At 47.0% G+C, this 72,089-nt stretch overlaps 1 protein-coding gene across 1 annotated transcript; it reads left to right on the forward strand.

The window, feature by feature from the left end:
• Positions 1–20,106: 20,106 nt before the first annotated feature.
• LOC144799021 (uncharacterized) lies at positions 20,107–26,349 on the forward strand. The gene is made up of 5 exons (XM_078670176.1): positions 20,107–21,207; positions 23,842–23,941; positions 24,046–24,144; positions 24,286–24,426; positions 24,596–26,349. The coding sequence occupies exons 1-5, from the start codon at positions 21,154–21,156 to the stop codon at positions 26,347–26,349; spliced, it is 2,148 nt and encodes a 715-aa protein (XP_078526302.1). The 5' UTR covers positions 20,107–21,153.
• Positions 26,350–72,089: the final 45,740 nt, after the last annotated feature.

Consider the following 72,089-nt stretch of genomic DNA (forward strand, 5'->3'; position numbering starts at 1 on the left):
CCTTCGCCCGGCCACCGCATGGTAGTGCCCCGGCCGCGCTGAGAGTGACGAATTACGCGTGTTGCACCAGGGCACCGGAGACGGAGGGAGAAGACCTACACAATCAGTCGTCGATACCTTCTACCACTCACCTAAGGCCGGCAAGGAGCATAGGCACTGTATCAGGACCCCCTGGAGAATCCCATCGCTATTTACAACCGCTGCGTTGCGACTGCCCGGTCATAGCAATGGGAAAGGGGGACAAAACGCAAAGCAAACTCCCATTTGCACAGAGACTCTTGCAACTGCAAAGCCCCTCAGCGGAGCACAGAGAACCCACACAACAAGCGGAGGATCAGACACCTGACTCCGACATCAAAAGTATTCTACAATCCATGGAATTAAGCTTACAAACTAGCATAGCTAGCTAGCTGGGCGTCAAAATGGACGCTATGACCTACAGAATGGATCGTATGGCTGAACGTCTGGATAAGCATGCTGAGAAACATGACATGGCTGAGAGGAGAATTACGGAGGACTTGGAAGCGCGCTCGCGACGCAGTAACCTCCGTATTACGGGGCTTCCGGAATCCACGCCCACGCCCACCGGGACAGGGACATGGCCCTCAGACTCGCCAGGTCAAAGTCCTCCCTACAATACGAGGGGTCAGCAATTTTGATATCCCCGGATTTCACCGCGAAAGTACAAGAAGCACGCAAACACTTCATCCCCCACAAGAAGCGACTCAGAGAATTGGGCCTGGACTACGCGATGCTGTACCCTGCTAAACTACGTGTCAATAGACAGGGCCACTCGCATATATTCACGGACCCTAAAGAACTACTGCAGGCTACGAAGTGTTGGTCAAGGGACCAGAGGACTGATAACTCAGAAAAGCTGGCTGATGAAGAAAATAGCCATCTAGATGACCAGGAATGACCGTAAGACTAGATCTATGCAAGGTCTTGACCGCAGAGCACTGAGGGCACAGGGAGTGCCTTCGAACGTTGCTTGGGGGGAACTGCTGCGTATCCTGATCCTCTCTCCAAAGGGAGGAACCCCGTCAGATAAGTACTGGAGAGAATGAAGGAATGCTGTGACTCGGGGGATAAGTCTGTGTACTTGCTGACCAGTGGCGGTGCTTTGACCTGACACGTATTGGACTGAGTTGCAGGGGTGTGTAGGGGGGGTGCACGGGGGAGAAGGGAATCTGAGGGAATTGTAGAATGAGCTGAGTTGTAGTCAGACGGCTCTGTTTCCACTTACGATAGTGCACGGCGGGAGGAGGGATGGCAGCCTGACATTGACCTTTGAGAGCATGGGAGGTAAAGGGCTGTTAGGCGACCTTGGTCCCCGAGCGCAATGCACTTCTGAAGTTCTAGTAGCTATGTTTGGGGAACTAGTAAGGGGGTGGGGAGGGTTGGATGGGACTCTGTATGGCCAAGTTGGGGGGGTCTGCTGTGGGAGGGGGGTGGGGGGGGGTTGGGGTGTGTTTTACTGCAATTTGGTTTACTCTGTTTATCCGTCCTACCTGCATTGGCATTTGTGATAGCTACTGTTATGCACTGCTCTATTTCACTACTACGATGGCTGGGTCAAACAATGTGAATGCTGGCGCGGGAGTCTGCCTCGCTTAGAGCATTGACGTGGAATGTCCGAAGGCTGAATAATCACCGGAAACTCAGGAAAGTCCTGAATTACTTGCAACGCCATAGCATAGACCTCGCGCTTATTCAGAAAACACACCTTCCACTCACAAGCAAAATGTTTCTAAGTAGGGGACTAGTGGGCTTCCACACTGCTGCCGGATTCACGACTCATTCCAGAGGGGTCTTAACCTGGGTCAATCCAAAGTCCAAACTGACGTTGACGTTACTAAGAGCAGACCCTGACGGCCGATTTCTAATCTCTAGATGTGTGGGGAAGGGACACGATTTGATAGTGGTTAATGTTTATGGCCCCAACTACGATTCCCCGGAATTCTACGGTGTGCTTGCTCAGCACTGTCAAGCATATTCCACTGCTCAACTGTTATGGGGGGGAGACTTGAACCTAGTGCTGGACCCTGGGCTGGACAGGTCTTCAGGCCCTCCTCGCAGACTAACGGCAGCTGCAACGAAATTACATTCGGAACTCATCGCACTTGACCTGGTTGATGTGTGGAGAAGTAGATACATTGATAGAGGGGGTTACACACATTATTCGGCATTCCACGACATACATACCAGAATTGACTACTAGTTGGTGTCATCCTCACTTATGAGACTCATAAAATCCTTTGCTGTGCTGGCGCGTACGCTTTCCGATCACTCGCCGCTTCTATTGGTTCTTGAGACGCCTGTGAAGAGGATTCCACCTTTCACGTGGCGTTTCCCTCCGTACTCCCTACTAGATGAGCACTTTTGGGGTGAGATGGTGGAAGAGATGGAGAAATTCTTCGAAACCAACGTAGGTTCGGTAGACAGCTTCCAAACTGTGTGGGAAGCATTCAATGTCTACATTCGGGGCATTGCGATGGCAAAACACTCAAGTGTGCTCAAAGCTATACGCCAAAGATTGTTATTCTTGGAAACGTGGTTAACTGAGTTAGAGAAGACCCAGTTGGAGGGCTCAAGCATAGCTGTGACAGAAGACATCAAAAACCTCATTGCGGAGTACAACGAGGAAGCTGACCGAGAGGTTCAGCACATGGGTAAATACGCTACGGCCCGGACCTACGGTGAAGAAGAGCGCCCGGGCTCCCTTTTGGCCAGGATAATGCGTAACACGAAACGCCCACAGGTAATATCAGAGTTAGAGGCATCAGATGGTCTTCTCCTCATAGAGGAATCAGAGATTGTAGGCGAGTTCAGAAACTTTTATTCAGACCTCTACACCTCCCGAACTGCGAACAATGAGGAGGCCATAGACGAATACCTGGGTCATATACAGTTGCCCTTCTTAACAAATTCCGATTGGGAATTCTTGATGCAGCCAATCCACAAGGATGAGATTTCGGATGCGCTTGCAAGTATGCGCTCTGACACTGCAACGGGGGCGGACGGCCTCACAGTGGGCTTCTATAAGTCGTTTAAATATATACTGCTTTCCTCATCTGTCCACGCTATTTGACGACATCTGTGTGGAGGGCAGCATGCCACGTTCTATGAGAGAGGCTCTAATAGTAACTATTCTTAAACCGGGCAAACCTGCACATGTTAGTGGCTCTTACAGGCCACTTTCTCTCCTTAATGTCGACGCCAAGCTTTATGCAAAGGTCTTGGCGACACGCTTGGCATTATTAGCCCCGGAACTGGTGGCCCCGGAACAAGCCGGATTCATTCCCTCCAGGAACCTCACTTACAATATTAGAACCATATTGGGTACTATGCAGCATGTCAGACAGGACTCCAAGGCAATTGCTGTCTTCCTGGATATGGAAAAAGCTTTCGATTCCGTAGAGTGGCCATTTATGCTCCGTGTACTGCGGCGAATGGGACTAGGCGAACCTTTCTTACAAATGGTGGGTGCATTACACTATCACCCCACTGCCAGGGTCCGAGTAGGTGATCGGGTATCGGACTCCTTTGCGATTGGCAGAGGCACGAGTCAGGGCTGCCCTCTATCGCCATTGCTGTATGCTCTGGTAGCAGAGCCACTGGCATGTGCTCTATGGGAATATCATAGCACGGAAGGAGTGAATTTTCCTACGTATAAAATTGTCATATCAACTTATGCAGATGACACTTTGCTCTATGTGCGGGACCCGGAAACGAATCTCTCGTCCGTTCTGCGGGAGGTGGTTCGGTTCGGTGCCCTTTCCGGCCTCCGGATAAACTGGACAAAATCGATGGCCTTTCCTTTAACCCCCAAGACCAAGCGTTTCGACAAGGAGTATTCGTTGCAATGGACTACAGAACCGATAAGGTATTTAGGGATTATGGTCCATACTGACCGAGAGCTTCTAATACACGAGAACTACGGTGTGGCATTTAGTAAGCTGGAAGATGACGTGGAGAAATGGATTAGCCTGCCGTTGTCCTTAATGGGACGTATAGCGATCATGAAAAAGGTCGTCTTGCCAAGGTTCTTATTCCTCTTTAACAACATCCCGATTGTACTTTCGAAAATCTTTTTTTAACAACCTGACGCAGCTATTAGTTAGACTCGCGTGGGGGGGGCAAGCAGCCGAGAAAGAAATGGACGACTCTAATGCTTCCACACGAGCTGGGGGGACTGAACGCACCAAATATGGAATGGTACTACAGAGTGGCACAGGCGGCTCACATGCACACCTGGATCCATGGCAAGGAGACCATTCCACATGTGCGACTGGAGCGGCTCTTTGCAGACCCGCTCCTGGCCACAGTGTTTCGCCCGCCGGACCGCAGAATAGGCGTACTGGACTCGATCATGTCCACCAACCACGCCTGGAATGAGTTGCGGCGGAAACAAGGCTGCGCCTTACTGTACTCCCCCCTAATACCCATAGAATGGATCTTGTGGTTGCCCCTATAACGGAAAAAGGAGTGACCCAAGCATTGCGTAAACTGGGTATTGTCTCGGCGGGTGACCTGTTTCTAAATGGTACAGTTAAAACATGGGAGCAGGCTGCGCCGACTCCCACAGAGGCCCCTCTAATTCTTCGCTTCCAATATCACAGAATTCGAAGTGCATTACTGGAACGCTTGGGCCCGGATATGGCGGAACCGCCGGTAGTGCCTGAGCTTACCCATGTAATTAAATCTCCCTCCCCCCACAAATTAGTCACAACTTTATATCGACTGCACGGAGAACTCGACGAGTTACAGCAATCAAAAGCAAGGACAGCCTGGCAGAACGATCTACACATCACAATAGATGATGGCATGTGGACATACTGCTGTAGCAACACCAGGAAAATATCATTGAACGGCAGGCATAGACTGATCCATTTCAAATTCCTTCAACGAGTGTATTACACGCCGGAGAGACTACATGGTCTCTGGCAGTCTGCGGAATGCGAACGATGCCACGCTCCGGTCGCGGACTTCATACACCTCTCGTGGCAGTGTCCGAGTGTCCGGAGATTCTGGATGGGAATCTTTACCGAAATGAGCAAGATCCTAGGCACTGAGCTGACGCCAGACCCCACCCTAGCCCTCCTGGGCCTCTCTTGGGGCCTCCCTGCCGCGATGCGGCGGCTCACCGATATGGGCATGCTGATGGCTAGACGAGTCGTAGCTCTTTGCTGGATGAGGGGCCCCCTACCGACTACACAAAGATGGGAGCGGTACATGAATTATTGCTGCACGCAGTCCGAACACTACAGTGAACAGCTCCCTCCCACAGGTCGTCCAAAGAACTTCTGGAGCCTGTACCGAGACTATCTCTGGGTAAAGGAGACTGAGGAAACAGTGCACGAGGATGTCCCTGAGGGACAGAGCGCTCAAACGGCGTTCCCTCTGTCGATGGATCGCCCGGATGCTCTGTGACTGACTGAGGGAGATACGGGCGGGAGGCAGGGCGCTGAACCCGGACGGCGTGGATCGAGCGCAGCCGCAGCACAGCTGATTAACCCGATATCTTATTTGTGCGATGACCCTTACACTAGTAGTACAGTCATATGCCCACGAGCTTGGGTACACACCACGCTACAACTTTTTCCAAGGCGAGTAGGTTTGAATAGCGGAGCACAGTTAGGTATGTTAGCTTTGGTAGAGTAGAGGGGGAGGGAGGGCTCGGGTACAGAGGTTGGGGGTTGTTGGGGGAGGTGTTAGAAACGATTTATAGGGAACATGAATCAGGACACGGTGAAGAGCTGCCCTAGAGACAGTAGAGGCGGGGACCAGATTACACTGCCACCCCTGAGGACCACGCATAGTACACCCTAGGAATTCCATATATGTTTTATCTGTGCAAACAGGATGGTACTTCAAGCGCCGCCGGACCCCCGGGTTGTCGGCCATAGGCTGTGTATAAGTGATTATAAGAGAAATCTTACTGCTGATCCTGCTGCCGGCCTCCGGGTTGTGGCTAATAGCTGTGTACGAACACTTTCCACAATAAAGTTTTTTTTTTCAAAAAAAAAAAAAGAAAGAAAGGAGAGGGGCAGTGCACCGCACAAGCCACTACTGAAGGAACACCCCCAGCTCCACCGTAAGTGAGCGCTGGTGCATAGCTCTACTACTCGCAGGCATGCAGCGGTGCAGCGCACTCATGCTGAGTGGTCCCTGAAATGCAGCACATACGGGCTGTGGGCACATGAGCACTTACTCCTTTTGAAAGTTGCCCAGCTGTGAGGAACATGGGGAATGGTGCCATTAACGTGCTGCTGCGGCACCCATCACTAGAGCTGGAGCAGATGATGGCACAGGGGATCATTGCTTGAAGCCGCGGGAGCATGACATTTAGACCCCCCCTATCGCACTTTAATGGACATTGCAGGGTGGTAAATTACACCTTTGGCACCCGATACTGGGAACGAACAGGCCTGTGTCTGCATAAAGAGCCCAGCACAGAGCCGCATGGAGACTCCCGGCAATTGGCAAGCATAACTCCTGAACTGCCACCTTGTAGATACTGTAGCCCAGGAGCTTCCCTGTGCTGCTCGCAGCGCCCGATTGTGATTGAGTGCAAACTTGGGGGTTGCCTGGCGGTGGCCTGTGCTGCCGCACCCTGTGCACCTGAACTAAATGCCTGTCTATGCTGCGGACTAATAACAGTTGCTGATCTACTATGCCACCCACTGCCCTGCTATGAACCTGGACGCTCAGAGACCTATGGATGCACCAGAACTGACATCTGGGGTTCACATGCCCCACCCCCGCTGACTCGCGCCCAAACTGACAAGATGGCTGAGGAGGGGGCGACCGACCTATTGTCCAGCAAACTAGATGCTGTACTGGCGGCAGTGGAGAAGATAGGCAAAACCCTGAATCAAACCAGCACTTCTTTGGAGAGCAAAATAGACAAGTTGGCCATAAACCTACATCTACTCCAAGCTGACTACCGTAAACTTCCTGACAGAACGTTCACGGTGGAGACCACCGTAGCGGAAATTTCCCCACAAGTGACAACAGCGGACAGGAATATTCAAGACCTGCTACAACACATGGAATTTCTGGAAGGTAGGGCTGAAGACGCCTAAGGCCGATCGTGACGCAGTAATATTCATGTGGTGGGCCTCCCGGAAGGGACAGAGGGTAGAGATCCCGTAGCATACATTGAATCCTGGCTCCGCACGCTGTTGCCTGAGGAAATACTCTCCCCCCACTTTGTTGTTGAGAGAGCGCATAGAGTGCTGGCCAGACCCCCACCCCAGGCTCCATTTCAAGACCACTTTTAATTTGTCTGCTAAATTACAGAGACAGAGATGCCATACTGTGGGAAACCAGAAAACTACAAAATGTGCAGGTCGATAATCACAAAGTCATGTTCTTTCCGGACTTCACATTACTAGTGCAGAAGAATCGCCACTCATACGTAGCAGTGAAGAGGTAACTTAGACAACAAGACCTGAAATAATCCCTGATGTTTCCAGCTCGAGAGTAGTTGTAGGCTGTAAAGTTCATTTCTTTAACACTCCGGAAGAGGCGGGGGAATGGGTTACACTTATGATCCAGTGGGGCCCTGGCTGCTGACATGAGAGACAGCCCGGCCGGCGCCTCCTCTGGTCGTCGACGTCGAGAAAAGAAGCGCACGAAGCTTCAAGCCACTCAAACAATTGGACCAGACCCAGCACAGGCATTACACGATCAATGCAGGGTTCTTCAGGCGGTTCCAGACATCAGTGGGACACTGGAAGAAGAAGCCTTAAATTCCAGTCTACAGGAACAATCCAGCGACTACGAACTTTCGGACGATTTTCCGAACTCACAGAATTCAAGTGAATTGCCACGGGTCACTCCCCAGACTTCAGATGACATTGCCTGAATATATGACCTGGACTCCCTAACTGGCACAAGCGGGAAACGACACTATATACACAAGTATAATATGATTATGTAAATGTTGCATCATTATACGGCTTGGTAGAATGTATAGATGTGCTGAAATGCTATCAGGGTCCTGGAAATGGGTGGGAGAGGGAGCCAAGGACACAATTGCTTTAAGTGTTTTCACAAGGGGTATCTTCCCCCTCCCCTCCCAGGGTACAGTATAAGTGACTCCTATGGCAAGGCCCTGGACCGCAAACACTCGACTGGCAACTGGGGAGCCGCCAAGCTATTGTCTCTCTTGGTTGACACCTGCTTCTTGCTGCGTATAGCAGCCCCCCTAGACATTGTTTGAATGTTATTCTCATCTTTTGTTTGGACGATTACCTGTTGCACACTCGGCCTACTGGCATTTTCAATTTCGATCTATATTTGTTATGTCGTCTTTTACATGCTGAAACGTATGCTCCTATCGGGTTTAGGAACTAAAACAACCAGAGAGGACCAGGCGATATGGGAGGGTTCAATTATATCGGCCTCTAGCATCGCTTTAATCTCCTGTCCTACAGCCTCTCTTCGGGCAGCGGGAATACGATAAGGCCATTGTTTGTTGTGTTGTGAGGTGGTGGTGACGATGTCATGCTCAACCAGGGATGTCCTTCCGGGTATACCGGACAGGACGGATGGATACGATGCACACAGGGTTTCAATTGGTTTTTTGTTCCTTTGTGGTTTGGGACCGCCAGTTGGGCTGAGGTTGGTCTGTTGTTCTCTGGAGCATCAGAGATACCTCCAGAGGTTTATTCATGGTAACATGGCATACACAGGCACTTGTACTCGGAGGCACCAGGATCAGTCCCTCCCAATCCTTTAATAGATTGACATGGTATATTTGACTTGTTTTATTCCGATGTGGGACGGCTACCCAGTAGGTAAACTGGGGTAACCTTGCTTATAACAGAGAAGGGGCCCTGCCAGGTGGCTAACAGCTTCTTTTTTGTGGTGGGAAGTAAGATTAAAACCTGGTCCCCTACTGCAAATTCCCTTAACTTGGCGTTTCAGTCATAGTATCGTTTCTGTTGGTTTGGGCATTTTTCCATATTTGTGTGTACTTTGTCCCATAATGAAGATAAAGCGTCCCTAAGAGATGCATTATTTTGCAGTAAGGGCTTTGCTTCACCCTCCTCTTCAGTCCATTGCTCCACAGCCATGTCCAGGAGTGTACGGGGTCTCCGTCCAAACAATAACTCAAACGGTGAGAACCCCGTAGACTTCTGTTCATGGGTTCGGATAGCAAAAAGGACTAGGGGCAATTGCCGGTCCCAATCCCTCCCGGCCCATCAATGCTTTTCCTCAGCATTGTTTCATTGTCCTTATAGGCATCTTGATGGTTGGGAGGGAGTTTTCTCCCTACCTGTCAACACTTTCTAAATGGATGTACATTTTGTTTGTTACCATCAGACTGCCCCACTCCAAAGTACCTGCTAGTTCATTTATTTAAAATATATGTGTCCCAGGGAGGGTGACTCTTCAGAGTAAGCATCATTCTGTTCCTGTTCTTCGCCATCATGGTTCTCCTGCAGCCCCTTTCCTTCCCAAGCCGAAGATTAACTCTCCTGGCGCACCACACCTTCTTTTGTAAAGTTTGAATCATAAGTTGGGTGATTGATCCTGCCTTCACCACTCTCATATACTGTTACTGTTAGAGGCCAATCATCTGAATTGTGCCACAGAACATGCCCTAAAGTTTAATTCCTCTGCCCCAGAAGCCACAACAAATGCACCACAAAACAATTCCTGAAAGAAATATATGAAGTCTCATCGGCTGCCACCAGCCTAAAACCTTGCTCTGCTGTGAGGGTGATCTTGTCTTATTTGGGTGTTGACCAACACTCGGAATATGTACCTCAGCGTGCAGAGGATTCCAATTATATGCCCTAGTTAAACTCTTTTTTGGGTGCCTAGTTCTGAGTTTGAGGTTTTTATACAGCTTGCCTCCTCTCCATTCTGGGTGTTACTGCACGCCACCAGTAGCCATAAAAAAGGGCAAAGACAAACAAGTGTTCAATAAACAAATTTCAAAGCAATCCTGTAGTAGACAAAAGTTGTGTACAAATCCACCACAATGATTATTAATGATTTTTTTAGGTAGATCGGGACATCTTGACAAGAAGGGGAAGAGAAAGAGTAAGCGAGAAAGTTCGAAAGGAAGATGTAAGCCAAAGAATATGATTTGCAGCTTTTTTTAAATCGTTTTTTCCTCCTTGGTTTGACTCATAGAGTTCCTTCGCTAGGGAGGAGCTCCAGGGACATGAACTGTCTGTTGCTAAATGTATTGTTAGCTAATAGTGGGTTTGAAGAGCACTATTGCCTAACATATCTTGGCTTCTTCGTCACTCTCATGTCCTTCCTTCTGATTCATTAGATTACATGGCCTTTACATCATCTTCCTGTGTTCACTTCTGCCCTAGAGCATGGCCATATTACTTGTCTCCTTCCTCTGCTTACTTTTCAGGTGCTACTTTTCTCTTTTTGTTTAAACACTTAACGAGAGTGCCTGTGTTTTCCAGCTTTCTCCCTTGTGTATTTCTCACATCCGTCGCTCTCATGTTGTTCTTTCTCTACCTCTATGCCTCCCCTCCCTCTGTTGCTTTCTCGCCTGTATGCTTCGCCTCACCAGCTTCATGTTGTGATATCCAGTTCGGACAGTAATTCAAGCAAGAGGAAAGGTGGGCATCATACGCACACACATACACTCACCCCTCTACATGAACACTTGCACCCTCATGCATTCACAAGCAAGCACACATACATCCACCATTCACAGGCACACACCCCCCCATTCGCAGCACACACTCACTAATACATACATATACACATGCTTGCATACATCAAACATTAAAAAATATAACACCTACCTTCTACAACGTTTCGGGAGGGAAACCTTGATGGTTCCAGAAGGGTTAGAACTGCCGCTTCCCCTCATTGGCTGACATTAGATACTCAGCTCGTCCTCTCGTTCTCAGCAGACCCCACCACGAAAAATACCAACTTTCATATTTTATAAAGAACGTCTCAACCTGGATGAAGAAAAACTGCCTGAAGCTCAACACGGATAAAAGTGAAGTTCTAGTCTTCAGCAGACACTCCTCCCGCTTGAATGACTCCCAGTGGCCATTGGAACTCGGACCCACCCCTACTCCAAAAGACCATGTCTGTAATCTCGGTATCATCCCGGACAGCAAACTTGCTATGAAACGTCCGGTCAATGCCGTCTCCTTAGCCTGCTTCCACACTCTCCGCATGCTCTGCAAAGTCTTCAAGTGGCTCCCCATCAGCACCAGGAAAGCGGTGACGCAGGACTTCAGAACCAGCCAGCCGGACTAGAGCAATGCACTCTATGCAGGCAATGGCACCAAACTCATGGAAACACTCCAGACGATATAGAACACAGCAGCCATACCGATCCTCAACCCCCTCAGAGGACGCATATCACCCAGCACCTGAAAGACCTCCACTGGCTCTGCATCCAGAATTCATGCTTCTGACCCACGTCTACAAAGCCCTCCATGACCTAGGACCTGCCTCCATGAACAGCTGCCTGAATTTCCATCAACCTCCTAGATACCACGCATTTGCCACTGTGGCACCTGAGGTTGCTCCTTGTCCCACCTTGACACCAAGTCTTGGAACACCCTTTCCCTCTACCTCAATACCTGGCTCTTCGACTGATCCCCGCAGCAATGAGCCTGGATACCATTTTGGGTGATTAGCCACGCTTTATAAGTACGGCTTGATAGACATGACTTTACTCCTACTTTAGAACAAAACTAAAACAAAAAATACAAAAGCACTTTCAAACCTCTTCAATTCACTACTCTGTCTCATCCTATACCAGTCTCAATATATCCTCTACCTACACTCTCTGACTTTTTCCAAATATCATTGTACTACTATGGTCTGCCTAATAACCCTCTCTAGACTCTTCCCGCCTCTATCCGTCAAACCAAACCTCATTTTAATATTTTTATTAACATTTTCTACACTACTCCCTCCTGTAGCTCTCCTTTGACTCCATTGACTCATTCCAAACCTCATTTTTCTGCTTTGATCTCCCTAATAACCCTTTTGAGACTCTTACCTCCTCTGTCCCTCCTTTGACTCATCCCAAACCTCCTTTTACTGCTATGATCTCCCAAAAGCACCTCAATGCCTCCTCTGAGGTAGAAAGTGCTATAAAAATACAATTACAATTACAAAGACGAGGCCACTTGGTTTTGCCAATGCTTGTTTAGGTGTGGACTCTCTTCAAACCCGATTTCGTTTTTCATCTTTAAGCAGGTTAATTCATTATGGGTATGTAATAAACCTTTTTCTCATTAATATGCCTCACTAGAAATTGCATTTTCGCTTTGTACATCAAAGTAGAACTCATACTCTTCACTGACATATGTAGGTAAACAAGCTTTTGTATTTGTTTATTTGAATTTGGCTACTACCTTTTTACCATTTGTTTGGGGTTCTTTATTTTTAGGGGTCTGGAGTTGCCCTTCCTCGTGGTTTTGGGGGTTCTCATTGGTGGTAGGCACAATGGTATGGTGCAACAAGTGCAGTGGGGTCATACCTCTGAAGGTCCCATTGAACACAGATAATTGCTGTATTTTACTACCCTGTGTTACAGCAAACAAATGATGGACAGAATGCTGACAATGCAAACATTCTCCCCCAGTCAAAAGATCTGGGTTAAATCTATTTTTCTTTGCCCACTACGCCACCCCAGTTTGGACCCGGCCATACGCAAATCAGTCTTGACCCTGTGCCTCATGGGAACAGTCCAGCCCGAACTGCCAGGCCAGGTCCTCCATTGACAGGAAACGTGGGTCTGGGTATACCCATCCCACTTAGGGCGAAAAGTGTTACAGCAAACAAATGATGGACAATATGCTGACAATGCAAACATTCTCATCCAGTCAAAAGATCTGGGTTAAAACCATTGTTCTTTTGCCCACTGCGCCACCCCAGTTTAGACCCAGCCATATGGAAACCAGTCTTGACCCTATAACTCATGGGAACAGTGCAGACCGAACTGCCAGGCCAGGTCCTCCCTGGACCGGAAACAAGCATGCTGAGACTGGTTTCAGGGCATGCCACCCTTCTTCAGCCAGGCTAGCTTGAATCCTGTGGCACAGTGAGCAAGGGACCCACGTCTGGGCATACCCATCCCACTTAGGACAAAAAGTGTTACAGCAAACAAACGATGGACGGATTGCTGACAATGCAAACACTCTCCCCCAGTTAGCTGTGATTCCTAGTGGTTAAAAAGAGTTTACGCACTGTGGTCAAAGTTGGCGTCTGTAACGGGGTGTATAGGAGGTCCCTAGCCTACGAGACGTCTTTACCGCCTACAACTCCCAGAATCCCTCGGGACACCTCGACAGGCCTGGAATGGACTAACCCAGTGTTACCTTCACCCCCATCTGTCTCTCTCTCCTCATCTCAGGACATGGACTGGAGCGAGTCGGAGACGGCCGAGGCGGAGTGGCCCTTTAACCCCTTCGACGCTCATGACGAGCTGGGCTCGTCATGCAGTAGCCTCCCAGCACGCTCATGACGAGCCCAGCTCGTCATGAATAATGGGTTTTTGTAAATCCCAGCGCAGCAGCAGAATATGATGAGCTTCCATGGGGTTAAATCCTGGAAACTGACAGAAGGGGAGGAGCCTGCGGACTACGCATTCCCGACAAAAGGTCGGGACCCGGAAGGAGAGGTGTGCTTGTACACCTGGAGGACGGAGGAGCGGAAAGCGTGGAGAGAGGAGTTGGAGAAGAAGACGAGCGAGACTGGAGAAGGAGGACACGAGAAACGAGAGACGTCGGAAGGAACATCACGGGAGAAGGAGGACGGCAGAGAGCGGCACATACCACCAGAGGCCGGGAGAGCAGAGGAGGAGAAACCACAGAGGGAAGCTGAGTCGGCGCCAGCTGAGGACGGCAGAAAGCCAGGGGGCCACGGTTCTTGTGAGCCGCCCAGCCACTCACCCAGGGGAGGTGCGTGGCTCACTCAGGTGCGTGATCGCTTGCGGGGCTGGGCTAGTAGTAAAGGTACAGCAGGTACCAAGCCACAGGAGACCTAAGTCCCGGTACCCTATTCCTGTGCACTACCCTCCAACCACCTAGGGCACTGTAAATAGTTCGAGCACCGGTGACTAATCCCTCACTCCCTATCCCCGTATTCTAGTGAGTATCCAGTGTTCTCACTCAGTCCCTGTTTCTTTTGTTTCTGGTATTTCCCGTCCGGGGGAGGAGCAAGAGCCAGCCGCGACGGACTCCGAGGAAGAGCCAGCCCCACGAACACCTGAAGTACCGGAAGAAGGAGAAGGTCCGTAGACGGAGAAGGAGTCGCAGCAGGTCACCCGGAGGCCCCCCTCAAACCGACAGAGCTGTACTGACCATTTGTTTACTCTAATAAACCCACAAGTAACCAGAACCCGGTTGTTGCCTATTTCTGCCGCGCCCCCACTCAGCCCCTCGCTTACAGCGTCGTTAAGGTGAGTACGTGCAGCAGGGTAACTGAGCCCCAGAAACTTGCCATCTGTCTCATTTTAAGAGGAGGGAAAGTTGACCATTACCAAGCTGATTGTCCACTGCATTTCTGCCATTGCCACAGGTGTAGTTCAAGTGTTGTGTCAAGCATATGCAGGTGTAGGGATTTTTTAAATATCTTTTATTGGTTTTATCTAAGTTTTACAAAAATAGAAATATGCAATCAGCTTAATGCAGTGGTGCAATAATATTAAGCCCATTCACCCACTCATTGCACTAATGTCATTTTACTTCTTACAAAAATAAACTGTGGATGAAACAATACAATAGGGAGCCTCGAGCTGGCCTAGAGCTCATATTTACAATTGCACCCATCTCTTGACTGTCCTGAACATTTCAGAATAGGCCTTGTTAGTGAGACATTATAGTGATGGAACTTATACATCGTGGGCTTGACCATATGTCAATATATATCTTTGTAAAAACGATTTTAATCTTTATTTTTAAGCTAATTTGTCTATTATTGGTCTTGTCCTCGGTGTCGTTTTGTTCTGTCGGGTTCCGAAATATATATTACACCTACATCATCTCTTACATGCTTATTCTCTAAATGATTGAGAATATTCACTGATGTGTTTGATTCCATTGCCAAACAAGATATAGTCCTTCTACACTGTCTATGCTTTGCCGCCGCCATTTCCGTTCGGGCTGAAGTCCATTTTACCAGAACCTTCCTTCAGGTGATACTCTTGGGGGCTCGGGTGGGGTGCCAGTTAGTTGATATTGTCGTTCGCGAGCGACAGTGCTAGATCTATATCAACCCATGTAGTAACCTCTAAGTTTTGGGGCTCTTCATTATCGAGAATAGTCGAGTGCTTGGCCTATGCGTCACTCCTTTTCAGAATAAATCAATTGAACAGTCCCGGACTAAGTGAAAGAATCCCGTCGTCTCCTGGCTGCATCATCTGGAGCAGGTGTCTCATGTTTCCAGGAGCATCAAAATTAGCCGTCATGGTGTCAGGTAGGGACAACTTAAATAGTATTGCTTTCCATTACTTCCCATTACTCCCCTTTCTGGGCCGGCTTCCCATTGAGGTTTCAATTGACGTTCGTTGGTGGGAGTAGTTTCTCTATAATTGCCTAGCGTTAGTGGTATGTACATAGCCTGTGGTTCTGTGACTTTTTTAAAAATTAAATATTAGAAGCAGATTAGAAGAACATATATATATATTATATATATATTATATATATATATATATATATATATATATATATATATATATATATATGCTTTTTTAATCTGCTACTAAAAATTAAACTGAGCTCCTTAGCTCGAATCGTGAAAGCAGCACAAGTACAGCAAGCAGAAGTCTAGTATGGACGATTGGTGGCATCAATTGAAGCACAGGTATACCAAATAGAATCAGAGCATGCATTAGGAACAAAAAAAGACAGAGTGACATGCTGGAAGCTAGCATATTGCTTTCTCTTTTAGAAACAATACTACATTTTAAACAGGTTTCCAATCGTTCCCATTAAAATTCCTGTTTTTGTATATTTTGTCTTTGTGAATTACATAAAATATCGAATAATGTGTGTATTTTTTGTGTAATCAGGTTTCAGTATTTTTATGTGTTGTTTTAAAGTTCAACCAGAGAACGTGCTTAGGCCGGGGTCCCAGACGTTTGAAGTGATTCAAAAGTGGGCCACTGACGTCAAAATGTTACTGCTGCTTTATACAGTTAGGAAACTTGTTTTTGAGAACCGCCTAATGGTAGCTGTGCCTGGGAACTGTATGAGTAATTGGTTTAGATGTTTTTCAACCCCAAGTTTACTGCACGGATCTTAGCTGTGAGGCATGTGTTGTATATTAGTGTTATAGGTCTGGCTTTATAGAGGTACCTTTTCCAACAATATCTGGACACAGTGAATAGTTTTAGATAAGCAGGCTTTATCGTTGGGATTTCTGAACAGGGTTTCGGAGATAGATTTTTGCTAGAGTTATTATTTATGTATTAGTTTTGGTGGCTTCTTTAGCTATAGCATGTGACTACCCATTACAGTGGACAGGCCAGATAATAAGATTCTAGATCATGTACCCCTCAGCCCTCGTTCAGTAATCTGGAATTGTATTTTATAAACGCATCTCTAATCAGTTGTTATCCCATATCGTCTCTATCATCATGGAGTTAAGCTCCCCAAAAATATGATTGCAGATAATGACATATATAGTCATGAAAAAATACAATAGCCGGGTAATGCTATCATGTTTGTTATGAATACTCTGCCCCGCAATGAGAGAGGTAATCATCTAATTAAGAAAATGGAGTTACGCAGTCCATTTCAAGCCCGTCCAACATTGCCCTCGATAATGGCTTTATCCAAGTGGTAGATCTGCACCCTTCGGTGTGGCTTTACCATGCCACGGGCACACTGTATAGCTTCAGGTATTTAAAAACATTACATTAGCCATTAGTCCTGCGACGAGAGCCTAAAGCAGTATGTTATCTGCAAATAGATAGTTGATGTGAGATTTACTATTCAGTTTCAAGCAATTTGCTAGCAGCAACATGGCCATTACAAATAACAACAAACATTTGCAATGCAATAGGTCTCGCATTAGGAGAGTTTGAGCTATTGGTATTGTAAATGACAAATATTTTATTTAAGTGTTGGTTTTGAAAATAGCGAAATTAATAGCTTTGTCATTTACAAGGCCAATAGTTTTAACTTTTGCAAATGTGACACCTATAGCATTTGTAATGCAACATGTGTTGTAATTACGTGACTTAGATGTATTGAGATTACAAATAACAATGGCTTTTAATTTTTTTAAATAATTAATACTTAAATAAAAGTTATTGTAATTTATACTGGCAATAGCTTTAACTTTTGTAAATAACTTTTGTGAAGATTATGTTCAGTGTATTTTATTGTGACGAAAATCCAAGAACAGAAGTGAAATATTAACATCTTTTTGTGACATTTGTAATAAAGCTTGAAACATTGAGAGAACATATTTGAAACAGTTAATAATAATAATAATAACAATTCTGAGTTTTTGAAGCGCCTGGTTACACCTGCCGGCGTGTCCCCGCGCTATCAAGGACTAAGCAGCAGCTAGGAGAGGTGACGCAAGACATGCGCCGGTAAGTTAGGACTTTGGAAACAGGAGAGTTTTCAGCTCTTTCCGGAACAACACCTCAGAGGGCTCCGCACGGAGCTTCTGTGGGAGGGAATTCCATCTTCGTGCGGCTAAGTAGCGAAAGGAGCGTCCTCCCGTTCTTGCCCAGTTAATTCTAGGGACCGAGAACGGGCCTGCGCCCATGGAACGCAGGAGCCAGGTAGGCTTGTATGGAAGAAGCAAATTGCGCAAAAAACCGGGCCCCTTTCCATGGGCAATCCTGTGACTAATACAAAGTGCTTTGAATTCTATGCGTTCCCTGACAGGGAGCCAATGCAGTGTCTCCAAGGCTCTTTTTGAGGAGGCTCTCCTGGGAAGCTGTAGCACCAGTCGCGCGGCTGCGTTCTGGATATGCTGTAGTCTTAAGGTGCAGCTCGTGTTAGCCCCCAGGTAGAGGACATTCCCATAGTCCAGCCTAGATGTAACCAAGGCATGAACCAGGGCTCCTCTGGCAGACGCTGGGAGAAGGTCAAGTGTCTTTCTTAGACTGCGGAGGATTCCAAAACATGTCCCTGCGACACGCCGAGTATGGTAATCATAGGACATTCTGGAATCCAACCACATGCCCAAGTTCTTCACTTGATCCTTGGGGACAGGTAATGGACCCAAAGCCTGAGGCCACCAGGCAGAGGTCCACACTGAAGGGGTCTTGCCGACAATGAGCACCTCGGTTTTGTCCCCGTTCAACCTGAGACAGTTTTTGGCCATCCAACCTGCCAGATCTTGAAGGCAGGATGCAAATCTACTGGCTGCATGCTCAGCTGGCTGCGACAAAGCCACAACTAGCTGAGTATCATCGGCATAGGTTACCACCTCTATCCCATACTGCTCAGTGATAGTAGCCACCGGCGCTACATACAAATTAAACAGGGTAGGGCTGAGGCTGGAACCCTGGGGGACCCCCTGCTTAAGGTCCAGAACCTCTGACCTATAAGCACCCTGTTCCACATAGAAGCTGCGGTCATGGAGGAAAGATTCCAACCATGACCAGGCTTTCCCAGTCACTCCACTTTTCCTCAGACACTGTAGCAGAGTATGATGAGCTACAGTGTCGAACGCTGCGCTGAGATCAAGAAGAATCAGCGCTGCTGTCTGACCCTAATCTACATGTTTCCTCAGTGCCTCTGTGGAAAAGAGAAGGGCAGATTCGGTGGAGTGATAGGCACGGAAGCCAGCCTGGGAGGGATGGTAGAGCCTGTGCGCCTCGATGTGAGCCGTCAGTTGTTGATTAGCCAGCTTTTCTGCTATTTTAGAGAAGTAGGGGAGGAGAGAGATCGGACGTAGATTATTTAGTTGAGTTATACTGATTTGTGGCTTTTTCTTAAGTGGAAGTACAACAGCCTGCTTCCATGTGTTTGGCACCTTGCCAGATTCGAATGACAGAGCTAAGAGATGCTTAACATAAGGTGCTAGTACCTCCATGCTGCCACTCAGAATCTTGGCAGGGGCTGGATCCCTGGGGGAGCCAGTTTTGACCCCACTCGCTACTGCTATTAGCATAGCCTCATCCGGGACCGAGAAAATACTGATTCTGTCTTCCTCCAAGATAGCACCTTCCATTGGCGGGTCACCGCTGAGGCCAGTCCTGGCCTCATTAGGAAAGGTGGTATAGATATCTTGTACTTTCTTGTGGAAACAAGCAGCAATTTGGTTGCATAGTTGTACAGAAGAATCAGCTTGTTCGCTTCTTGAAGCCAGCAATGATATCTCCTTATAAACTACAAAGAGTTCCTTGGTCGAGCACTCAGCCTTATCAATACGATCAGTGTAGTAAATTGAGCGGGTTTTCCTGATCAAGGCGTGGTAGCGCCTGAGGCTATCTTTATACGCCTTACCCGCCTCCGGAAGATAGCCCTTTCTCCAGGCTCTTTCCATGCGTTTACATGCCGTTTTAGCTTCTTTCAACTCAGCATTAAACCAGGCAGCTGATTTAGCTCGGCGCAATGGACCATTCGTCGACCAGGGGGCAGTCAGATCTATGGCTGTCTCAATGCGTTTATCAAGTGCCGCGCAAGCTACCTCAATAGTAACACCTAGCCCGTCCGGGGCACCCCCCTGTTTTAGGCTGGCATGAAAATTGTCCAAAGAAAATTTAGCCCACTTCCTCTGTTTCTTTTTAGTATCACTACCATTCTTCGGGTTGCTGCCCTCCGTGAATTTGAAGCAAAAAGGAACTAAGTAATGGTCTGTCCAGACCATCGGGACAGGGCGCCCGAGTAGTAAGCCGGGATACCACTCATCAAAAAATCCTGGTCGCAATTTTGACATGTCTGGTCGCAAAAGGCTGGTCGCAATTTTGACAGCTTTTGACATGTCTGGTCTTAAACTTCTGGTCTCAATTTTGACAGTTTAAGACCAGGACTGTTTAAGACCAGGGTTTGATCTGGCCTTAAACAGTCTGGTCTTAAACTTCTGGCCTTAAATTTAACAGCTAGGGTAGCAAAAACATGTGGTAATTGTGTATGTGTTTAAAAGTGCATAGAAAAACTGCCTGGTTGCAGGCTGGAATGTCTGTGCACTTTTAAAACTGGGGGTTTGCAGCCTGCTGCTGTTTGAACAGCTGCTGGGGCAGGCCTGAGTTCCCCAGCCCAGGGCCTGGGGAGAAGAATGTGTCATGTAGGTGTCAAAGCTGTAAAGGGTCCTCACGGTCTTAAACTCCTGGTCTCAATTTTGACAGTTTAAGACCAGGACTGTTTAAGACCAGGGTTTGATATGGCCTTAAACAGTCCTGGCCTTAAACTTATGGCCTTAAATTTAACAGCTAGGGCAGCAAAAACATGTGGTAATTGTGTATGTGTTTAAAAGTGCATAGAAAAAAACTGCATGGTTGTAGGCTGGAAATGTCTGTGCATTTTTAAAACTGGGGGTTTGCAGCCAGCTGATGTTTGAACAGCTGCTGGGGCAGTCCTGAGTTCCCCAGCCCAGGGCCTGGGAAGAAGAATGTGTCATGTAGGTGTCAAAGCTGTAAAGGGTCCTCACGTCTTAAACTCCTGGTCTCAATTTTGACAGTTTAGTTCCAATTTGACGTGGCTGGCAGGAAATTTGACATATGAGTCCCAAGGTAGATTCTGTTCCCGGGCTCCCTAATTCCCAGGAGAAGGGGTCACGTAGGGGTGAAGAGTTTTACACCGGCCCCCATTGTCTAACCCCACTCTTCCCAGGATAGGCCTTGAGTTTGAGTAACAGGTGTCAAAGTAAATAATGTTGTACTGTTTATACTGTACAAGGATAGAAAAAAAAGGTTCCCATCCAAAGGCCACCATGACATTGTTCTAAACACCCCTCAAGTCATAAAGGGGTGTGGGGGGCTTCTAATTAGCATGCTAGGACAGGTATAAAAAGGCCCCTCATGGAACACTGCCAAACACCCATTCAAAAAACCCCCTTTGAGGAGCGACTGGCGTGGATTGTTCTGCTGTACCTGGAGGACTCCTGCATCTACAACCCAGTCAGAAAACCTTTGTGGATTTCTACACCATCAAGCCCTTCAAAACCTTGGGGAGTGACTGGCCTGGATTGTTTTGGAGCCAACCCAAGGAACTTAAGGCAAGAATGGACCGGAGCAACTTTTCCCAGATTGACACCGCCTGTCAACATGTAGAGAAGGTAAATAATGGATGGCGCAATGGTGTATTAGGGTGTACATGTAGTTTGGAAAAAAGTTGCACTTTTAAAAAATAGTACTATGTAGTGTGGATTGTAAACTGTTAATCTTTAAGGCGATGTGCTGTGTTTAATGTGAATAAAGGTTTTGTTGAAGGATGGAGTTTAAAAAGACTTGAATTGTAATGTAAAGGTATTTAAAATGAATAAAGGTTTTGTTGAGTTTAAAAAGCTATGTGTGTAGGTATTTAGTGTTAATGGGGTGGTGACGTAGGGTAGAGTTTGCAGGCTATGTATTTAAGGGGCATAATGTTGTAGGCCTTAGGAGGGTACATGCAGAGTGGAACAGGGTATTTTACAGCTCATAGAAACATTTAACCACACTGTAACGGTACCATAGGGGCTTTAAATAATATACATGGCATATAATAAAAAAATTAATAATGCCTGGTTGCACTCACCAAACCGCTGTAGAGAGTTGGAGGGGTCCATGGAGGGCTCCGGGGTCCTTGCTGCTCCTTGGGGGGTCCTGAGGGCCTTTTATTTAAAAAATAAATAAACCCTGGGGCCAGTTGTCCAGGGGGGCTCCTGGTGGGGCGCCATAGTCCCTTGGGGTGTCCTGGGGGTCTCTGGGTCCCTAGTGCAGCGTTATTTTTAAAAATATGCCCCCAGAGCCCGCTTGCCTCGGGCGCTGCTCTGGGGGTGGGGGTCGCGGTGTCTCTGGGCCTCCGAGGCCGTTCCTTGTGTAAATAAAATGCCCCCAGAGCCCGCTTGCCTCGGGCGCTGCTCTGGGGGTGGGGGTCGCGGTGTCTCTGGGCCTCCGAGGCCGTTCCTTGTGTAAATAAAAGGCCCCCAGAGCCCGCTTGCCTCGGGCGCTGCTCTGGGGGTGGGGGTCGCGGTGTCTCTGGGCCTCCGAGGCCGTTCCTTGTGTAAATAAAAGGCCCCCAGAGCCCGCTTGCCTCGGGCGCTGCTCTGGGGGTGGGGGTCGCGGTGTCTCTGGGCCTCCGCGGCCGTTCCTTGTGTAAATAAAAGGCCCCCAGAGCCCGCTTGCCACGGGCGCTGCTCTGGGGGTGGGGGTCGCGGTGTCTCTGGGCCTCCGCGGCCGTTCCTTGTGTAAATAAAAGGCCCCCAGAGCCCGCTTGCCTCGGGCGCTGCTCTGGGGGTGGGGGTCGCGGTGTCTCTGGGTCTCCGCGGCCGTTCCTGGTGTAAATAAAAGGCCCCCAGAGCCCGCTTGCCTCGGGCGCTGCTCTGGGGGTGGGGGTCGCGGTGTCTCTGGGCCTCCGCGGCCGTTCTTTTTAAAAAATAATCCCCCACGAGCCCGCTTGCTGCTGGCGCTGCTCGAGGGTGAGGGGTGTAGGGCTCCGGTGTCCTTGGGGGCTGTGAGGGGTATATACCAGCCCCGGGCTCCACGTGGATCCAGCAGCAGGCAGCATGGCGGCGTGAGCTTCTCCGGGGCTGCTGTGTAAGGACCGCCCCCAACAGTGATGAGTTGGTGACATCACTGAAGGGGCGGCCCTAACCCTGCAGCCCCGGTGTGGTTTTTTATTGAGAATTAGCTAGCGCTGGACTTTACCCCGAATGTGTCAAAGCGCTTTACAGATGAACCTGCGGCAAAAACATAAGGACTAAGGATTACATGCGCTACATAAAAAGATACAAACAGGAAAACACACCACGGAGCTGCAGGGCAGGGTCCGCCCCTCCACTGATATCACCAGTGATGAGTTGGTGATATCACTGGAGGGGGAGGACCCTGCCCTGCAGCTCCGAGGTGTTTTTTTTTTTTTTTTTTTTTGTGTTTTATTAGCTAGTGCGAACTGTACACGAAGGCTGGCAGTGCGCTTTATATATGACCCATCTGTAAGACATTAGCACTAAGAATTGCATGAGTTACATAAAAAAAAAAAGATACAAGTAGAAAAAAATGTAGCGCAGACTTTATCCCAAGTTGTCAGAGCGCTTTACACAAGAACCTGTTTGCAAAACATAGGGACTCAGGATTACAGGCATTACATAAAAGATACAAACAGAAAAAATACTGCTTGTTAGCGCAGACTTTACCCGAAGGTGTCAGAGCGCTTTACATAAGACACAGTTGCAAAACATAAGGGGAGTGACATGTGTGCCGGTTACAAAAGCAAACGTTAAGTTACATGAGTAATAAATAAAGTGACAAGTGTGCAGGTTACAAGAGAAAACAAAGTACAGTTAGAGCTATAATACTGTGATATAAGGCAGACACTCAAGCACAAGAATAAGCATTATGTAGTCAATTGTGGCAATGGCGCAACTATTTAAAGCACTCAAAATGTGAGAGTAATTAAACAATGTGTTACAAGAGAAAAGTGGCATGTACATGTTACAAAAGAGTAACCGGTATATAGGGTAGTGGTTAAATGTCAGAAGTGCCATGTGTACCTAAAGTGGTTTACCCCATAAGCAAAGGATATGGCGCAGGTTGTTTTTTAACATATGTTTTAGCGCAGCACTTGCAACGCTTTTTTAAAAATGTGTGTTGGTGCACCCCGCTTATCAGGTTTTAAATGTATACAAGAATTGTTTGAAGTTGTGATACTTTTGTTTAAGAAAGGCGTTTACTAAAACCGCTGCTTTTTTTTTTTTTTATGTTTAATACAGGTGCAAGACCTTGCAAATGCAACCGTCACCAATGTGCCCCCTGCGCTGGCCCCAGCTGTAATAAATAGCAACGCTGGGCACTTGTCAGCCCCGCAGCCAGGTATATATATATTTAAAGCTATGTAGTTCTACGTAGTTTTGTACACCAGTCTCTCAGAAGTTCTCTTTTTTCTAATGGGCTCTCATGTGTGTATGCTTTTACAGCTTATGACCCTGACCTACAACAAGCTTTTGACGATTTTATGGAGTACATCGAGGCTCAAGACGCTCTGAACACTGTGCAAAACACTTCAGTTCCTACAGGTAAATAAAAAGACAGCTGTTATTTAAACTGTCTAAGACGCTGGGTAGTTGGTGGGGTAGGCCAGAGTCCTGACCCTGAGGATGTATAGAGGTAATCATCAGAAAAGATGTCTAATGTTGGGTATTATTTTTTTTTTACAGGTGTCCCTACGCTATGCCAGGACGTCGTCAAGGTCCAAGAGGCGGCGCATGGTTCAAAAGAAATCCCCTTGAAGAGGAAAGCTTCAACTTCTAAAGTGGGACCACTGTCAAAGAAAGGAGCTGCAAAAAGACCTCTTTCAGGTGTGTTTTTTACAAAAGGGTGTGAGAAGTACTAGAGGTGTTACAGCTGCTTGTAGCAAAGCCTATATCAAAAAAGGTGGTTGTGTAGGACGTAGTCCGCTGGTGCTTGTATGTGTTGTTTTTTTTTATGCTTTCTCTAATATATATATATTTTCTGTTTATATTTTAGAAGCGGCTCAGAAACATGCGGCTGAAGAGAGGTCGGTGGCGCCCTTAATGGACATAACAACATCCGTCCAGAACAACGGAAGCGGCGCGAAAGGCGTGAGTAGGCGTGTACGCCAGGAAAAACTCTCTACCTACTACACACCAAGCAACACGCTGAACAACCAGCTACAACAATCTATTCTGCACAGGGGTGGGGTCAACACTGGCGGCCTGCCTACAAACCAGGCCTCCCTTAAGAAGAAACATAGGGACTCAGAGAACCTCCCCAACCCTTTAAAACGTGTGAAGGCCTGTAAGGTATTCACAGATCCCCAAACAGAACAGTTAAACATGAAGAAGAAGACACCGGAGGTGCTCCAAGAGGGTCAGGCAAAGCTCTTAAGTCCTGAGAAGAAAAGCCCTAGCACCCCTGAGCCCCAAGCTAGCCCCTTAGATTTATCTATAAAAAAGGATGCTAAGCCCTTGAATGAGACCTATACAACCTTGAGCCCCAAGGAGGTGTTAGCTGCACCTGTGGGTGTAGAAGAGGCGTCGCCACCACAACCCCCTAAAACATCGCGCCTCTCAAGGAAACATCTGAAGCTGAAACCGGGGGTCCCTAAGCTACAGTTAGCAGAGTCCCTCAGCAGCCCTAAGGCAACGGCGGATCCACCAAGCGTCCTGAAACCCCAGACAGTGCCAAATAGAATAACTGTACATGTAGAGGTGCACGCCCCTGAACAGCCCCCAAAACCGGTTGTAAGTGTTCAGGCACAGCCTAGGGTCTCAACAGGTGATACTGCGCAACCCCTAGAAGGTCCTTCTACCACGATTAGCAACTCTCTTGAGGCATTGAGGGGGTTGGTAGACAACATAGGTAGAACCCCAGAAGCGGTGTACCAGGGGTCTTTGAGCACAGAGGGTTTACAGAACACAGGTAACCAGGCACCACACCCTACCACCGACATTTCAACTAGGCCCCAGGATTACAACGACACCTCCTCACAATCCTCATACCCTTTGTCCCCGAGTACCCCGCCAGGAGCATACGACCCTACCAGCCCCACGGCCATCCACATGTACACCCCCGTGTCCAGCCCCTCTGCCAACCCCGTGTACAGTCCTGTGTCCAGCCCAGCTGCCAAGCCCGTGTACAGTCCCGTGTCCAGTCCCGTGGCCAGCACCTATGCCAACCCTGTGTACAGTCCCGTGTCCAGTCCCGCGGACAGCACCTCTGCCAACCCTGTGTACAGTACCGTGTCCAAACCCGAGGCCAGCCCAGCTGCCAATCCCGTGTACAGTACCGTGTCCAGTCCCGTGGCCAGCACCTCTGCCAATCCTGTGTACAGTACCGTGTCCAAACCCGAGGCCAGCACCTCTGCCAGCCGCGTGTACAGGTCCGTGTCCATCCCATGGGACATGCCCGTGTACAGACCCGTGTCCAACCCCGTCTTTGAGGGTTGCAGTATAGATGGGACTGGGGGGGTGCCTCCATTTATAAGACCTCGCAAGGTGTGCCCCCCTAAGCAGGAACAAGATGGGTCTGTAAACACAGAAGATGTATTGAAGACACACGTAAGAGAGATACAGATGGCGGTTCGAAAATTAAAACGGCAGGCGAACCGTGCACTCATAAGAATGGATATGGGGTATTCCAATCTCATCAACAAGAGGGAGGCCCAACATCTGGTCGTGGCCAGGGTTGGGGTTTGTAAAAAAGACATCATACAGATGTGTCAGGCGGCTGTGGCCGACATACAAGGTACACATTCATGACTATGTAAGTACCAACCCCTAAAGACCCCCACAACCACTGGTGCTCATAAGAGACCCCCAAAATATAGCCGTACGGTCCAGAGGTTAGTGACAAAGTCTGCACGCTTCTTAAAACTGCTCAAGCAACGCCCAGTTGGTACCCCACAAACCTTCAAACAAGACCCCAATGTTTCCATAGAACCCTTCAAACAAGACACCCCTGTTTCCCTAGACCCTTTCAACCACGGTACCACAGCTTCAAGATCAACGCCTGAAGCATATAAGCCAGCACTTCACCGCCGACAATACATAGGGGCAGGGTCTAACATACCTAGGGTCGGCCATTTAAAGGGGGTAGGGGGGATGGCAAAACTCCAAACAACGCAACATTCAGAAGGACCCAGGGGTGGAACTGTAGCGGGGGCCTCCATGAACAAGACATCCAACGACAGCGACCTACCTGTTCAGATAGGCTGGGGCTTGGTATCTAGAAAAGCCTGGGCCCGTAAAAAAAAACAAAAGTGGCTTAATAGTACAAAGCAACGCAGGGTTTTAATAAATAAGCTCAAGAAGGCTAGAATATGCGCTACCCGCAGGTTTACAAGGACTCCTGAGACAGGGACCACCCTGACCTCCCAAAGTGACACATCAGAGAACACCTCCACAAATCACACTCCTACTGATGAGGGCCCAGAGCCCTTGTTTTTAGAGAGTGTTAGGAGTTACACTCGCAATGTAGAGAGGTTTAGGGCCGTAGAACACTATGAGGAGTTTAGATTTGTTAACCTACATCAAATAACATCAACCACTCACGGTGTTCTGGCTATACATCAGGCTGTGCAGGAGCTCATAGTAAGGTTGTTACACGATGTGGGGCCTAATGACTTTTTCCAACTCCGCTTCCAGGGGCAGGGTTTTGACACACCGTTGTTCACCAGGCGGAAGACCCGAGATGTTTTTGATGCTGTGCAATTTTTAGAAAACCTCTCAAGGCTTTTACAGAGTAAGGCTGAACTAGTCGCCTATGGCACGTTTAGAGTCATAGCCCTCATTGTACGGGGGCGTGAGGGGGGTGTTTCCAGACCCTTAAAGAGCGTACTATACAGTAAAATAATTGGCAAGAAACAGAGGTGGCTGCTCAACTTTAGCAACGCCACTGCCAATACATGTCTGGCGGCCAGCATCGTGGGTCTGTTGATGACTCGCAAGACCCCTGACGCTGTCATCATGTCTAGAGCTGCTGAAGCCCATGAGGTTCTTGAAATACCTCCTGACCGAATGGTCGGCTTTGGTGATATAGGTCTTTTTGAGAACTATTTCGCCGTGACGGTGAAAGTTCTCTATCACAGCGGTTCCTGGAAGTACTTTACAACCGGGGAACCTGTGAGAAACAAGACCGTATATGTCCTCCACATGGAAAATCATTTTTACGGTATCTTGAACCTTAAAGGTTTTCTGGGGGCCAAATATGTGTGCGCCCACTGCGATCATATATACAACAATAAAACATACCACCAGTGTGAAATGTGTTGTAAGATGTGTCAGAGGGACGGCTGCATAGAAGACGCTACCCTAAAGGTGAGGTGCGGCATCTGTAGGTTGTTTTGTCGCTCGCAAAACTGTTTGAGCATACACGAGCAATCTTACAGCTGCGTCCCTAAAAAGGACTGTAGCGAGTGTGGGCGGTATGTGGCAGTGAATCACAAGTGCAAAGGTATGATATGTCCCCGTTGCCATGTATCTTACAAAGCCGGTACCAACCATCAGTGTTATATGGTTAAAGGTCCATCTCAGACCAAGACCGAAGACTATATAGTGTTTGATATAGAGTGCACACAAGAGACGGGGGTACACCAGCCTAACTACATTTACGCGCACCATCTAACTTCCGACGACAGTTGGGAGTTTGAGGGACGAACGTGCGTTGGTGATTTCCTGAGCACTTTCATTCAAGCCAAATTCCAAGGATATACCATGCTCGCCCACAACTCGAAAGCCTATGACTCCTTCTTTATTCTACGAGACATGATTCGTGAAAAGATACAGGTGGAACTCATAACCCAGGGGTCTAAACTGATGCTGATGACGGTATGTCCTTTAAAAATACGCTTCATAGACACCCTGAATTTCCTACCCATGAAATTGAGCAAGCTGCCAAAGGCCTTTGGGTTCCCAGGGTGTAAAGGGTATTTTCCACACTTTTTCAACACCTGGGCTAACCAGAATTATGTGGGACCCATGCCGCCTCCTGACAGCTACGGGGTTGAATACATGATGCCTGATGAGAAAGTGAGCTTTCTAGAGTGGTACTCTGAAAACCGTGAAAAGGAGTTTCACTTTCAAACAGAGTTGAAAGCTTATTGTCAGGCTGATGTAATGATCCTCCGGCAAGCTTGTAACCTCTTCAGAGATGTTGTGGTGTCTATGACTAAAGAAGTCAAGGCCTTGAAACCTAAGACATTGACTAAGAAAGTCAAGGCCTCGACATCCAAAACCCCTGAAATACAGCATGCGGTCGAATACATAGACCCATTTCAAAACGTCACTCTGGCATCCATGTGTATGTCCATCTACAAACACATGTTTTTGAGGCCAGAAACTATCGCTCTAGTACCGCCAGACCTCTATAACGGTAAACAGAAACGTTATTCAACCCCCTCTATCCAGTGGCTCATGTACGTCTCTGAGAAGGAAGACATCCAGATTCAACATGCATTACAGGCTGGTGAATTCCGCCAGGGCCCCTATTACCTGGACGGGTACTCTGTAATTAAGGGTGTGCCGACAGCCTTTGAATTCAACGGCTGTTTTTACCACGGCTGCCCCAAGTGTTACAAGCCCCACGAATATAACAAAATGCTGGGTGCCAAATTTGAACACTTATACAGACGTACTCTGACAAAGGCCCAGTATGTTGAAAACAGTGGCTTTGCTATGAGAGTTCTTTGGGAGCACGAGTGGTTAGACATGTTAAAAACCGACACAGACCTCTGCTCTTTTCTTAAGACTCATGATTTACCCACACCTTTGGAGCCCCGAGATGCCTTATTTGGGGGGCGTACAAATGCCATACAACTGTACAAGGCCGTTGGTGAGGGTGAGAAAATACACTACTATGATTTCACCAGTCTGTACCCTTTTGTGAACAAGATGAAGTTGTACCCGGTGGGTCATCCCACCATCATCTATAGAGATTTTAAGCCCCTAGACGAATACTTTGGGCTTATCAAATGTGAAATATATCCTCCTAAGCAGCTTTACTTCCCGGTGTTACCATGCAGAGTCGATGGCAAGCTAATGTTCCCCCTCTGCCGAACCTGTGCGATGCTTAAAGAGGTTGACGGCTGCACACACACCGAGGAACAAAGGATGCTCACAGGGACCTGGTGTAGCATCGAGGTACAAGCTGCCTTAGAGAAAGGGTACAGGCTAGGTAGAGTACACGAAGTGTGGCACTTTAAGAACACTACAACACAACTCTTTGCCCCCTACATTAATTTGTTTCTCAGAGACAAGCAGGAGGCCTCAGGGTATCCTGACTGGTGTACTAGTCAGGATGCAAAACAGAAATACATCGATGACTACTACGCTCACGAGGGTATCCGTTTACGATCCCATCTGATAGAGGTCAATCCTGCACGCCGACAGTTAGCCAAACTCTGTCTCAACTCCTTATGGGGAAAATTTGCACAGCGCACAAACCTTTCAAATACTACCTTAATATCAGATCCTGATGAACTGTTCAAGTACCTGTTTGCCCCATGCTACGAGGTGTCCAGCTGCGAGTTTATCGATGACGATACCGCGGCTTTGTGTTGGAAATATGCCCAAGAGTACCCCACATCGAGTAACAACATAAACATTTTCATAGCCTGCTTCACGACAGCCCACGCTCGTCTAGAGCTTTACGGGGTTATGGATAAGCTCCAGGATCGCTGCTTGTATCACGATACAGATTCTGTGATTTTTCTGAGCAAGCCGGGGGATGAAGACCCTCCTCTAGGAGATTATCTGGGTAACCTAACCAGTGAGCTAGATAAGGACGAGTATATAAAAGAATATACTTCCTCAGGGCCTAAAACATACAGCTACCGTACCAACAAGAACAAGGTGTGTATGAAGGTCAAAGGGATAACATTAAATGTCAGCAACACCCTAAAAATCAATTTTGATAGCTTGAAGAATCTGGTGCACGAATACGTTACAGCAGACGATTCTGAGAATGCTAAAACCATAGTCGTGAACCAACCCTGCATAGTCAGATCCAAAAAGAAGTGGGAAATCACAACCGAGCCTCTACATAAAACATTGCGAGTTGTTTTTGATAAAAGGGTCCTGACCACCGACTATAAAACACTGCCTTATGGTTATTAGGCCCATTAGAGAGACAGCCGCCACAGCATGGACACCAGGTTACAGCATCCATTCTCCTGCGTGCTAGCAGGACCCTCAAACTGTGGTAAAAGCTACTTTATAAAAAAGCTCTTAGAAAATGCCAGCTATGCTTTATCACAAACCCCTAACAACATTGTGTGGCTTTATTCATGCTGGCAGCCTCTTTATACAGACTTGGGCAGTCGGTTCCCACATATCAAATTTATAGAGGGTATACCGAATAACCTCAGCGATGATGAACTACTACCACCAACCCTTGTAAATATGATAATTGTTGATGATCTGATGCGTGAAGGTGGTGATCATCCAGAGTTAGAGAGAGCTTTTACTCAATATTCACATCATCGCAATCTAAGCATCTGCTACATTGTGCAGAACTTGTTTTACAAAGGCAAGAACAGTAGGTCTATAGCTCTCAACGCTTCATACCTTGTTTTATTTAAAAACCCTCGGGACAAACAACAAATAGCTGTCATAGCTAAACAGATGTACCCCGGAAACACACACTTCTTCATGGAGGCCTTTAACGACGCTACATCAAAACCCCACGGGTACCTGTTGGTAGACTTAAAAAACGAAACTCTAGAAGACTATAGACTAAGGGCTGATATTTTTCCCCCAGAGCTACCTGTAGTTTACACACCAAAGCCCAAGACCAGGCCCTATAAAAAGCAGCGGTGAAGTCTTTTAGAACCATTTACAGGCCATCCCTTATAACGCTCAGTGGTGACCATGTCTACACACCTACGCCGCAATTTAGCTCTCCTGAAAATGCTTGTTACAGCCAGCCCCCAACACCGAAAGGCCATCCTGGGCACCGCTTCTGACGATTTAGTGGCCGCCATTTCAGAAATAGCCCTAAACACCCTAAAAGGCAACGTCCCTATATCAAAGCGTCAGTTACAGGTTCTGAAGAAGAAGAAGGGGCTCATCAAGAAGCTCAGTAATAAAAGGGGCTCACTCATAACAAAGAAGAAACTGGTGAAACAGTCTGGAGGTTTTATAGGTAACTTGCTGGGCATAGCTATACCTGTAATTACAAGCCTCCTCTCGGGTCAGTGATGGATCATGCCACAAAAATGTATCTGGTTCCTAGGCAGCAAATGGAGCAGCTGGGGTCCACCACGGACAATGCCTGGGATATCCGTAGAAATGAGACTCTACGCCTGGATACTGAAATTAAGGACATTTTGAGCAGGACTGATCTAAACCCCTACGACAAGGCTAACCTTTACAACAGCACTCTAAAAAAATTCTTAAATTACTACACCCAGTGGAATACTGAGAAGAACAAGTTGACTCTATATACCCCAGACTCTGAACAACCAGCTGCTCAGGCCCCCGACCCTCAGCCCCTACAACCGCCTCCCGATGGGGCGACAGCTTCAGATACCTTTGCTGGAGACCTCCTAAAAAATATAGGTCAAAGGCACAGAGGGGCTGCGCAGATGCTGATGAGTAAACTAGCCGCTTCTAAAGACCTAGCCTCTTGGAATGAACGCGGCGAGTTTCTCTACAAGGGCCAACCTGTTGCAGGGTCGCATATGTACGATCTAGTCAAAGGTCTGACACACCCCAAAATCCTAACGCCTCAAAATGCACCGAGAGGCTGGGAGCAGTTTCTGAGGGCCGCTGCTGAACTCAATATACCCTCCACGCTTGTTGGTAATAATGAACACCGGCGCCTGCTAGACAATTTGAAGAGTCCCCTACTGCCATCGCCTACAGGTTCTGAAGGCCCTAGACTATCTCCTACTTGGTCTACCCCTACCCAGCCGACGACATCTCGAAAAAAAAAAAAGACATTGACCCAGCCATCCATCGCTTGGATTTTTGATTAATTGTGTGTGATTTTTTATTCCTAGGTTTCTGCAGTAAAGTTTTGTCAACTAAATATTTGTAATAAACACCTTGTTATAACTTTACAAACCGTCTCAGTCGTCTTTCAAAAAATCATTTCATGTTGCATGTATATTGAAATAACGAGTCTGAATGCATGTTTTAAAAAAAAATATAATGTCTTTTATTTTAAACGTTCAACTTTAGACATACAACTGTTATAAACCCTTACAGTTTTGACAAGGTACATATTCTGTTTTCACAGGTCTGACCGACACCCAGGTGTTTTCTTTTACATATTTCGCAACTATACGGTCATTGTTAACAAGATCCCCCGGATATAGATTTAAGAAATTTCTAAACGAAAGACCCTGTGACATTTTACTGATAAAATAAATACAATGTTCCCCGCATGTGATGGCCATGGAATCCTGCACCCTTAGTTTGTTATACTCCACCACAGCTGCAGCTTTTTTCACAAACTTGAATATAGGAGTTGTATAGAGTCTGTGCTCAGGGAACTCTGCGGTACTGTCAAACACTATAACCTTATCAACATCTATAAACATGGCCGCCCAATGTGTCCCAGCCTGGTCATGCGGGTCTGTGTTAAAGACTAGGGTGCAGGGCCTTTCTGCCCCTATTTCGCCTGGTAACCCATCGCTAGGGAAAACACCCAAAAAGTATTTCCTAGCGTATTTATGTCTGCTTAAGAAGTCACGTATCTGCACCGTATCCATTTCACCAATGTTTTTAAAGATAGTCAAACAAAATCTGCCGTGCGTGGTTGATCTGAATGATGCTGTCGAATACAGAGAATACGACCATGTTCACATTAGTCTGTAGTGGAGCTGCGAATCGTATTTCAGCTTTTAGATTCCCATTTTTGACCAGGTTGTAGTGATCGCCATCTTCCATGTCCGGTGTCAGGTCGAATGCGAACAGCGTGTATCCACGGCCATAGCCTTCTCTTGACACGGCTACACCGCAGTCCCTTTGATGCTTTCCTGTTATCGAAACCAGTCCTTGATATTCCCTGATGTAATGCCTTGCTTCAAAACTGGGGGTGTAGGGTTTTGCAGGAATCACATTGCCCTCGTGGACCAGCGCTGCGTAGTTGATGTTGTAGTGTTTAAAATTGAAGGGGTTTGAGCCATAGGTGCCACTAAAAGCTGTATTGTCCACAAACCCTATGATGATGAGTTTTGGTAGCTGTCCCAGAAATAAATTCTGCTGTTGTGTTAAGCGGGTACCTGCAGGGATGCTGAATACCTTCAGAGCTACTCTTTCCACAGCGTACTTGGCGTTGGATATTTGCAAAGCTTCGGCGTGCGCTAACCTGACGCTCGGGGACACTTTCACTCTCTTTACAAACAGACTCGCAGACAGTATGTTCAGCTTGTACTGTTCAGCATCCCCGTTGATGAGGCAGAATGAGTCCTTGTTGCGATTGAGCTTGATCTTAAGATCAATTCCGTTGATGAGCAGTTTATCTTGGAAGAAGAGGTCCGAATGTATGCGCCCCAGGAGGTCAAAGGTACGGCTGGCTGCAGCATGCCCCGCTCTTTTTATAAAGCCCTTATTATCACCATCCAGAGCTGTGATTTCAAACTGACCGTGTGTATCCCTGTGAAAGAGACCCGCTGAAAGTTGTGTGTCAAGGGCTTCGCTACTGTAATTTAGAATGCTTTCTATGTAGGCTCTGTAGGCGTACATGTTATCGTTCTGGGTGATGAGTCGGTCGCCCAGGGTGATGTCCACTTGATTAAACATGGTAGCTAGAGGGTAAGCGATCGGTGCCACTTTAGCGTCGTCGGCAATGTCGGACCCATCCGCTTTTACGATTTTACACATAAGATGCAGCAGAGTGTTGTTGAGATCCAAATACATATCCGTGGCCCCTGACACATAAAACTCTATAGGTGCCAGAGGTGTCAATGCTGCTAAAGGTGACACCTCCATGAAGAAGCTGTTTTCGATGCTTGTCTGCGTAGGTTTTAGACTAAACAAGTCTAACTCTGATTTGGCGCACTCTCCAGATCCACAATGTACGAAGGCCATGGCTGTGTTTACAAGTCTTTAAAAAATATTTACTTTAGAGCCGGTTCGTTTCTTCGCAGCTCTCTTCCGTCTTGGAGCTCTTCTTTTCTGAGGACGTTTTGAAGAGGTCCTCCTTTTTTTATAGGGGGCTGGGGGACCCCTGCGTCTGGAAACACGCCGTTTCCTTTTGACACTAGCGCGTGGCTTATACATCAAACCAGCTCCTTCTTGAGGTTGCTTGTTCATGCGCTCTGCAACCGCCGATGTAACAGACCCCACCACCTCCTGGGCAATGTTCGTGGCAGCAGCCTTAACATGAGGCTTTGCAATTTCATAGCCTCTTCTCAGGAAAGGCATAGCTCTTCTAAACAGACTCCTAAAGAATCCCCCTAATCCCGCCCCGTACATAACAGGTGAACCTTGAAAGTACGGTGGTCCTCCATAACCGGCTTGACTTCTGTAATAGTCTCTGTACATAGACGGATCTCCGTAGGTTTTCATAACCACCATGATGGCTGCTTAATACCCTCTGTCGTGTCTAGGCCTTAAATGAAGCTTGACAATAACTTTCCCGTATTTAAAGGCCACCGGCTCAGACTGATCATCGTAGATCATAATTGAAATAGTGTCAAAATGGTTTTTAGAAACTGCGACGTAGTCGGGTTTGTTAAATTGTATGTTGACCATGGTATTATTATCACCCTGTACATGCACCCACCTTAACAACGGCGAGTAACTATCACCTATCCTCTGAGACTCTACAATATCGCTGTACACATAGAGCGTGTAGAACCCCCCATTAATATCGGGGCACGTGTGATCTTGTTCCACGGGGCTTTTCACATGTTGTACTGTCCCTAAAATCCTTCTTAATTTACCTGAACAGTTAAACAGGTTGTTTCGATTTATGGATTTAAGAAACACCTTCCTTCTCACATTATCTAGCGCCAGATGAATATTCGGATGTGGTTCTATACTGGCTATGGATTTGTTGATGGCTTCGATAATGCTTGTTACGTGTGGGTAGTAGCCTGGTGGGAAGGATGTGTGTATGCCCATGGGGTCCTGGTCCCTCTTGATGTAAAACTTGGTTTCAGCCGCTGTAAATGTATTCCATGTTCTAGGGTATTGTATTTCTGTTAGGGCGACCTCCCAGTCCCCCTTCAGGTCCACAGCCTTAGCCAATTTGACGGTGTAATTAGAAATCTGATTGTTGGGGAACATGTCCTTAGAAGCGTTGGATGGTAAGGTTATATAAAAGGGTGTAGTCTCCATCGTCGCAGCGGCTTTTAGTTCACACACCCTTCAGGGAGCTGGCCAACACCCAACTGTTAAATTTCTCAGGCCATCCGCGCCATTTGACATATGCCTGGCTCTTAGCACCGGTACCTTTCCTTTTCAGAACCTTTTCAACCCTATACACGCGGTTTGGATCATCGGGCACCTTTTGTAACTCTTCCTTGTAAAAGGATCCTGACACCGTTTCCCCATCGTAGTCCTTTAGCCTGTAAATATACACCCCTTCCTTAAGCTCCACACTTTCCACTATAAATATTTCATCACTAAAGGTCTGTTGGTAACCCTTCGTGAAGACTCCTTTCAGTTTTGAAATCCTGACGTGATCACCATTTTTAAAAACAGACTTCTTCACCTTTGTACCAAAGTTAGACCCATACACGTTTCTCCAGGCAGTTAACGAATTATCAGTTGTTACCTCTTCAGGTGCCATTTTGATGGTCCTATGATAACTGGCATTATATACAGCTATAAAAGCCTGTAGAACATCCACGTATCTGTATGTATTGTTGGCCGTAAAATACCGCCACATCTTAGACTTTAAAGTTCTGTTAAACCTTTCTACAACCGCTGCTTTTACCTCCGTGTGTGTTACAAAATGTTGAACATTATGCTGCTTTAATAATTTCTGAAATGACTTGTTTAAGAATTCTTTTCCTGCGTCTGTTTGTAGTTTTTGAGGAATACGCCCCTTATCGAAGATGGCTTTAAAAGCGGCTGTGACGCTAGCTCCACTTTTATCACGCAGCGCCTCTGCATACGCGTACTTGGACAACACATCTATGACTGTTAATATATAACACACACCGTCGTTATGTTTTGCTATATCTTGAAGGCTGATTATGTCCGCTTGCCACTGATAATCTATACACGCATTAACGATTGTGGGTCGCCTCTTAAAACGTCTTCTGGCAGGTTTATGTAGTGAATATGCCTCCTCTCCTGATAACCATGTCTTCACAGCTTCTCTGCTTACAGACTCCTTTTCAGCCACAGCCCTTCTATATAGAGCTGCGCCGCTTCCAAAGCTGCCAACCCCTCTTGTATCATAATAAAGTTTTCTTAACAGGCCCTCCGACATGTTAGCGGGCATTACAGTACAGGAAATGAAAGACGCTTGTTTTGTGTAAGAACATTTTATTAAAAAAGAATGAGTATTACCATATCACAGACATTTTACATTATTACATAGCAAGTACGGCTTACATAAAGGTGTCTTGAGGGTGTAACATTCTACTACATTACTTTAAATGCACGCTATAAGGTCACAATACATCAGGCCTTATCTATTATAAAACAGCCTTTGTGGTGCCAAGGATACCACTTTTCTGTTTTTTAGATACAGATTACACAGGCGCCTTTCTATAAGTCTCTGTGCCATCTTTTTGTCACAGCACACACCTGTGCCTGGCATGCTTCTTAGTTTTGCGTAGGGGTCGTTGGCATAGCGTATCTCCTTGACTACCGCTATCATGATCTTCAGCATGTTCGGATGGACAAAACTATTTTCAGCGCTCAGGCCGTGCACAACCCTTAGCAGCTTATGCATCTTGTACGGGTCTAGCATACTACATATGTACCGGATTACACGGTCTCTGTATGATCCGGATAGACACTCGTGCGCCCCCTGTTCAGGGTCGTTAATACGATGGCCGAAACACAGGCTGTAATAGTCCCTTTTGACGCATGTGTATACAACCACAGCTGCGAAACCTTTAACACTTGATATGTCATCAGTGGTGAACCCAACTCTGGTGAACCCTGGCGTTGGTTTTTCAGAGTCGTCGTTCTTAGAACACTCTTCACACTCCTTAGACATAGGTGTCCCCAGATTTGTGGAACTCCCCGTCTGGTTTGCACAGCATATACAAGACAGATTCAAGCTGCGACCTTTTGCAGTCTGCCCCTGGGCATCAGTTCTTTTCGGTGTTTCATCCTAGGTTCAAAAGACAAATATTGACAACCCGTTAGCGTTAGAAAGACAACAAACGTTCATGTAAGGGGTCTACTCCTAACATTTTTTTTTTTGACTTACCACCACATTTTCACCATCCTCTGCAGCGCCTCTGAAATCTTGAGAGTCGGTAATATCCATTGGGGACCCTTCATCTTCCACGCTTGTACCAGGCTGTTGCACAACTACTTCCTGAGGACTCGTCATGTGAACATCCGGGGTTTCATAGATGGGTGTGTTAGGAGCTGGTGCTCTCTAGAGGGGCCAAAAGTAAGATTAACGTTTGGTAGTTGAAGAAATAAAATACATCCTTATGCAAAATAGTTGCTCCTAACATTTTAACTCACCTCCACATTTTCAAACCCGCGTCGGCTACTCTGACATCTTGAGAGTCGGTAATATCCATTGGTGAGCCCTCATCTTCCACGCTTGTACCAGGCTGTTGCACACCTACTTCCTGAGGACTCGTCATGTGAACATCCATGGTTTCATAGACGGGTGTATTAGGAGGAACTATGGATTCTTCCTCATCCTCCAACTCCAAGAGCATGCTTTGCTCACACGCCAAACCGTCACTCGAACACTCGCTAGAGCTGCTGTCACGCTTAATCGGGTCCACCCGGCTCGGCCATTGCTTAACAAACCCCCAGCCAGAAGGTTCTCCTGGTTGAGCATTATGTTCCATTACCGCAGGTCTGGTTCTGTAAAAGCTACTGACGGGGATCTGTGAGCCACCAAACCAATGTTTTCTCTCAACTGGTTTGTAGCTCTTCCTTTCTGCCATGGTGACCCTTCACGTTGTCCAGCGGCTGCTTGCTACAACAGGCTCCTGACAAAGGCTTATATGTATTCAAAGAAATCACCACCCCTAAAAGAGGCGTATACCTCTACACCACAACAGGGACACATGGCCGTAGGGCTGCTTTGCCACGCCTCTACCTCCAAAAAACAACCCGCCCCCTGTGACTCATACGCCCCTTCCGGGGCACCTGCCGGCCCTTGTCAACACTCGGGCCACCTGTCACTTGTTTGAGACCAGCAGTTTAAGGCCAGAAGTTTAAGACCAGACTGTTTAAGGCCAGATCAAACCCTGGTCTTAAACAGTCCTGGTCTTAAACTGTCAAAATTGAGACCAGAAGTTTAAGACCAGACATGTCAAAAGCTGTCAAAATTGCGACCAGCCTTTTGCGACCAGACATGTCAAAATTGCGACCAGGATTTTTTGATGAGTGGTATCCCGGCTTACTACTCGCCCGGCCTTGATGCCCTCCCAATTGCAAAAGAGGGGATCCAATTGATGACCTAATCGATGAGTGGAAAGTGTCGACTGCAATATCAATTGCATAGTCGACAACTCTTGGCGTACCTCTTGGGCTGCCATGTTAGATCCATCATTGAAATGCATATTGAGATCGCCAAGTAAGAGGAATTTATCATATCTCATGGCAGGGGATAGCAAATTGCATATTAAGCTCTCCACAAACTTGCTGCTGCCGCCCGGGGGTCTATAAATTAAAAGGCCTTTAATAATTGTATTGCTGGTCACTGTTATAGAGAACGCCCCTGTCTCACTGCCCGCTATACTAGCAGGCTCCATAGTGCAGATAATATTGTCCCTGTGGATCAGTGCAATCCCGCCCCCCCTTCCGCGGGGTCTGTCCTGCCTACAAATGCCATATTCCTGGGGCAGGGCCTCTAGTATTTCAGGGTCTGACTCCCCATCGAGCCAGGTCTCTGTTAAAAAAAGAATGTCTAGATTGTTATCCAGCAATAGGTCCCGCACTTCCATGCTATGTTTTTTTAAAGACCTACAGTTAAGCAGTGCGCAGATAACTTCCTTAGTAGTGCCTCCCACTAGGACGTCACCCTTCAGCTTAATACCACAGTGCTTACAAACACTTACAGCATCCCCCCTGCTGGGATCCAGTCCATGAATACACTAGTGGCTGACAGTCAAACATAAATCGACCAGCTGTTGCCGAGTATAGCCCAAGTTTGACCCAGATCCGCCAGGGGTTCTGGCCCCAGGCCCCGCACGGGCGCAGACGGGCTTGCCTTAGGAGCGCCTTCGGCGGCATCCGGCGCGCCCGCTGCGCTCGTCCGCTGCACGTCTGGTGCATGAATGGCTAAATACCCTTCCTTCCGGCGGACGACTAGACCGCGTCCTGCCGGAAGTAGGGATTCTGAGGACTAGTGGTTGTCGCCCTCCGCACAAACGGCACAGCAGCCGTGGCGGAACGCCCCCAACAATGTAAGTCACAGTGCCCCAACTCACACCCTAAAATAGTAACAGTTAAAATATTCACAAGTTTTAAAATGCAGAGCACAAGAGCACAAGAGTTGCACACTATTATACAGATTTATCAAATAAGAACCAATTCGCTAGCGCTTAAGAAATGCGGCGCCTCCAGGCTGCTCACAGTCCGCAGCGCGATGGTTCCAATCTTGCCTAAATACCCTTCCTTCCGGCGGACGACTAGACCGCGTCCTGCAGGAAGTAGGGATTCTGAGGACTAGTGGTTGTCGCCCTCCGCACAAACGGCACAGCAGCCGCGGCGGAACGGGGTCGGCAACGATGGTAAGTGTTTAAAATGCCCCCAACAATGTAAGTCACAGTGCCCCAACTCACACCCTAAAATAGTAACAGTTAAAATATTCACAAGTTTTAAAATGCAGAGCACAAGAGCACAAGAGTTGCACACTATTATACAGATTTATCAAATAAGAACCAATTCGCTAGCGCTTAAGAAATGCGGCGCCTCCAGGCTGCTCACAGTCCCAGCCCACAGTTGTTGTAGAATGGTTGCAGATTGATGCTGTGGTGGCGCTGGGTGATGTTGTGGTGGCAACGAGTGATGCTGTGTCGTTCAGTGATGCTGTGGTAGCACATAGTGATGTTGTGGTGCCCCTGAGTGATGTTGTGGTACCCCTGAGTGATTCTGTGCTGGTGCGATAGATAGATAGAGTGAGGGCGATAGATAGATAAAGGGAGGGCGAAAGATAGATAGAGGGAGAGCGATAGATAGATAGAGGGAGGGCGATAGATAGATATATAGATAGAGTGAAGGCGATAGATAGATAGAAGGATAGATAGATAGATAGATAGATAGAGTGAGGGCGATAGTTAGAGTGAGGGCGATAGATAGATAGAGTGAGGGAGGTAGTTAGATTGAGGGCGATAGATAGATAGAGGGCGATAGATAGATAGATAGAGTGAGGGCGATAGTTTGATAGACAGATAGATAGAGTGAGGGCGATCGATTGATAGATAGATAGATAGAGAGAGTGATGGCGATAGAGTGAGTGCAATAGATCGACAGATAGAGTGAGGGCGATAGATAGATGGACAGATAGAGTGAGGGCGATAGATAGATAGAGTGAGGGCGATAGAAAGATAGAGGGCGATAGATAGATAGAGGGCGATAGATAGATAAATAGAGTGAGGGTGATAGAGTGAGGGCGATAGATAAATAGAGTGAGGACGATAGATAGAGGGCGATAGATAGATAGATAGATAGAGTGAGTGTGATAGATAGATAGATTGATAGAGTGAGGACGATAGATAGATAGATTGATAGAGTGAGGGCGATAGATAGATAGATTGATAGAGTGAGGGCGATAGATACATAGAGTGAGGGCGATAGATAAATAGAGTGAGGACGATAGATAAATAGAGTGAGGACGATAGATAGATAGATTGATAGAGTGAAGACGATAGATAGTTAGAGGATGATAGATAGGTAGATTGATAGAGTGAGGGCGATAGATAGCTTGATAGAGTGAGGGCGATAGATAGAGTGAGGGCGATAGATAGATAGATAGAGTGAGGGCGATAGAGTGAGGGGCGATAGATAGATAGAGTGAGGGCGATAGAGTGAGGGCGATAGATAGAGCGAGGGCGATAGAGTGAGGGGCGATAGATAGATAGAGTGAGGGCGATAGAGTGAGGGCGATAGATAGATAGATAGAGTGAGGGAGAAAGATAGAGTGAGGGCGACAGATAGATAGAGTGAGGGCGACAGATAGATATAGTGAGAGCGACAGATAGAGTCAGGGCGATAGATAGAGTGAGGGCGATAGATAGAGTGAGGGCGATAGAGTGAGGGTGATAGATAGAGTGAGGGCGATAGATAGAATGAGGGCAATAGAGTGAGGGCGATAGATAGAGTGAGGGCGATAGATAGAGTGAGGGCGATAGAGTGAGGGCAACAGAGTGAGAGCGATAGACAGAGTGAGGGCGATAGGTAGAATGAGGGCGATAGATAGATAGATAGAGTGAGGGCTATAGATAGATAAACTGAGGGCGATAGATAGATAGACTGAGGGCGATAGATAGATAGACTGAGGGCGATAGATAGAGTGAGGGCGATAGATAGACTGAGGGCGATAGATAGATAGAGTGAGGGCGATAGATAGATAGAGTGAGGGCGATAGATAGAGTGAGGGCGATAGATAGAGTGAGGGCGATAGATAGAGTGAGGGCGATAGATAGAGTGAGGGCGATAGATAGATAGAGTGAGGGCGATAGATAGAATCAGGGCAATAGATAGAGTCAGGGCGATCGAGTGAGGACCATAAATAGATAAATAGATAGATAGATGGTTGTGTGTGTGGGGGGGTTGTGTGTGTGTGTGGAGTTGTGTGTATGGGATTGTGTATGTGGGGTTATGTGTATGTGTGGGGTTGTGTGTGTGGGGTGTTGTGTGTGGGGGTTGTGTGTGTGGGGTTGTGTGTGTGTGTGGGGTTGTATGTGTGTGTGGGGTTGTGTGGGGGGTTGTGTGTGTGGAGGTGTGTGTGGCATTGTGTGTGGGGTTGTGTGTGGTGGGTTTTGTATGTGTGTGTGTGTGGGAGGGTTTGGGTGTGTGTGTGTGGGGTTGTGGGTGGTTGGTTGTGTGTGTGTGGATGGTTGTGTGTGTGGGTGGTTGTATGTGTGTGGGTGGTTATGTGTGTGGGGTTGTATGTGGGGGTTGTATGTGTGTGGGGTTGTGTGTGTGTGGGGTTGTGTGTGTGTGGGGTTGTGTGTGTGGGGTTGTGCGTGTGGGTGGGGTTGTGTGTGTGGGGGGGGTGGAAGGGTTGTGTGTGGAAGGGTTGTGTGTGGGGGGTTGTGTGGGGGGTTGTGTGTGGGGGGGGGTTGTGTATGGGGGTTGTATGTGTGGGGGGTTGTGTGAGGGGAGTTGTGTGTGGGGGTTTGTGTGGGTGTGTGTGTGGGGTTGTGTGTGTGGGATTTAGTGTGTGGTGGGTTGTGTGGGTGGGTGTGTGTGTGGGGGGGTTTGGGTGTGTGTGGTTGGGTGTGGTTGTGTATGTGCTTGTGTGTGTGCTTGTGGTTGTGTGTGTGTGGGGTTGTATGTGTGTGGGGTTGTATGTGTGTGGGGTTGTATGTGTGCGGGGTTGTGTGTGTGGGTGGTTTTGTGTGGAGGGTTGTGTGTGTGGGGGGTTGTGTGTGGGGGGGTTGTGTGTGTGGGGTTGTGTGTGTGGGGGGCTGTGTGTGGGGTAGTGTGTGTGAGGGACTGTGTGTGTGGGGTTGTGTGGGGGGTTGCGTGTGTGAGGGGTTGTGTGTGTGGTATGGGGGTGTGTGTGTGTGGGGGGGTTGTGTGTGTGTGGGGTTTTGTGTGAGTGGTTGTGTGTGGGGAGGTTGTATGTGTGTGGGGTTGTATGTGTGTGGGGTTGTGTGTGTGTGGGGTTGTGTGTGTGTGGGGTTGTGTGTGTGTGGGGTTGTATGTGTGTGGGGTTGTATGTGTGTGGGGTTGTATGTATGTGGGGTTGTGTGTGTGGGGGGTTGTGTGTGTGTGTGTGGGGTTGTGTGTGTGAGGGTGTTGTGTGTGTGAGGGGGGTTGTGTGTGTGTGGGGGGTTGCATGTGTGGGGTTGTGTGTGGGGGGCTCTGTGTGTGGGGTTGTGTGTGTGTAATTATGAAATTATTATGAATTATGATATTATTATCTCTGTGAAGGATAGAGAAAGAGAATGTGTTGTTATAGGGTTTCAAGTTTTGTTTATTTGAAAAAGTGCCTTTATTGAAAAGATTTTAAAGAGAGTTACCTTTGGCCAAAAGTGTCAAAAGAGTGAGCCGAACATAGACCAGGATTTACATGTGCATGCTTTTTACTTTAGAAAAAAAAGGAAATTTGGAGAAAGGAAAGGGGGAGAACAGGACAAGCTAGTGCTGGCAAAAGACGTGTTAACAACATTGTGGCTAACAACAGGATATTGCAATAAAAGTGAAATATGAGTTTTAGAGGAAGTAGCGTGATATAGGTCTTGTTGCGCTATTAATATGGTCTTCCATAAAGATTTTAACATGCAGTAGTGAGTGAGTTCATTCAGGGTCAAGTCATGCTTAACATGAATGGAGACTAAGTTAGTTGATAGATGTACAATACCTAGTCATTACATTCCAGCATCGTGGTGTCACCTATTAGTCTGTACATTTCAAGATTATTATAGGACATTGTTTTTTAACATCCAATTCTGCAAAGACAGACGTATTATTTGCAACAGGTTCAGAGTCATCAGGTAAAAAGATAATACAGCTTAATTCCCAGTACTCAGTCTCATTTCTTTCACCTGCCCCCCAAAGAAGTACATAGCGATATTTTCCCATTAAAAAATAACAATACACCATGGTCGGAGAGAGTGTTACTATGGGTTTACATGCGAATTGTCTATTATTGTTGAGGAAGTACACACATTCACAAAGCAGATGAAATGCAACAGTTCGGCCTGTAGCTAATTAAAACCATGGTAGTATATCTTGTTGGTCGCAAAGAGTGAAATGCTTTATCCGCGCTACAGTATCTTCAAGTGCATATTAAATTATAATAGAAATGGAGTGTGTATTTAAAAAAAAGAACGCCTTTCGCGTAAAAGTGCAGACTAGTATTACTTGTGCCGATGGACCACTTAACAATGCACAGTGTAAGTACATATAATTCAGTTAGGACAGCACTGTCTGCATGTACCCAGTATGTATACATCAGCCACTTGTGCCAATAAACGGATTCCGCTTGGAAAAGTCAGAAGTTTTAACACTTATAAAGACGGGGCAGGAGCAGAGGTACGCGCTTGGTGATAGCGTGTAGATGAGGACGGGGCAAATAACAAACAGGAATTTCTTAAGACTACCGCTACTACGGCACAAGTCCGGTCGAGGAGGGAAAACGGCCATGAGGGGGAGCAGCAGTCACTCACTTGGTGGTCGTTACAAAGGTGGTCTCAGATGGGGTCCCTTGATGAATCCGTTTCACTATGTGATAGAGATAATATCGCCATCTTGAGTACAGCGTGTAACTGAGGTGACCCGGAAGTGTACTTACAACGTGACCGGAAGCGAAGTTGTGAGTCAAAAAGGAAAATGTTTATGTCCAGCACAGCGTAATTACCTATATACAATGTATGCCAAATACGGAGGAATTAAAATAAGTACAGTGTGTGCAGATAACCATCTTTATTTCAAGTCTGTATTCACGAGGTGGTTGTGCTGATTGAAGGAAACAAGACAGGTTAGAGCGCGTAATAGCCGCCGCCATATTGGAGTGGATACTGAGTGTGAGTCAAGTCTGTGAAACTTCCTAAGGTCTAAAAAGGTTAAAAATGAAGGAATAACATATTTTGTAGCGTTGATAAGTAAATTCTATACATGCCTATTTGTGACGGTGTGGGTAGCCTTCAGTGCGTAAAGGGAAACAGTTTGCATAACGGGGCGGGGGGAGCGGCTTCCTTTGAAGTCTGATGCCGAGGCTCAGACAAATGGTGCGCGATGTGGCTGGCGATTTGCACGCGCGTAGCTCACATGCACTGTACCCGATCCACAGTTTTGGGTAGACTTTTGAAAGCCTTACTATAATCTCGACAAACAAGCATAGCTAAAGCAATGCTGTAGTGAGACCTAAAAAAGCAAGGAAAGCTCCCCTAATATTTTCCCTTCTTTACTGTGTTTACTCTAGCCACAAGATCATTATAGAACAATTTGATAAATGCAAGTATTTCTTCTCTTACACCTATGTGGTACAGTATGCTATACGATGGATGAATGCCAAAAAAGAGTCTACTTTGTTAGGGGGCACCTTGTATAGGGTGCAGAGTAATCTACGAATAATGAGAGCAGTGCTTCTGCCAGGCAGGAAACAATTTTGGTCTGCGTGGACAAGGGTCGACGGGACCTTCATAAATTAACCTTCAATAATCTTGTGGCCATTATTTTACCTAATTTTTTATTTTCCAGTTTAAGTATAGATAACAGTCGATATGACCTGATGCCTGTTGGTTCACAACAAGTTTAGGCCATACTGTTATGATGGCTTCCCTTGTGAATTGTGGCAGTGTGCCCTAGACTTTAGCTGTCATATGAGTCATGTCAGTTTAGAGCTAATATATCCACAAATGTAATTCCAAATTCAGCAGGAAGCAATCAACTGTCCAGTGTCTTGCCTAGTGCTAATTACTCTATGGCACCTTTTATCTCTTGAATAGTCTGAGGAGCATCAACCACTTCTCTCATGTCAAGTGACAATGTGTGGAGCTCAGCTTTCCTAATGAGTTCGCAGCAACTCTTCATGAACCAGTGTGTGTGATTGGTGTTATTGTAAGATTTGGCGGTACAAAAGGGGGTGGTGATGGACGGAGCATCTGAACCAATCAAACACTCACACCCAGTCAAAACATCTGGGTTTAATCCATCACCGTTCTTTAGCCCACTCTGCCACTCCAGTTCAGACATGGCCATATGCAAATCAGTCTGACCCTGTGCCTCATGAGAACAGTCCATCCCGAACTGCCGAACCAAGCCTTCCCTGGACCGGAAACAACATTCCGAGGACCAGTTTCTGGCATTACAGCCGTCTTCAGCCCGGCTTGCTTGAATCCAGTGGCAAAGTGAGCAAGGGACTCACGTCTGAGCATACCCTGCCACACTTATGGCGGCCAAAGCGGTACAAAAGGGGGTGGTGATGGACGGAGCATCTGAACCAATCAAACACTCACACCCAGTCAAAAGATCTGGGTTTAATCCATCACGTTCTTTAGCCCACTCTGCCACCCCAGTTCAGACATGGCCATATGCAAATCAGTCTGACCCTGTGCCTCATGGGAACAGTCCAGCCCGAACTGCCAAGCCATGCCTTCCCTGGACCGGAAACAAGCTTCCGAGGACCGGTTTCTGGCATTACAGCCGTCTTCAGCCCGGCTTGCTTGAATCCAGTGGCAAAGTGAGCAAGGGACCCACGTCTGAGCATACCCTGGGAGAGAAGTGCCTCTGCCAGGCAGGAAACAATTTTGGTCTGCGTAGACAAGGGTCGACGGGACCTTCATAAATTAACCTTCAATAATCTTGTGGCCAATATTTTACCTAATTTTTAATTTTCCAATTTAAGTATAGATAACAGTCGATATGACCTGATGCCTGTTGGTTCACAACAAGTTTAGGCCATACTGTTATGATGGCTTCCCTTGTGAATTGTGGCAGTGTGCCCTAGACTTTAGCTGTCATATGAGTCATGTCAGTTTAGAGCTAATATATCCACAAATGTAATTCCAAATTCAGCAGGAAGCAATCAACTGTCCAGTGTCTTGCCTAGTGCTAATTACTCGATGGCACCTTTTATCTCTTGAATAGTCTGAGGAGCATCAACCACTTCTCTCATGTCAAGTGACAATGTGTGAAGCTCAGCTTTCCTAATGAGTTCACAGCAACTCTTCATGAACCAGTGTGTGTGATTGGTGTTATTGTAAGATTTGGTGGTACAAAAGGGGGTGGTGATGGACGGAGCATCTGAACCAATCAAACACTCACATCCAGTCAAAAGATCTGGGTTTAATCCATCACCGTTCTTTAGCCCACTCTGCCACCCCAGTTCAGACATGGCCATATGCAAATCAGTCTGACCCTGTGCCTCATGGGAACAGTCCAGCCCGAACTGCCAAGCCATGCCTTCCCTGGACCGGAAACAAGCTTCCGAAGACCGGTTTCTGGCATTACAGCCGTCTTCAGCCCGGCTTGCTTGAATCCAGTGGCAAAGTGAGCAAGGGACTCACGTCTGAGCATACCCAGCCACACTTATGGCGGCCAAAGCGGTACAAAAGGGGGTGGTGATGGACGGAGCATCTGAACCAATCAAACACTCACACCCAGTCAAAAGATCTGGGTTTAATCCATCACCGTTCTTTAGCCCACTCTGCCACCCCAGTTCAGACATGGCCATATGCAAATCAGTCTGACCCTGTGCCTCATGGGAACAGTCCAGCCCGAACCGCCAAGCCTTCCCTGGACCGGAAACAAGCTTCCGAGGACCGGTTTCTGGCATTACAGCCGTCTTCAGCCCGGCTTGCTTGGATCCAGTGGCAAAGTGAGCAAGGGACTCACGTCTGAGCATACCCTGCCACACTTAGGCGGCCAAAGCGGTACAAAAGGGGGTGGTGATGGACGGAGCATCTGAACCAATCAAACACTCACACCCAGTCAAAAGATCTGGGTTTATTCCATCACCGTTCTTTAGCCCACTCTGCCACCCCAGTTCAGACATGGCCATATGCAAATCATTCTGACCCTGTGCCTCATGGGAACAGTCCAGCCCGAACTGCCAAGCCATGCCTTCCCTGGACCGGAAACAAGCTTCCGAAGACCGGTTTCTGGCATTACAGCCGTCTTCAGCCCGGCTTGCTTGAATCCAGTGGCAGAGTGAGCAAGGGACTCACGTCTGAGCATACCCTGCCACACTTATGGCGGCCAAAGCGGTACAAAAGGGGGTGGTGATGGACGGAGCATCAGAACCAATCAAACACTCACACCCAGTCAAAAGATCTGGGTTTAATCCATCACCGTTCTTTAGCCCACTCTGCCACCCCAGTTCAGACATGGCCATATGCAAATCAGTCTGACCCTGTGCCTCATGGGAACAGTCCAGCCCGAACTGCCAAGCCATGCCTTCCCTGGACCGGAAACAAGCTTCCGAGGACCGGTTTCTGGCATTACAGCCGTCTTCAGCCTGGCTTGCTTGAATCCAGTGGCAAAGTGAGCAAGTTGCTCACGTCTGAGCATACCCTGCCACACTTATGGCGGCCAAAGCGGTACAAAAGGGGGTGCTGATGGATGGAGCATCTGAACCAATCAAACACTCACACCCAGTCAAAAGATCTGGGTTTAATCCATCACCGTTCTTTAGCCCACTCTGCCACCCCCGTTCAGACATGGCCATATGCAAATCAGTCTGACCCTGTGCCTCATGGGAACAGTCCATCCCGAACTGCCAAGCCATGCCTTCCCTGGACCGGAAACAAGCTTCCGAGGACCGGTTTCTGGCATTACAGCCGTCTTCAGCCCGGCTTCCTTGAATCCAGTTGCAAAGTGAGCAAGGGACCCACGTCTGAGCATACCCTGCGAGAGAAGTGCTTCTGCCAGGCAGGAAACAATTTTGGTCTGCGTGGACAAGGGTCGACGGGACCTTCATAAATTAACCTTCAATAATCTTGTGGCCAATATTTTACCTAATTTTTAATTTTCCAGTTTAAGTATAGATAACAGTCGATATGACCTGATGCCTGTTGGTTCACAACAAGTTTAGGCCATACTGTTATGATGGCTTCCCTTGTGAATTGTGGCAGTGTGCCCTAGACTTTAGCTGTCATATGAGTCATGTCAGTTTAGAGCTAATATATCCACAAATGTAATTCCAAATTCAGCAGGAAACAATCAACTGTCCAGTGTCTTGCCTAGTGCTAATTACTCGATGGCAACTTTTATCTCTTGAATAGTCTGAGGAGCATCAACCACTTCTCTCATGTCAAGTGGCAATGTGTGGAGCTCAGCTTTCCTAATGAGTTCGCAGCAACTCTTCATGAACCAGTGTGTGTGATTGGTGTTATTGTAAGATTTGGTGGTACAAAAGGGGGTGGTGATGGACGGAGCATCTGAACCAATCAAACACTCACATCCAGTCAAAAGATCTGGGTTTAATCCATCACCGTTCTTTAGCCCACTCTGCCACCCCCGTTCAGACATGGCCATATGCAAATCAGTCTGACCCTGTGCCTCATGGGAACAGTCCATCCCGAACTGCCAAGCCATGCCTTCCCTGGACCGGAAACAAGCTTCCGAGGACCGGTTTCTGGCATTACAGCCGTCTTCAGCCCGGCTTCCTTGAATTCAGTTGCAAAGTGAGCAAGGGACCCACGTCTGAGCATACCCTGCGAGAGAAGTGCTTCTGCCAGGCAGGAAACAATTTTGGTCTGCGTGGACAAGGGTCGACGGGACCTTCATAAATTAACCTTCAATAATCTTGTGGCCAATATTTTACCTAATTTTTAATTTTCCAGTTTAAGTATAGATAACAGTCGATATGACCTGATGCCTGTTGGTTCACAACAAGTTTAGGCCATACTGTTATGATGGCTTCCCTTGTGAATTGTGGCAGTGTGCCCTAGACTTTAGCTGTCATATGAGTCATGTCAGTTTAGAGCTAATATATCCACAAATGTAATTCCAAATTCAGCAGGAAACAATCAACTGTCCAGTGTCTTGCCTAGTGCTAATTACTCGATGGCAACTTTTATCTCTTGAATAGTCTGAGGAGCATCAACCACTTCTCTCATGTCAAGTGGCAATGTGTGGAGCTCAGCTTTCCTAATGAGTTTGCAGCAACTCTTCATGAACCAGTGTGTGTGATTGGTGTTATTGTAAGATTTGGCAGTCTGCAAAGAATGTATTGATTTCTGAACGAGAGCTTACTTATGTTCCATTTGTAAACCTTAACGTAGCAATTGGAGGATGATAAATCATATCTGACCAATCCTGTCAACAAAGTATCTCTTTTTTCATTCTTGTTATGCTGTTGAATTAAGTATTTTCCATGATGAAATATCTTAAACCTATCCAGTACTTGTCTTATGTTTATTCCTTATCTTGTTAAGGCAGCACCCATCTTGGAATTATTAACCTCTTCAGCGTCCCATTGATGCAGTTCATCTTCTAATGTACCCAGTTCAATATGGACAACCTTACAAACTCCATGTGTGATATTTACGAAAACTCCTCTCATCACTATAAATGCTTCCCCTTCCACCTGTGAGTCACCCGCCTGCCCTGAATTGTCCTGAGAGTAAACTCTAATGGATTCACTTAGCATCCTTCTGAATGCAGCATCATGTAATGCCTCTGCCTTCATGTATTCAGCTTTAAATGCACATCCCAGGTCTGCCCCTGCTCAACATCATCATCAATTGGTTGTGATCTGATACTGCTTTGCTAAGATACCCTATGCGTGGGACATCATCCCGTATCTGAGGCATGCTTACATACATATCTAATCTGGCGTTTAGCCTGTAGATCTATATGCAGTAGAACGAATTCTAATCGCAGGATGAATCTCTCGACATGTCTGTAAGTTTGCAGCCTTCTAGACAATTACAAAGTTTGTCTGCTGTTCTGGTAACAGCTATGTTAGGCATCGTTGGCTTGCTCTAGGGATCCAGTCACTATACTATTAAAGTTCCTTCCTATTGTCATGAATGGCGTCCTACCAGTGCCATGTTGATAGTCTATCAAGATGCTGAACCTGTGCTGTATTGAGGGCATAAACACAGAGGAACAGTTTGCCACCTAGTGACCCTGCAGTTACCACAACCCTACCTTCTTTTTCTCTATCTTCTTTTTCAAGTACACAAGGCAGTCCTTGTTTAATCCAAACCATTGTTTTATTGCCAAATGCGAAAAATATCGTAAAACAAACAGGGCCTGTAGGATAGTGGAATATTATGTGGTACGCTGGGTAGCCCTACCATGTAATATTATCACAATGCCCCAAAGATGGCCCTTAGATTCATACTAATAAATCCTTAGCTCAGTCCTGGTAGTGTGACAAGGAGCAGCCAGTCAAAAAACGTTGTTTGCAGTAGAAGCCATAAACGTACATATGTGCAATAAAAACAAGCGTTACATATCCAGTGTCTCCAGGACACTTTCCATTCATGGGCTAAGTACAAATGCAAAGCACATAAAACTTCAATATTCAAATATATAAAAGAAAGAGCAATAGAAACAGGTTTAATCAAAGCGCATTGTGCCCTTAGCAGTCATTCTTTACTAGAGGAACACGTGTTAAGCATGTAGAGTACCAACATGGACAATAGGTAATTGACACGACTCGAGGGAAATCCAACACCAATTTATAGTGTATTTCTGTCTTAATGTAGACACAAAAACGAACAGAATAGTCAGTCAAAAGGTCTTTATTTCGATATATATCATAAAAGACAAAATACAACAAGCATAAAGTTCATTTCATATAAGGTTAAAACAATAAATACATTTCACGTTAAAACCTAGATAAAACAACATTAAATTGACCAGGAAAAGACCATGACTACAACATACAACAATACACAATTACAAAACAAAGAACATAAACACTATAATTCAGTGATTAAGGTTACGGGAACGTATAGACCAGGCCCAGCTAATAAATTTTGCCACACCAATAACAATAAAGGCAGTAGTGTCCGTTTTCAAAATCCTACTAGCAGCAATAGCAGATCTAGTGCCCAACAAACAACATACTGGTCTTAACCAGACTCTTCTAGGTAGTGTATACTTTGGGCAACAGAATAGTAAGTGTTCAATACTTTCTACTTTTGTTACACAAAAAGGACATTTATCACTACTTTCTGGGTTCCATAGTGTGTGAGCCCACGCACGGGTAGCGAGCCCACTCTCAGTTGATGATACAGTTTCCGGTCTTTTGACTTAGTTATTATGTCCCAATAATCTTCATATCTCGGGACATCCTTAATGACTAGAAAAACCGAAGTCATCCTAGAACCCCCCACTAGCAAAAGTCTCTTTTCCATGATCCTGCGCCAGTACATTTCTTTAAGGATTTTTTGGGATCGGAAGGTGGCACTAACTGGGTCTACCCAGAGGCCCTCCAGTCCCAGATCCTTCAGTAGTGCTCTGAGAAATGAAAACCATGGGACCCTATGGGCCCCCTCTATGCCCCTTACTTCAAGAATAGCCTCGGCATACATAGATAGTTCAGGTGTAGTCCACAGGCGCCGCCAAAACGCCAGTGGTCTATACCGAACTACATCCTCTATTGGATTAATTCCCAGATCGTACTGTAGGGGGAGGCTAGGCGTGGATTGAGGAAGGCCAATAACCGTTCTAAGGAACTTATTCTGAGCTACCTTCAGTCTTGAAAGGTCTCTGTAACCCCACAATTCCGCTCCATATAGAATAGAGGGAATTATTTATGAACCATACAATTTGGCCAGGGGTGCCAAGGGTTTAGTTAGAGAATTTGAGTGCTCCTTTAATATGGCGCCCCCAAGCTGGGCGTGTTTAAGGGACAAAAGGTCCAACTGAGGCCTCCAACTTAGGTTCTCACTGAACGTGACACCCAAGTATGTAAAGACCTCCGTTTGGTCCAGGATAACCCCACTCATTGATACCTTTGCCTTAACAGCTCTAGAACCCCGTAGAACCATGAATTTCGTCTTTCCAACGTTCACCTCCAACTCATGCTCGCCGCAGAAAAGCTCAAAACGAGACAGTGCTGATTGAAGGCCCTGCCTCGTTTTGGAAATAATGAGCGTATCGTCAGCGAACATGAGGAGGGGAATTTTCCTCCCAGCAAGAGAGGGCGCGTCCGTCGGAAAGTTAGAGAAATAATTGGTCACCTCATTAATAAACAGTGAAAACAGGGTGGGGGCCAAGACGCACCCCTGTCTTACCCCCTTGGCAACCTCGAAACTATCAGTAACCTCGCCTGGCTTACCCCATCTGACTTTAGCATATGTATTCGCGTGCATGTTAATAAGTAGAGTCACCTGTTCTTTTGGCATACCTAACCCCAATAGGACTTCCCACAGCTTGGTCCTCGGCACTAAATCAAAAGCAGACCTAAGATCGACAAAGGCTGCAAACAAAAGACCCCCCTAAAAGTACCACCTTCCAATACAATAACATAAATCTAAATACCTGTTCTAGGGTCCCCATGTGCGGACGAAAACCTGCTTGTAGGGGCGTTAATATATCAAAGTCTGATATCCAGCACTGGATTCTACCTAAAAGGAGTCGAGCCACAATCTTTTGGACCGCGTCAATAAGACTGATGGGTCGATAATTAGATGGGACAGAGCGATCGCCCTTCTTATAAATAGGAAGGATCTCTGCCCCCAACCACGATTCCGGTACACTTGCTCCTTTCGCCAAAGCGTTGGCTAGCAGAGTAATGTAGGGGACACAGAGGTCTTGGTCCTGTTTAAACATATCTGCCGGAATGCTGTCGGGACCCGGTGCCTTACCACCCGGGATAGCCTTCAAGACATTCCTTACTTCTTTTGGGTAAAAACCAGGGCATCCTCGCAGATAATAGGTGGCAAAGTAACAGTGTTGTTACAATTCTTTTTAAATTGATTGCCATAATACATGACCCATTCCTTTGGCTCCACAAAATTGGAGGGGACAGCATCTTGGGGGCGATTGCCCCATTTAAGATGGTGCCAGAATTTAATCATGTTATTGCCCTGACATGCCTCCAGCAGTTCCCGCCAACGTGCCTCATCCCAATTCCTCTTAGCCGAGATCAGGGTAACTTTATAAGTGGCCCTACTTCTGCATATTGTTTCCTGCACTCTTGTTTTTATGGCTGAGTGCAATGCTTTTTGGGCCTGTCTACATGCACTATCAAACCAGGAGTGGGTTCTCAACTTTTTACTTCTAGTGCTAGGTGAAATACTCTTAACGAATATTGATTTAAGATTTGTAAAGAGGTCACTATATAGGGTAGGGATATTAGCTATAAGCTCAGACTGTTGCCCAAAACCATGGATTTTGGCCAATGTGGTCATAAGCAGACTCTTAATTCGAAGCATAGCCTCCTCATTTAAAACTATTTTAGGCCAACTAACCCTTCTTTCGTTATTGGCTAAGATAACCTGTGGCAGGGGGATTTCAGCCATAATAGACTCAACAAAACTAGTGTCGTTAATAGAAAGGACTAAAGGGTTGTGATCACTTTCTACTCTACTTACGACCACCATGTCTATCAAGCCGGGCCACATTTCTAGGTTTACCAGAATATAGTCAATGCGAGAGCCAGACCTACCATTGTCAAAAGTTACTACCCCTGACCTATCAGACTTCAGTCTTCCATTAACTGCTCGCATATCCTGATCCAATGAGAGACCCTTCATAAACAAGGCTGCTTGTGTCCATTTCTTAATAGGCGGGATTTCCAGCCCCGGAATACCCCACAATGAATCCTCTACCTCTGAAAGCCTCCCGTCATCCAAACCCAGTGGCTCAAAGCAAGTGTTAAAATCCCCCATCACCACCCTGTTAGAACTCCTAGGTAGGGAACTCAGGAAGGCCTCCAGTACATGTGCAACCGGCGAACATTTACCCCCTTGAACACCCCTCATATATACATTCACAATAATTATATCCAGACCCTTTGTGGAGCTTACCCGGATAGCCATCATATCAAGACTATCCACCGGGATCTCAGCCACTGTTACCCCCTCATGTTGCCGAACCCAGATTGCCAAACCTCCTACAGGTCTACCTCTAGCTCCCTTCACCGCTGGTTTAGAAAAATTTAAGAAACCTGTACGAAATATCGGTAGTGTGGCCCAGGTTTCCTGGAATGACCAGAAATCTGATTGGTCAATAAAACTTCCCCAGTCCGGAAGAGGTAGTTTGGATTCAAGGCCAGCAATATTCCATGATGAAACCTTTGCCATTGGCAAAACCTGGTTGAGGGGCTCGCTCGGGCATACCACAGAGATGGGAGTGATAGGGCCAATTGTACTAGGGATAAGGATAGAACTAACAGTAACAGGTACAGAATCCTGGTCCAGCTTCGGCAAGATTAGATCACCATCCAACCTCCTAATAACAGGGGTATGACAGCCCAATTGCAGGGATTTGTATCGGACCTTCTTCAGTGGGTAGGACATAACATCGCTGCAAGACCCTACGGTATCGACCAACACAGATGAATTACAGCTGCCTGCTGTACTAAGAACTTGAGTACCTACAAGAGGAAGCATCAAGGGGGAGCCAATAGTCAACATTTTACCGCCACCATTCTCACAGTATGTAAACCCCAAGGCAGTATTTAACCTTGCATGACTAGCCTTGAGAGGAGATAACATCACCCCATTATTTGCATTAAGGAGTCAGTCCTGTTCGTTCAGACCGGAAAAAGCACCATACCGGTTGAACGTAGGGATTGTCCATTGGGGTAGATGCTCATTATGTCTTAGCCTCGGGCCCCGATGGTTATAAGTGAGGGGCCTATCTACGTACCCATGCATCAAATGATTTGATCTAAATTGATTAGATTGCGTAGGCCGGGGGTCGTGTAAAGGATGGTTAGATCTTAAAGGGAACATGGTGTGGACACCCTGGTGTAGCTTTGGCACTGAGGGTGGATGGGGTGTTCTCAACATTAGCGACTGGGGATAGAAGAAAGTTAGGGCCTTGGTGGAAACTCCTCCCCCACTTCCATCGTCAAACCAGTCTTCAATGTGCTTAACTACTCTTGAATCCTTGAAGTTAACAATGATCACATCACCCGTTAAATCCTTAGGTCTTTGACCCAACCAGCCTACCCTTCTAACATATAATATTTCCCCATTTAAGTTGGCTGGAAGCGGTCTGTTATTAACGAACCAATGGACAACCTTATTTTTCAGGGTTTGATAATCTTCTGCCTTTCCTTTCTCTGATTCAGGCACCCCGGTCAAGATAACTACAAAGGGGGCCGCCTGTGGAGGGAGATCTACATTCCTCCTTGGTGCCCTTTGTTTAATAGAATGTAGAGAGGGCCTGTTATCTTCCGACGGAGTAGATCCCCTTTGAACAGGTGTTATTATTTTTTTTGCCTGTCCAACCCCTGGATTACTCTCTAGATTTACGGGCCTATTAGCTACATTGCTGGAGGGCTTGTTTACCCCCTCAGGTTCAGGGTTTATTATCTTACTTTGCTTTTTCCCTACAAAAGAGGAGGATACAGAAGACCTAGATGAAGGAGCTTTATGCTTACTTGTAATTAGCTCCTTCAACTGATCTGTGTTCCTCTCTTTTAAGTTTTCAATTTCCCCTAGTTTTTCTGAGATAATTTTAACCCTGTGTACTAAGGGAAGTGTTAGGGACCTAACAAGAAGATCCATCTTCCCCATAAGTTCTTCTATAATCAGGGAATAGAACTGTGAGTGGGGGGAGTTATGGGCTAACCCACTTTCCCTGTCAGGTAGATGCGTGCCCACTTGAAAATTTGCCTTCCTCGACGGACTCTCTACTATTTTTGCCGTCTTTGCGCTTCTACCAAACTGTTTTTTTCCCCTGCGTTTCCTCTTTTTTTCCAGATTTGACGGAGCAGGTATGCCCTCAAGGGGTGGGGGTATGTTAGACTGATCCTTACTCACACTATATGTATCCAGAAATGGTTTCTCAACAAGAGCAACAGTCTCAGACGTTATAGTAGGAGAGGTTGCCTGATGTTGAGAGCTAAGATCCAAAACAACGGGGGAATTTAAATCTATTAGACAGTTGGAAGTCTCCGACAACTCGTTAAGGATACAGTTGTTAGCAATATCAATGGGAGTGGGAGATGAAATACGATCTTGAAAGATGAGGGGAATATTGTCAGTACTGAATATCTCTGCATCAGCATCCAGAAAGCTTTTATTTTGATGTTGTATGGAAGGGGGTACCTTCATGGGGGAAAGTAGGGGTTTCTTTTTTAAGAGATCAATCGAGAGACGGCGCTCCGCACGTTTCTCCGCCAACAACAGTTCTTTGTCAATATCTTTCACTGCTCTGGCAAAATATTTATCCAAAGGGCCAAGTATTGAGACCCCCACAGTGGAAGGCAGAGAATTAGGGACACCTGAAGACATCTTGAAGGATCCAAATATAAAATAAATAATCAAGAAGGAATAACAGGGTAATAAGTACTAATCTAGCGTATTTTAAGGACCTAACAATATAATTACCAAATTGAACATACAACACCCCACAATACGACACAATACCATCAATAGAAAGGGAAATGTCAGAGTCAAGGCGTTAGAGAGCAGGCCCAGCCCAGCCTCCTACAGCCCCTGACGGCCACAGACGGCCCGCCCCTTGCCCGGGCTTAGCCCCGCGCGCGTCCCGCTTCGCGGAGAGCCTGGACTGCTCTAGTAGCCCGCGGCAGACAAGGGGGCGTGGCCACTGCGGGAAGAGGCTGCAGGTGTTTCCAATGCCTCGCAGTCCCGCAGGGGTAGAGGAACAATCAGCGGCACTCCCGTGGAGCGGGTGCGGTGCCTGTACACGTCCGTTAGGAGCCCCAGCAGCAGTGTCAGCAAGACTCCAAGTTCTCCACAAATCCGAAAGTGAGTGTATATATATATATATATATATATATATGGATTCCCCATTCCTGTAGTGCAAGCAACCAGGCAAAGGCTCCAACACAAAAAACAGGTACAGACCACAACGAGGGCTTTCGTAGTCAAAATGAAGTGCTTTATTCCATCGATGGGAACGGCAACATGACGCGTTTCGTCCGGGGAACCCAGACTTGATCACAAAACGAACAGAATAGTGTGTGTCTATATATATATATATATATATATATATATATACGAGGCTCATTAATAGCATCCCATACGGGGAACTTCTCCGTTTAAAAAGAAACAGCACAAGAGAAGTGGATTTCTCAAAATATGCTGAAGAGAGCATCAAGAGGTTTCAAGTGAGAGGTTATGGTAAACAGAACCTGGAAGGAGCTCTACAAAGAGTGAAATCATTAGAAAGGAACAAACTCCTTGAAACCAGCACTAAAACAAAGGACGATAAAGGTCGTTTTCGGATGATAACCACCTTTTCGCAGGATGCTAACAAACTGAGAACTGTGTTTAGGAAACACTGGGGCCTCCTTCAAATGGATCCGGTCATCGGAATGGATATTCCGAAGGCACCCTTGTTAACCTTCAGGAGAGCTAGGGCCCTGAGGGACGCACTTACTAGCAGTTACTCTAGGAAAAAAGTACCCAAGGGTTTTGAGAAGCATGTCAAAGGCTTTCATCCCTGTGGCAAGTGCAAAGCGTGTGTGGGGAGTAAAAATATCCTGACTTATGCAGTTCTAGGGGTAAAAAGACCTAAAGAGATAAAGAGATTTGTCACATGCACCACCCCTTACACAGTGTACTGCTTAAATTGCCCGTGTGGGCTTAAATATATTGGCAGCACGATACATCAAACCAAGATACGGGTATTGGAACATGCTAGAGCTATTCAGAATGGAGATCTAACATACCCAGTAGCACGCCACTTTAAAACTCACCACACAGGTGACAGGAATCTTTTAACCTTTTTCATCTTAGACCATGTACCACTTAACCCCAGAGGGGGGGACAGGCTAATGAGCCTTAGAAGGTTAGAATCAAGGTACATACTAGATATTCAAACCAAGACTCCTAGAGGTCTAAATTCACATGAGGAACTGCCTGTACATTTGGGGGACTGAACTGATGCTGCGTTAGTGAGTATCTTTTATTTGAGACGTCGAGAGATATAAACTGTTTATGAATTTGGTGTTGATCACTTCTCGTACTCAAATTATGTATATAAGGAAAAAGTATTCGTTATGGGTAACTGTTTTATTGGTGTTTATACTTTATTTACAATTGTGCAGTATTAAGGATAGACAATTGTTGAAATGTATGTGCGGTTGCTTTTGCTCCATCAGCATAAGCCCATCTGTGGGCTTGATGAGGTTGACAAGTAATTGCCCATCCATGGGCTAAAAGTTATGTTAAAAGTTATGTTGAGCGATGTATATAGTATCTATACTGGCTTAATGAATGCAACGTACACATTACAATATGGCGGCCGTGGATATGGCAGATTGGTCTTTCCTTGATGTTGTTGTATTGCTATAGACATAAAAAACGGCCGTTTTGGCGGCGCCATGTTACCATCGAGAAAGGCGTTAGCCGAAACGCGTCTGGACACCGTGAGTCTCTAAATAAAATCTATTGAGACTCGCCGCCACGAGTGCTTTTCTTTGTGTCAAAGTGGAACGAAGAGTGAAGCAGTCATATATATATATAGTGACAATCGTTCACTTGCAGGTTGAGGTATGTGGGCCCCTTACAGGGTTAAGGTAATGCGGCACTAGGGCCACGACGCAACAGTCAGATTAATTTTACCTAGCCCGTGGAGAGGAATTGTCTTGGCTGTCCTTGGTGCTGAACAGGAGCCATAGTAGTGCTGATTTTACTTCTTACCCGGTGCTGCAAGAAACAGAAGACAAAAACACAACAGATTCACAGCTGGTGACGTCGGATGATGGTTGCATGGTTGTTCCCTGGATAGTCAGCGTCGAGTGTGGGGGTCAGTTACAGGATTGGATCACTAACAAGCCTTGGAAGCGGTGATCACAGCGAAAAGGTATTGGAACTCCACTGAGTCCGGGGTAGTGTGGTAGCAGCCTGAAACTTCAGAAAATGTGAGACTACAACTTCCACAATGCACTGGGCCACCGGGGTTTGGGCAATCCCATAGAGGGCCAGCGATTTTTTGGATCCACAGTTTTTTTACCTGCAGTTTGCATGGGATTAGTGCCACTAGTTCAGAGAAGTCTGAGGGTGCTTCTGGCTTCCACAGGGGTCCCTCTCTCCAAGAGTGCTGGGTTTTAGGGTTGTTCACTCAGTTCCAAGTCTGTTGCCACAGGGACAAAGTACCCCATTTTTGTGTTGGTGCTGTGGGCGAAGTCCTGTTGTCGGCAACAAAGGTCTTCCTGTTGTGGGCAACACAGGTCTTCCTTCTGGTTCTTTCCTTGATGCAAGCTGTTCAGTTGGGTTCCGGTGTTAGGGGTTCTTTTAAATCCTTGATATAAGGGAGTTATGAGTGTGGGAGCTAGTAGCCAAGGGGCAGCTAGTCCCTGTGGCTAGGCCTCTTGTGGGGTGACCACATCCACCTATTCTACCCAGAACCCTCTATTCTGTCATTCTTACAGATGGCCGAAATCAAATTTTGGTGAACAGGTCAGGCTTCTCACCCTGGAGGTGTGGCTACTCTTCCGCAGGTGTACGCCTCCCTGCATAGCTAATTTCCAGCCTGCCTGGGTGCATAGGTGCCTAGGGCATGGGGAGGACTGTGTCCTCCACTAGGAGTCAGCCCTGATATATTTCAAAGGAATTGCAGCTTTTGAAGCTCACCACCTCGATGTGCCACCTCCTATGTGTGTGTAACCTCCTTCATGCCCAAGCCTTTTCCCCCAACTCCTTGGAGTGATCACACTGCCGGGCAGGAGGTCAGAATCCTGTCTCGGCGGCAACTGGCGCCTGGAAAGCGTGGGCTGGTCATCCAAAACACAGCAGTGCTGGGCAACATGGTGGGCAACCTCTAAGGTGCCAACTATGTGCATGCCACGTAACCCAGGGCACGAACATTTTATAAGGGGTGAAAATGCACTCCCCCCCCCCCCAGAAATATTTATTAAAATACTTTATCATACATAAACACAATACAAAAAATATCATTGAATTATAAAGAATAAATGCAATGCAATTATAAGGAAAGAGAACGCATCAATTTGCATCGAAATACAATATTATAACAATAAATGTCTAGTAACAAACGATAAAAAACAAGAAGGGCTACATTAATGGTTTATGGGCAAATGAGACCTATAATACTTATTTTAAATTGAGGAACAAGCAATAATATATGTATCCAAACTAGAGCACATGTTAGAACTGGAAGAAGATTGTTCAGCACAAGTACGCAAACATGAGAGGTGCCCACTTCTTAAAAAAATAATCCATTCCCACCAAGCCTTGACTGAAAGCAGCTTAGCATTTTTATAATTAGAATTTATAGATTTCAGTGCAGGAGAAATAAGTAGGCTGTCCAGAAATCGGTTAAACCCGACTGTACCCGACAATACCCTACCGGCGGAAAATCAGCTGACCTTAAACCGAGTGTCACTGATTTTTCACATTTATTGCACAGAGTGACCACTTGAGGAAACCAAAGCAGTACAAAACAGAACTGTACTGGAAACAGCAAACTGAAGAAAGCCCTCACTCCCACCCTCACTCTACGTGTCCTGTCTGCTCCCAAATCTGCAGAGCCCCCGCATAGCAAGGGTATTATCTGCTGTCAAGTGCCCTGAAAGGCAGTGCAGCATTTATGTACTTTTTGGGTATGCTTTATGTTGCTGCTTCGCTGGTTTTCTGCCGACTTTCTGACACATTGACTGAGTCACTTTATGGGCAGGACTACAACTTTGCTTTATTCCTCCTGGGTTAATTTGCATGCTAAAACTTGTATACAATGACAACAGGGCTCAGGTCAAAATTGAAATTGAAGGTCGACTGTTCCAACGTATCCCAATTTGTAATGAACTTAAGCAGAGCTGTGCTTTGTCCATTCTCTTTTTCGGCTTCCTCTTGGCTCAAACCCTGCAGAATATCCTGACATTTTCTCCTAACATTCGGCCAGTCCATCTTGCCTGCTCACTGTATGCCTACGGCCTTATGCCAATGAATTGCACTCCGTTTTGTTTAAACAGTAAACTTTTTTGTTCAGAAAAGTAATGTGTTTACGATACGTTATCGCTTAATATTTACAAAACAAAAACTTAAAATGTTGCTTCATGGTCTCTCAATTATTCATGGTAGTTAGGCCGGATACAATTGGAGCAGGTGTCTCAGCATAAACACTTAGGGCTCTTTTACTCGTGCAACCTGAAGTGGAACTCTCATTTGGCTGTTGTTAAGACCATGCAGTTTTCTTGTTTTTTTCGATGTACAAAGGTGGCTCACCCAGCAGCAACATCTTAGCTGGCTGCAACGGCAAATGCAGAGATGGAGTCAGGGTTGGATTGGGATCACAGTTTGGGTCGGGCACTACAGAAAAAAATGGCCCGCGTTCCCAGCTCATGCCTTTATGGATCGCCATTTTTTTAACCAAATTGATCAGCGTTATAATGCCCTAACTAACAAGAAAATGTGTATTAACCTTGCTGGATATTTTGTGTAGTTTTATATAGTGTGATCTCAGCCCAAAAGCACTAGAGTGATTTACAAGTGTGCCGATTACACACAAGATAAAGTTTAGTTTTATTGTAGGCCTTTAAAGATTAAGTGAGTTGCCAAAAATCACAGGATGCTGAGCCGACGCTGGGATTCTGTTGCGTCACAGGGAAGCCCAAGCAAAGGCACACTCCCTCCACCGAAGCCTAAGACACTGAGGCTGAGGTGACCATACCTGGCCACCAGCGAGGCCCATGCATACTTCTTCCTCCCCCATCCACTATGACCTGCATACGGTGGCCTGACGGGGAAAGAAGGGGGGCTTGGAAAACACTTCTGCTGTGCCGGTCCCACACATGGGGGGCCGAGGTGTGAATGGCTCAAGAGCCGGAGCAACACCTGGCCCCCAGCCTGGCTCAGGTGGAGGGGAGGGGGTGAATGACGTGACGATGGCCCAACAGACGCTGCTGTTCTTCCCCCTCTCTTGCTTCAGTTTGTCAGCACAGCAGGGGAGTGGGACAGCAGGGAGGGTTCTGTGGGCTGGTTCACTAAGACCCTAAAAACATCAAACAATTAGCCAACATGTGATCATTATCGGTTTGTGGGCAGAAAAGCTAAGTTAAAATGAATATGAAGATTTATAGGAGTCCTCTTTATTATCATGTTCAGGCCTTTGCACGTCACGCACTTGAGACTGCCTCCAATGCATTTGTCCGGGTCAGGGGACTGCGCTTCTCCAAGCTTGCCAGTAAAGTTACTTCTCAGAGGACCGGATGCACGACTTAAGTCTTTCTGAAGATCCCATAGTCCTGTGTCTGATATCTGTCTCTTTGACCTGCTGCACAACCTGTCATTCCAAGTCCCAGTAAAGTAAAACTACAGTCTGAGTGTGGCAGGAGGGCACTGCTACATTCACCATTTTACAGAGCGCACTGATCCCAAAAAAAAGGTTTTATAAAAAGCAATATTTTAAACACAGCTGTTTGCAGTGGCAAATATCTAATAATAGCAAGCTGATGGTGATTAACTATTACATAAAGCGAGTCTGATATCTAATATGGATGACCTAGCCATGCCTGACACCAAGGAAGCTCAGGGAACCACTGAACGTGACTGGCGCACAGTAGTTTACTTCACAGATGGGCACACGAGAAATTAACAGAATGCAGATTCAAAGAGCAAGATTGCAACAAAAGAATGGTGCTCATGTAAAGCACTCCAATACCTCCGGGTGGAGCTTGCGCTATAAAACAATTGCAAAAAAAAAGCATGGTTTTTTTTAACCGAAAATAGCAAGAAAATAAAACTTGTAGAACATTCTCAAATGTCAAAGTAGCATATCTAGCTGGATATTTTGTGTAGTTTTATATAGTGTGATCTCGACCGAAAGGCACCAGAGTGATTCCTTTTGGCCCCATCTTTTTAACATCTATGTCACCCCGCTGGTTTATTTAGCGGAGACATTGGGGGCTTAGGTGATTGCCTATGCTGATGACACCCAGCTTCTGTTTACTTGGGGAAGGGACGATGACTCAGTCTCCTCTGCTCAACATTGTCTATCCTCCGTTTTTCACTGACTCGCTCACGCGCAGCTTAAGTGTAACAAGGGGAAATCTGAGATCCTTCTGTATGGCAAATTCCCAGCAAACTTTAGAGAGAAACTATGGCCCCCAGGTTCTCCCTTGCCTAGTTCGAAGGGAGACTATGCCAAGAATCTGGGGTTGTGGTTTGAGGAGAACCTGACTTTTTCAATCCAGGTAAACAAGCTGGCTGGGACCAGCATCCTGAAAACATTGAGGTAGTTTCTTCCTCTTCATAAGTCTGCAGAGGAAACTGTTGTTCACTCTCTGATTCTCTCCCGCCTGGATTACGCTAATGCATTGTACGCTGGCATCCCGGGCTATCTTTTGAATAAACTTCAGATAGTGCAAAACTCGGCTGGAGCAGTGTGCGCTTCCATCTGCGTTCTTTGCACTGGCTTCCTTTGGAGGCTTGTATAAAAATCAAAACTTTGACTATTGCCCCCTGTGCTCTCAATGGCCTGGGGCACAGAGGAGGTTTTACTTTTATGTCCCTGTGAGACAGCTGCGCTCCTCTTCACAACTTCTTGCTCAGATCCCCCCGTTTAACCGTCAAAGGCTTGGTGGGAGCTCTCTTGCTTGAAAAGCTGCTTTGGCATGGAACACCCTGCCGCTGGCTCTACGTAATATTAAAGATTCTGTGACTTTTAAGAAAAAGCTAAAAACATTTCTCTTTTAGCTCTGCCTTTTGACTTTGACCCCTTTTTCAGGCTCGCGCCGGGACACTCCTCGGAGTAGCTGTGCGTGTTACAAATTCATATAGATAGATAGAGATAGATAGATTTACATTCGACGCGCTTCTGTTTCTGAACCTACCTGAATTTGCCCACACATTCGGACAGGGGCAGGCTGCTGGCCAGTGCACGCGCCGTGAGGGAAACAGCATCTGGCTTTTGTCAAACGCCTTGAGGGGAACGGCCATCGGGGCTTCAACATCGGGACCGGACCGGACCACCACTCCCAGAAGCCCCAGCCCAGGCGCCCGCCAACAGCGTCATCAGGCGGCGCCAGGCTCCATTAAAGGACAGCCGGTGCCCTGGAGCCCGGGCAAAGGGTGGGCCGTCTTAAGGCCGGAAAAGGCTGGGCTGGGCCACCCCCTTAAAACGAGTTATTTATCAAAGTGAGACATTTTATTCATTGTTTGTTGTCTGACTTTTGTTCGTACAATTGCATATAGTTAAATCGAGTAGTTAATATCTGTTAAGTTATTACTGTTTGGGTAAGGGCAACCAGGGAGACAGATCATGGCACTTCGATCGGGAAGGGGGGAGGAAAGCGGCGCCATGTTCCATTGGGGGAAGTGTTACTGGGACACTGGATAGTTTCATAACGAGAGCAGCAGTTGTCCTGGAGCGCGAAATCACCCTCACTGAAAAGCGCCTATGCCTGGAACCACTATGCTCGAAGCGGTCTTCCGTGGGCTCTATAAAGTCTGCAAAAACCCCTGAACAACTGGGTAGTTAGATTCTCATTGGAGATAGCCTTTTAGAAGTTAGCACAGAGACGGTAGGGAGTACAACTGGTTCCTTGATGAATATTACATCAGATAGCACTGGATCTGAAGAAAGCGGCCCGCAGTATTAAACTGTTGAAAGGTCACGGTCCCTACCTCAGCGGGGAAACCTCCTCGCGCGGGGTCCGACGTGTCTAACCCCGATTGCACCTTGTTCCCTTTCCCCAGGATTTCTTCCCTCTCTCATCCTCTGCAGGTACGACTGGATCCAATCACGACAAACGAGATACCGGAAGCAGTTCTCCCTGACCCCGGAAGTCCCACCCCCAGCTACGACCCGGAAGACAGAAAAGCCAACGGTCCACAGGAGACGAGGTTCCCACCAGCGGACTCGTGGCAGGAGACAGCAAGGAAGGAACCGGAGCGGAGAGCGAGCAGCGAGGAGTCGGAGAGTCGAGTAGAGGGAGAGGAGGAGGACGGCGACGGCGACGTGTGGTCTGAGGACTGGTGGAGTCCTCAGGAGGTGGCTGGAGAGCGGCCGCGACTCACCAGGGAGTTGTGGCGGGCCACGTGAGTAACCGTCAACCTTCTCCGTGTGTCCCTTGCAAATATAGTTGTAAATATTGTATAAAGCTTCACAACCCTGAGCACTGTAGCACTGTATATAGATAAATAGTTCCCCTTTCACCCCCTCGAACACCCTACTCACCCCTTCCCTCTATCGTCTGTCTCTTCCACCTCCCCGTCCGCCCCTTCCTCACCTTCGCACTTTCAGTATCCCCCCCCCACATCCCGGTGAAGGTGATAGTATACGTTAATACACGAGAGTCAAGGACTAACGGCCCTGCACTTTCTCTCTTCCCAAACCTCCGAGGCCCATCGGTGTAGTCCACGGGACCAGACGACCCAGCCCAGCAGAGGGAGAGAGCACACCGCCCTGACGACCACAGCCCAGCAGCGGGAAGCGGCCCACTGTACTTTCCTGTTCAACGTGCTATACAATCCGGATACCATCGTGGATACAGAGTCCCCCATTCCAGAGACTGCATATCACCTCCTGTACTCGGCAACAATAAAAACAGCTAGCCATAGCGCACTATATCTGGCCTCCCCGCTTGTTATTCCGGTCCGCTGAAGCCCACACGCCACATAAACACCATTAATATTCCAGTTGACCCCGACCTTAAAATCTACATCAGGCCCTCCACAAACGGGGAAAAGAAAGCGAGATGGAGGAAGTCAAAAGGGTAGCCGTCCGAAAGTGACCAAAATAACTAATAAAGGGGGGAAACTCGCAACACCAGCACAACCAACACGAAATACTATCTCCTTGAGTCAGCCCAACAAATCCCCCCCCCATTTCCATGGCACAGTTGTCTAAAGGGTACACCTTAACCATACAAGCCCCAGAAGGTCTCGTGGAACAAGTGGAACAAATATTGAAATCCTTTATGTTACCACTTATAGAAAGAATGAAAATAATTAACGAGAGCCTGGAGAAGCTCGATCGAGCCACCTCAAACAACTCACAAACATTGGCCAACTTGGTTGCATGCATGCAGAAATCTGGTCCCGGGCCACAATGTAAAAAACCAACGGGACTAGTAACAGCTTTCCATACATAGCGCCACCATCACTAGTTGAAACACCTATAGTGCCTCAAAAACCAACCAGTAATGTGGGTGGGAAAGAGTTAGATAAGTTAAAATCCAACAGTAATGAAGGAATAGACCACACCGAGGGGGTAGTGGAGAAGACAAACCTCGTAGTTTTAGAGCGGACTGAGGAAAACATAAACACAGCGTTGAGAACTAGAAATTTAGAAAATCTACCAGCTATTGACTTACCGCCCCAATCAGCCCGTTAGTGATTATCCTGTGTAATGTACCCACCCTCCCTGATGGAGTTAAAGAAGATTATGGACAACTTAAAAACAATGTCACACACTGGTTGGCCGGTAACACAGTAGATGGGCACCGTGTTATGCATAATGTTATCATGGCCCGCCGCGTGTCCTGGTTGGGAAGCTCCAGGAAAACACAAATGAAATGAAATGGAATGAAAAAGGTTCTTAATAAAGCGCACTGTGACCAAGCGGCTGTGACCAAGCGGCTTCCTGGCGCAGGGGAGACTGCATAGTGGTCAATTTTAATAACCCCCTAGCAGCAGAAAGCATACAGGTAGACTCGGGTGTAGCATTTAGGGGTCATGGCATAGAGATCCTGCCACTTGGCTTTTTTTACAGGGCGGGGAGTGAAGAGCAACATAACTCGTTCCAGGTACACAGGGTGCGACCGTACAAGCTGAGAGATTTACCCAGGCATGGCCTAATTCAATCTAGGCCAGTAGGGGATAACCCATGGGGGGCCTGCAGTTATTCACAACCCTCGTTGGGCCCTAACAGATATGCTGTTCTCTCAGGGCTCAATGACTGTGATTGACTACGGGAAAACAAGGTAAAACCAGCCCCCATAGCCAGTGATTGTGTACCCTCCGACTTCCATGACACAGATGTAGGCCCTGTCCCGGACATAGAAGTAACAGCGCCTTACTCTGAATCTTCAGATACGGCCCCAAGAAAAGGGCCAAGGGAAGATGACCTCCAAGGGGAAACAAGTATTGATTACACTGGGGGGCATATCACCATATTTCGGGGTAACCATGATAACGCTCTGGATTATAACGTATTGTCCTGGAATATCGCAGGGCTGGTGGGAAAGATCGCAGACCCCCTATGGGTGCAGTTTGTCACTCACTTTGAGGTAATCTGTCTCCAGGAGACGTGGCTGGTTGACTGCAACCTTTCCCTGGCCGGGTATAAAGCGTTCTTTGTGCCTGCAACACGTGCTACCAGTGGCAGAGCAAGGGGGGGGTTGGTTATCTTCACTTCCCTGGCCCTGAGATGTAATATCAGGGGCATATCAACAGACCATAGAGACATACAGGCAATTATTTTAGGGCGCCGTAGCACCAGTCTGTGTGTGATAAACTTCTATAACGCTGTACAGAACGCGGCAGGTTGTAAAATAACTGAGCTGATTTACTTTGTAGAGCAGTGTTGTGGTCCATACAAAAATAATTTAATGATCACAGGTGACTTTAATGTACACCCCTGCGGTGACCCTAAAAACACAGACATGGGGTCTATGGGGTGCTTATTGATAGAGGGTTTTCATTTTGAGCATTCTGCACAGGGAAATGTTCTTAATGACATGCTTAACAAATATAACTTGTACCCTGCCATTTTTGTTAAAAAACATATTTTATTGAAGGTTTATTATTATTATTATTATTAAATGAAATTTGTAGAGCGCACTGACACCATGAGTTTCCTGGCGCTATAAGACATCGGATTCCAGAGCTGAGGTTGGGTGCAGGGTTAGCAGGGAAGGGGAAAGAGAAACGTTTTGAGCAACTTCCTGAAATGCAGGAGGGAGCTGCTTGATTTGATGTTCAAAGGAAGGGAGTTCCAGAATTTCGGAGCCAAAAAGGCAAACCTACGTCCACCAAATTTGTTAGTTCTAATTTTGGGTGTGGTAAGAGATTTAAGATGGATAGAGCGGAGGTTGCGGTTTGGACAGTAGGGGGTGATCAGAGAGGTCAGGAAGGCAGGGCAGGGGCAATTGAGGGCTTTGTATGTGAGACAGCCCAGCTTGAAGGCCACCCTTTGTTCAATTGGTAACCAGTGAAGTTTGTGCATCATAGGTCTGGCAGATTGCCATTTTGGGGATTTAAAAATGATCCGGGCTGCCTGGTTTTGGATCACCTGAAGACGGTGAAGGAGAGTTTTGGGAAGTCCGTGATAGATGCTGTTGGAAAAATCCAAGCGGGAGAGCACAAGAGAGATGATGACCTGAGTCAAAGCAGGGGTGGGAAGCAGATGATTGACCTTCCGGATCTTTCTAAGCTGGAAGGAGCAGGATGAGATCACGGAGCTAATATGAGGTCGGAGAGAAAGGTCGGCGTCAATTATTACGCCGAGGCTTTTTACAGAAGTGGAGGGGGCCGGCGGGGGTCCCAGTGCGTGAGGCCAGAACTGGGTACCCCAAGAGGAAGGGCTAGAACCTGGGAGAAGAAGCTCAGTTTTCCCGGGGTTTAGCTTCAATTGGTTGGAGTTCATCCAGTCTTGAATGAGGAGCATGGCAGAGTGAAAATTGTCTATTGCATTGGGGGAGTTGAGTGGGAAGATGATCTGCAAGTCATCCGCATAGTTAAAGACTGTAATGTCCCACTTGCGGAGTGAATGGAGTAGGGGACGGAGGTACAAGTTGAACAGGAGGGGTGATAAGGAGGAGCCCTGAGGGACTCCGCAGGTTGTGGGGGTCTTGGGGGCTGTGTAGGGGCCTAGGCGGACGCCTTGGGATCTGTTAGACAAGAAAGACCGGATCCAGCCGAGGGCGGGGTCCTGGATGCCAGCCTGTTCGACACGGTTGAGCAAGATGTTGTGGTCAACCGTGTCGACAGCAGTATTACGAACTCAACACCCTCAATTGCTAAACATCTCTTAATTATATTCCACACATATTAAAATACTAATCCCCCCTCCCTCCCCCAAATGGTGTGGGCATGCGAATTCAAGAGAATGCATCATGTGTCGTGTAGCTGTCATCGAAGGGTACTCAACCGAACGGAAACTCTAGATGTCATTTGTGCATTCCTAGTGCTCTAGCTCTCCTCCTCTGTCTGTAGGTCTGATAAGGCCTGTACTAACGCTTCCCATGCTCTTGCGTGCTCCAAGGCCTTTTCCTGACCGGAGCGCTGGGCCTGCCTCAGCCGGACAGTGCTCTCGCTCCTTGCCCATTTACTAAATTCCGCCCTCCAGCGCCTATTGGATGGTCCTTCCTTCGACTTCCAATGTAGAGTGATTTCCCTCTTTGCCAGTATGAGCCCCAAATCTATAAACGTACTCGTTATTTTCGTCTTGGGTGTGTGGGGGAACCAAAGCAACACACATGTGGCCATGTCATAGGTCAGATCCCTGCTTGTGACTTCATTTAAAAGCGCTCCCACTTCTATTTAATAGTTCCCTATTCGTGGGCAGTCCCAGAGCATGTGTTCTAACTCTACTCCTCCCTCCAAACATCTGGGGCATGCTGCATCCTGCGCCTGGAAGTATCTCTGAATCTTCCCCGGTGTCAGATAGGCTCGGTGTATCACGAAGAACTGTATCAATTGAAGCCTCGCATTTTGTGTGCCCTTCCATGCCCTTCTGATGATATGCCCCCATGTCGTGTCCGGTATCGGTCTACCTATCCCTGCCTCCCATTTCGATTTCAAATCAGCCAGCAGTTGTATCCCTTCGTGTAAGATCCTAGAGTGGAGGCACTTAACTGGCTTAAAGGTCCCTGATGCCATTACCACGTATTGGCATGCCATTGTTGTCTTCGGTTCTGCTTGCCCCTCCCTCCAATGGCCCCGAATCGCCGCTACCACCGCAGCATGGATCAGGAAATCACCTGTTGGAAGGTCATATCTCTCCTGTAATGCCTTAAAGGACAGCAGCTCTCCTTCTTCGTATAAGTCCCCTACCATCTGAATTCCCAATTGCTCCCAGTCCTCGAGAGCAGACCAGTCACTTCCATGAGGAAGTGCTGTCAGCATCCCCAACGGGATCTCCGGGGTGTACGGATGGAGGACTCCCGCTTTACGCTGGCTACGATTCCAACATGACCTCAGTGTACTCTCTTCTAAGGACAAGTCCCTGGGGAGAAGCGCCTGTTGTAGAACTATATATGATAAGATATGCCTTTGCATCCCTGTACCTCTCATGTGGTCAGGGTCCCGGAACTCTATTGCAATCGCCTGTGTGAGGACCTGTAGCTGCGCCGCTAAATAGTAAATTTCAAAGTCCGGGGCTGCCAGGCCCCCCTCCAGCTTCTGGCTCGTCAGCTTGTCCAGTGCTATCCGCTTCCTGCCAGTTCCCCATAAAAAGCCTATAACCATTGTTCTCAGTTCCCTAAACATCACCTGCGGGATCCAAACGGGGAGCATCCGGAAGTAATGAAGTAGCCTCGGTAACGCCACCATTTTAAGTAAGGCTATCCTCCCCATTACTGATAACGGGAGCGTGGACCAGAACACCGTGTTCCCCTTCAAGGCCCGTATACAACGCCCTATGTTCCCCTCCAGGACGTCTGCGGCGTCGTGATATATCCGGACCCCGAGATAAGTGAGGCATCTTGG

Source organism: Lissotriton helveticus, chromosome 12 (assembly GCF_964261635.1).
Source record: "Lissotriton helveticus chromosome 12, aLisHel1.1, whole genome shotgun sequence".
Classification (NCBI taxonomy): domain Eukaryota; kingdom Metazoa; phylum Chordata; class Amphibia; order Caudata; family Salamandridae; genus Lissotriton; species Lissotriton helveticus.

Bases quoted from the DNA above. Each gene is read 5' to 3' on its own strand.
- LOC144799021 (XM_078670176.1), top strand. From the start codon at position 21,154: ATGGACCGGAGCAACTTTTCCCAGATTGACACCGCCTGTCAACATGTA. The intron at 23,942-24,045 runs GTATATATATAT...ATGCTTTTACAG, and splicing joins CTTGTCAGCCCCGCAGCCAG to CTTATGACCCTGACCTACAA. The intron at 24,427-24,595 runs GTGTGTTTTTTA...TTTATATTTTAG, and splicing joins TGCAAAAAGACCTCTTTCAG to AAGCGGCTCAGAAACATGCG.